Source organism: Lutjanus erythropterus, chromosome 7 (assembly GCF_056507025.1).
Source record: "Lutjanus erythropterus isolate fLutEry1 chromosome 7, fLutEry1.hap2, whole genome shotgun sequence".
Classification (NCBI taxonomy): domain Eukaryota; kingdom Metazoa; phylum Chordata; class Actinopteri; order Lutjaniformes; family Lutjanidae; genus Lutjanus; species Lutjanus erythropterus.
In genome coordinates, this window is record NC_139323.1 from 12,730,538 (window position 1) to 12,792,523 (window position 61,986).

General features: G+C 39.0%; 1 protein-coding gene across 2 annotated transcripts; it reads right to left on the reverse strand.

Moving 5' to 3' along the window:
• Nucleotides 1-6,712: 6,712 nt before the first annotated feature.
• Nucleotides 6,713-36,060, reverse strand: kita (KIT proto-oncogene, receptor tyrosine kinase a). Of its 2 annotated transcripts, none has more exons than XM_084722779.1 (20): nucleotides 35,730-36,060; nucleotides 30,365-30,619; nucleotides 27,565-27,849; nucleotides 27,338-27,477; nucleotides 25,917-26,088; nucleotides 23,083-23,269; nucleotides 22,246-22,361; nucleotides 21,577-21,691; nucleotides 19,334-19,518; nucleotides 16,592-16,698; nucleotides 16,323-16,449; nucleotides 15,654-15,758; nucleotides 15,208-15,318; nucleotides 13,638-13,779; nucleotides 13,144-13,477; nucleotides 12,697-12,819; nucleotides 10,287-10,398; nucleotides 10,094-10,193; nucleotides 9,677-9,782; nucleotides 6,713-8,599 (listed from the first exon to the last, which is right to left on the reverse strand). In XM_084722779.1, exons 1-20 carry the CDS (start codon nucleotides 35,782-35,784, stop codon nucleotides 8,417-8,419), a joined length of 3,060 nt encoding a protein of 1,019 aa, XP_084578905.1. In that variant the 5' UTR covers nucleotides 35,785-36,060; the 3' UTR covers nucleotides 6,713-8,416. The 2 variants fall into 2 exon arrangements, with proteins under 2 accessions (XP_084578905.1, XP_084578904.1); XM_084722778.1 differs by having other exon boundaries at nucleotides 25,917-26,109.
• Between the last annotated feature and the right edge of the window lie 25,926 nt (nucleotides 36,061-61,986).

The window sequence follows — 61,986 nt, forward strand, 5'->3', positions numbered from 1 at the left end:
GACTTTATTGGGTTGCTGTGTCTGAGATAAATAACCTGCTTAGAAATTATTCAAGCAGTGACCTGAACATGCAGGATGTCAGAGTGGGACAAGGTCTGGGACAATGCGGGTATTCAGCTCAGCAAAGCCGTGGGAGGCTTGTGTGCATGGGAATGTGTTCTGGTATATATCAAGAAAACCCTTTTTTTCTAACTGAACACTTGATATTATCTTTTTCTCTTGTACGTAGTAATAAGACAGAGCTCAAGCATCACATGGTGGGGAATGAAGCATCACATGATGCTGAGGAAAGACATTGTGATGTAGTCAAGGGAGGTAATTCAACAGAGGCCCTGAAGGTACACTGGTAAATGTTTCTTTTCACTAAATAAATGTGTGATTTGGAAGCTTTACAGATACTGAAGGCAATTTTGTTTCTGCGTAATAGATGCAAGATTTTAATTTCAAGAAATCTAGTTACGTTTACGTTTATGTAATCTTTGTACTGGCCACAGTGCAGCAGCCTCTCTGCTTCCTTCTTACCTTCAGCTTAAAAACATAGAGGAGGTGTGTCATATTAAACAGCCAGATTTACCACAAACTGTGTCGGAAGAAGAGTGACATGCTTAGCAAATTTACAGCTATGGCAAGGAACCGCAGCCAGTTGAGCAATCACACGAAGAGAAGAACAAGGGTTACACATTGCACATTTTGTTACTTATTTTTTCTGATTCAACAGAATATAAATGAGTCTACAGTTGGAGCCAGATCATGTCCCGATTTTGCATCTTTCTAAGGGAAAAAGACAAAAGAGACAAATGCCAGGAGATGAATGATGGCTCTCCTGTCTAATACCCTGTTTAATATGATTAAAAACAAACCTACATTACAAATGTCATTATCAATAAATCTCTTGCAGGCTTGTTTTGACAAGAACATTTTCATTCTCAAGACAATGTGAATTTTCAGCCCAGTGCACACCTATCAGCCCTCAAGAAACCTGGAGGCTAAAAGTCAATGTGATCATCTACAGAAGCCTACTGTTGTGTTGAGAAAAGAGAAGCCGGTATTAAGAAAAGTGCTGACAGGTCTTATTTACGTGATAGATTAATCAAAAGCATCTTATTATATTTTATTCACATGCAACTATTGCATGATGATGAAAGGAGCAATTGTAACTTAAAATGTTCCTTGGGAAAACTGAAGGTGAAATGAAGTTGTTGGTTGCAGCCAATTCTGAGGCCAAGATAAACAGGCTTGATTAATAAAATATTTATCACTGATGGTCATTAAAATGTGAGTCTTGTGACAAGCAACATTAAATAGAAATAAAATAAAAAAAATGTTAAAGTTTTGTTACAGTGGTGGAGTGACCACAAAATAAGTATAAACTACAAACTAATTATACCTGGGTGAAGATATAGAAAGCTAATTTTGAGAGAGTTTTTTGCAAAATTTGCCATGGTTAGTTAATACCTTTTTCTTAGCATTGGTAATGTGTCCCATATCGTCCCACACAAACAAACTCTTTGCCCCTCATTTGGTTTGTTGAGTTCAGGTCACCCTAGACAGTAGTGGAATCTAAGTATGGCTGAATCTTCTGCATATAAGAATTAAGCACTAGTGCAGTAAGCAAGCTGCTTTCATGTCATTTTTATGGAGCAAAAAGAGCAGAGGACCCAGCACACTGCCCTGGGGCACTCCACAGGTGATTCACATGGCCTCTGATTCACCATCAACCAACCACGACCAGCTGATCCCTCCTGAAGAAAAACAGAAGCCATGCAGTTTAAAGTTGTGCCATCCATACAAAGAGCCTTTAACTTAGTTGGAAGATGCAATGTTGAAGGCCTTTTGATGGTCTAGAAGGACTAAACTGCACATATTCTGTCAGAATAAAATCCGTAAAAGACACGTATCTGTGGAATATAATTTCTGGATAAACTGGATTGTAACTCATAAGGGAGAATGCCAGGTCAGACATTTCTCTTAAATCTGGCTTTCGTCCATGCAAGGGCTGTGGAGAGACTTTCAACTACCCGCTCCTGCTTGATTGATGACTGTACCAGACCACCTTTTGTATTTATGTTTTATCCAGGTAAGGTAGTCAGGTAGATATATTCATTTTTATTTATCTTAAGTAGTAATTAGCTCTCCTTTTGTGAGTCCTCATTTGGTTACATTTCTGTCTTTGTGTTGAGCAGCACCCGTCAGCCCTTTCTCCTGTGTAGGTTCGCCTTCCTTTTTTTTTTTCTTATTGTTTGTCAATTACCCAGCTTTGTGTAAATAAGTAACTTCACTTTTACCACTTACAACTGGTTTATGTTCCGTTCCCTTTTCCACCACAAGCTAGGGGTCGGAACATAAATGGGGCCTCGTCTGGGATCCTGACAAAGGACACTGGGACACTGTTACATTGTGTAGACAAATTTTTCTTTGTGTTGAGGTTGTTGGTTTTCTGTCATGGTAAGTGTTAGTGCCTGGATGTCTAGCCCATGTGTATTTAGTGTGTATGGCTTCCTCAGTGAGTCAGGTGAGTGTCTAGCTAAGCTGCCTCTAGCTTTTCCATCAGGAACTCCTTTTATTTTTGGAGCTAATCCTGGGTGGGGATGCAGTTCTCCAACGGGAGCAGGCTTTTCAAGGTTTCAGGCACTTAAGTTCAGCCTATAAATTGCCTCAAGCCCAGGAAGTGCCAGAAGATAGGTAGGTAAAGTTTTGGTTAGGCAGGATTTGGGGAAGTATTTTGTGAAGCTAGTCCTGTTTCTGTTGTGTATATGAGACACTGATGTGTTAAACTTACCATGTGCAACTTGTGCCCCACAATGAGTGGTTGCAGTTGGGCTTTAGCATTAGCTTAGCTCAATTAGAATAGCTTAGCAGGTATGGTTGCGACTGGCTTTGCCGCTCCAGTAAGTATGGCAACCCTTTTGTTTTGACATTCTTTGTTTAGTGTTGTTGTGGCACGTGTGTAGTGATGTTCAAACTATGTAGTTTGATCTTATGGGAGGGTGTGTTACATGCCACAGTGTGTGGTTTTGTTGCTGTACTCTCCTGTTCCCAGGTTGTGCCCCTCCTCCTCCTTGAAGCTGCAGTGATTGGCAGCAGCTGCAGTCACTCTGCAATCAGGACCTGGTTGTTAAAAGCAGGGAGTGTGCAGCTGGATAGGACCAGTGGGCCGTTTGGCAGACAGAGGTCTCCATGTCTGCAGTCTAGTCCTGGGGGGGCAGGCTTAGACCGCTCGTTGTGTTTTGTGTGTTATGTGGTTTGCTAGCTTCCCCAGCTAGCCAAGGCACTTGTATTTTGTGTGTATTCTGTGTCTTGCTAGCTTCCACATTTAGCAGGACACTTGTTGGGTGCCTCGTGCTTTGTAAGCCTCTCCGGCTTACAAAGTCACTCGCTGTCTTCTGTGTCTCTGTGTTTTGCTAGCTGCTCTGGCTGGCAAAGACACTCATCTTTCATGTGTTTTGTTGTTTGGTTTAGTGGGTAAAGTGAACCTTTTATGTTTGCTTTACTAAATTTAATGATAACTTAATTTGAACTTAACGTGTTAATAAAAAGAACCTTTGTTTACACTTTTGTCTCAGTTTTCCTTACTTCCTTTTTCATCTGGTTACATTTATTTATTGCTGATACTTTTCAATAACCTTTTCTCAGCATTGATAATGTGTCCCACATTGTCCTACCCAAACATCCTCTTTCCCCTCGTTTGGTTTGTTGGGATCCAGTCACCCTCTGCAGTGGTGGAATCTAAGTACATTTACTCAAATACTGTACTTGAGTACAAATTTTAGGTACTCTTTACTGAAGTATTTCCATTTTGTGCAACATTATACTCCTACTCCACTACATTCAGAGGGAAATATTATAGTTTTTATGCCGCTACATTTGTCTGACAGTTTTAGTTACTTTTCAGATTATAACTTTTTATATCTTTCCTGTCCAATGAAAACCATGTATCTCTAGCTATGATGGTTTTGAATGTTTGTGATAAACTGAAGGATGATGTGTTGCTTTAATTGTTGAGAATATTCTCCTAGTTCTTAATATCCAGACCTAGTCCTTGAACCAAACAAGATATACTTGACTCTCTTGCCAAGGTGTAGTAAAAGTCTGTTTTCTGATAGGCAGGATCTCTCCCTACCTCACCAATAAGCATTTCCCGTATTCTTACTCTATCTTCGTTACAAGTATGGCTCAGCTGCCAGAGAATTAAGTGCTAGTGCAAGTTGCTTTCATGTCATTTATATAGAGCAAAAAGAGCAGAGGATCCAGCACATTCCCCTTAGGAACCCAACAGGTGATCAGCATGGCCTCTGACAGCTGCCTCCCAGTCAGGATCTGTTGGTCCCTTCCTGACAAATATGAAGTATACTGTGTCAAAGGCCTTTTGCAGGTCTAGAAGGACCAGACTGCAGATATTGCAGACATCTATTTTCCTCCTCACAAAATCTATAAAAGACAAGTATATATTGAATATAATTTCCAAAAACTGGACTGTAATAAAAAATAGGGGTAAAGCCACATTTTGCTGATAATACTACATACATTTACTGATCTGAATTTTTAAATACCAGACTTTTACTTATAGCTGAGTATTTTCGCAGTGTGGTATTAGTACTTTTAATTAAGTATATGAATACTGAATACTCACGTTTATGTTTCTACTGGCCTAATTACTAGGATACCGCATAAATTCATCTCAGTATTTCTCCTTTTTTTTTTGTTTAAAACTTCCTCAAGTCTGACTAACAAACATTTGGTTACAGCCACTCTACTTCAATGGTGGGATTTCCTGCTTGTCTCTTATCAGTTAGATCCTGAAACAATGGACTCTACCCACGCAAATTTGTGCACTGGGCCTGTCTGCTGCGAGTGCTGCTGTCATCCTCATGGCTTTCCCCTCATGACCAGATGTCCCTTTCTGGGCTGGAGCCAAAAGATTTACAGTAGAGCCAGAAGAATGGCTAAAAAAAAAATCATACTGTATTTTACATTAGCATTTGTCTAAAACTGAGATCCAGTGAACCTCGGTTTCACAGCAAAGTAGAGGTGATCTGAATCACTTGTGGCAACCGCCTTAGGGGACAACCTGCTATGAGCATTCATACACCCAGACAAATACTGAGATGACTGGCAGTGCTCTTAAAAAATAGAATGACTGTCATATGTCAGCCATGAAAATATTTCCATGCATTACTTTGCAGAATTGAAGATTTTCAATGACCGCAGCTGGAGAGGATGGCAATGCGTTGAGCATGATGCATTTCTATGAGCAAGGGTGTAAAGATGGACCACAAAGTTTCATTGGGAATTCAATATACACAATTTTATTTACATTGACACATGTATTAGCAACACATCAAATTTACACAGTAACACTAAAGCCTCAGATTTAATAAATATGTAGTAAATTGCAGGGGAAATTCTTAGATTCACAGGGAGCAGTGAAATGAAAAATAATCTCTATTATTCTGAAACATCTCCTTCCTGGTTGTAAATTCCAGTAAGATTTTTTTTTAATAATATTGCCATGAATATTTATGATCAGATATGACCATTGGGAGCAGTTTAGCCTGTCTTGCTTGAGGCTGTTACCAAATGAACTGGCATGACTGGCTGAAATGATAAATTTGCCAAAATTAAAACATTAGCCAAAGTAAATCTACTCCATTTAAGTTACCATGGTGACCGAGACACAAGCAGTTTTTACAGTCTACATTTGGAAATCTGTGCACACGTAAGAAAATACAGCATAATAAAATTCTGCATCAATGTACCACGTCTTCATTGAGATAAACATCTTGAAAAGCATCAACATTACTTTACAATATACGCACATTTATATTTACAAAAAGACAGAGCAGTAAGACTGTGGGGTTTTAGTAGCCTACACGACTTGATGAATCTTTAGTAGTGGCACCTCTTGACAGTAATTCTTTTAATTCTGCAATCATACAGACATGCACGCAAAGACAAGTAGACGTGCATGCTCGCAGACACGCACACACATACACATACATGTTCATACACACAAACAGGACACTTTCCTGGTGCTTTTTCACGACAACATCCACCTGTGGGAAGAGGGGGAATCATAATGGTCTGGACTGATACAGACTACTGGCTGAGAGGTGCTGAAAGTCCCACTTCTGATGCAGGAAACAGCTGGATACAAAGAAGAGAAGGACTGCTAGGAAACCAGCTAACAATGAGATGACCAAGACTGAGCTCTGTATCCAGTGTCGACGAGTTCAGCCTTGAAGAACTTCCATTTTCCTCAGGTTTGTCACCTCTGAGAATACTGCAGTCCACTTAATGGCATTTCACATGAGCATCACCATCATCATTGTCCTGACCCTATCCATGATATATACTGTACAACAGCATGGGCAAAAACACACAAACTGCCTGTCAGCCAAAACAGTAAAAGTCCCCATTTCCTGGTCCTTCACAAAAGGGAAGAGGGTGAAGAGCAGAGAAAACACGTCTCAGAAATGGCAGTACCTGTCTCATGCTTGTAAACAAAGATCATACACTGGATGTGGCAGGAGAGCAACAATATAAACCTGAACAGTTATTTACACCTTTACAACTCTCCAGCAGTCCAGCTGTCAAAAAGTGAAACTATACACCTGTAACAAAGCTAAGATGAACTCTATGGCTGGGTTGCACCACAAGAATTCATTTTAAGACCTCATTGAATCACGGTTTAACTTTAAAATATGTTGTTTTAAACTAAAAATTAAGTTAGGTAGCATTTAATCCCCTCTTGAAACCTGAGTTCAGATTTTAATCTAAACCTAGATTCAATTTCATTCTCGTGCACCAAAACTTTTCATTTAATTTAAACTTTGACCAGCTATTAATTTACACTTGACTTGAGGAGGTGTAACTTTTTTGAGATAGATTGAGAAAAATAAATTCTGCGAAGACAGTTTTTTTTTTCATTGCAGGTGATAATTTGGCCAACAAGTTTTTCTCAAAAAAGGCGAAATTATGAGCTTCTCTGCTGATTATGAGTAAGCTAACTAACTTTTTAGCTAGCTGGCAAACAATGCAACGTTTTGTTAAGGAATACAGACCAACCAAAAGTTATCAGTCCCCTCCCCCTTATACTTACTGGGTCCTGACATTTGATTATTTATTTATTTATTTATTTTAATTTGGGTATATAGCATCTCCATATTGATTAACTCTACTCATTTTACACCACAAAACTTAGATTTACTAAACTAGGATTCGTTTTTCATTGTGCAACAGAGCTCTGTTTAATTTTAATCCCAAATTTACTCAACTTAAACTCTGATTGGAACTAATCTTAGATTAAATTAATTTTTGCTGGTGCAACCCAACCTAAGCATTCTCAGAGTGTCTCCTTTATCTAACGTTCAACTCTGACGCTTCCCATCTCATCATTAAGCAATGATTAATATCATCACCTACAGATATGTACACATATACAGTTAACAAGCACAGAAGTGAAAAGCTAGCGTACCATGTCTATACCATATCTCAGAAGACAACTGTGTGTGTGAAGTAATCCTGGGCTGATCCGTGTTATATGTTAACAGATCCAGTAAAGACTGTTGCTCTCTAGATAGTGACATCCAACATGGAAAGAGCAGAAATGTATTCCTAATTGACTTAAGCACTTATGGACTCTAAGCATGAGCGACCATGCTGTCTAATAGCTTATATACCAGTGTCTCGATATTTAAATTTAAAATTGGCCCCCGAAAAGTATCTCCTTCATAAACATCTCTCTAAACAGTTGGAAATAATACTGACAATAAAAGAGTAAAAAAAAAAAAAAAAAAGAAAGAAACAAAAGCTGCATTACGTGGTGTGTGTAATGATGTGAAGTTCAAGTGCCTCGAGTGCTTTTTGTTTCCTCCAACAATTGCAACAGCCAACCAAAATAAAAATGCTACATAAATATCCATGACAGAAAAACAACAAAGAATAACAAAACACAAAATGTAAAAAGAAGAAACTTCCAACAGATAGAAAGAAACAGGAGTGCTAAAAAACAACAACAAAACCTTTATGAAATGTGTAGGAAAAACGTGACTGAAAAAAAAAAAAACAAAAATAACAAAATGGATAACAGTGTAATAATGAACTTAATGACAGTTGTAGAGTAACGATTGATGTCCCTCCACCCCCCCGGTGCCTGAACAATTCTTTGCTATGAGCAGGGGAGCATTAGTCCAACCGTCCTCCCTGTAATGAGCAGGCAATAATAGTGAGAACAATGATAAAAGCCATTTGTCCTTTGTAGTTCTTTCTGGTAATAGATGGCGATTACCATACTGTCTGCAACATGTGACAGCAAATGTTGTTGGTGCGGGGGCGGTGGGCGGGTGTAGTGGTTGGGTAGTTTGTGGCGGAACATAACAGGCACTTTATGAGGCAGCCAGACAGGTTGGGTGGGTCCTTACACCCGTTGGGCTCTGAGGGTTGTGCCCTCCAGGAAGACCTCGTGCTGGACCAGTAAGGGCTGGGTCGGAGGGCTGTTACTGCTGGCTGAGTTGAGACGGTGAAAAGCCATGCTCTGAGAACTGGGCTCCTCCCTGGCTCTGGGTGTCACAGGAAGCCTGGAGCTGAAGTTCAGATAAATCTGAAGATAAGGAAGAAGTAGCAGAGAGAAAGATTACAGAGGGAACTAATTTATCTCATCTTCACAATGTGCAGCTTTTTGTTTTATTGCCGTGTTATTACATCATGCAGATAAACTAAAAGAAGTCGTCTGACATTTTGGAAAAACCTCAAGTTCTTGCTGAGTGTTAGATGAGTCACTGTCATATAAATCCTTTAATTAAAAAGATGATGAGACAGTTTTCTAATTAGGTAATTAGGAATCAAGGTGGACATTTTCTTGAGAATTCCCCTGGGAGTCAATTTCACTATTCATCGTGGGACTGGAATGAGACAGGAAAAAAGGTCAACAGGAGCAGGCTCATAATAACAGTAGCTCTTTTTTTATATACTGTATGTAAATATGCAGTTCTAATATGAATAAACTGTTTTTGCTCTGGTGGCTGCAGAAGCCACCCGGCAGTCCTCTGAAATTCACTTTGACATCTTTTATCAAGTTTTGTTTTAGAAAAAGTCCCTGTAAAACCGCCTTGTCATCTGTTCATTTTTTTTTAATGGACTAAACAAACAAGATTTAATTTGCAAGCTTTCGACGTGGTATTGACCTAACTCTCAGCAAGAAAGCAAATAAGTCAAACTCAAAATGTCTACGTGTCCCTTTGAGGCTCATGAAGAACTGTTGGAGTTTTAGTCATGAAACAACAGAAGTCAGAGCTAAGAGTTCAAACACATCTGCTCATGCTGTGAGAGGCCCCAGATCTTTACCTAAACTATGTGTGAACACTTGGGAAGTGACTTCAACAACTGTTTTTCCACGAGAAGTGATGTGGCAGGCGCACAATCTCACAACTAGTGTGTTAGCGGTGATGAACACACTTTTAGATGATTTTAGAAGCCTGGTACCCATTAGTCTTGGTTTAGTATTAGCAAAGATTTTCTGGCTTTGTGTCACATGAAGCATGTCACATTAGCTTTTACCATGTCAGGACCTTGGAGCCTCAGTATTTAATATTCCTGTGAGGTCTTCTCAGGACATTATTTTGAGGAATTTTGAACCTCATATGGTGAAAGTAAACAAAATCAAAGTGGTGCAACTTACATGTTTAGTAGCGTCTGACAGCTGTTGTTCAATCCTTTCCACGACCTTCCTGAAGGGGGGTCTGTTGAAGGGGTCAGCATCCCAGCAGGACCGCATAATCTGATACCTGCATAGCAGCACACAGACACACAAACACGTTTATTTGTCTGCAGTTGATACTTCCCCTTTCTTTTGCGTGTGAATATTGTTTTCTGCTCTCAGTTCCACCTGAAAGTTTGAACATGTCAGTTTTTGTGAAAAGCCAAACGCAACAGGATGAGAGCGAGCTGCTATTCAACCTCCCCCACCATTACATCTTTTATAGTCTCACCTCCTCCGTCTATCTAATCACCCCATCTCTCCTGTGATCCGTTTACGCACGCACTCACATTTCACTTCAACGCCTTTTACACACACTCATTATTCATTTCAACTCACATTTCACTGGGTGCAAACTCTGGAGCATCCATCCTGTATCCTTCTTTTATGAGTTTGTAGAACTTGGCGTCCACAGGCATACCAGGATAAGGACTGTTTCCTATATTCAGCACAGAGATTCAATTACATCTAACACCTCTTAAAACACACACATAGCCAGACAAATACACACACAGCAAATGGATAGACTTACCTAATGAGAAGATTTCCCAAAGCAAAATGCCATAGGACCACACGTCACTCTCAAACGTGTACACACACTCAAAGATACTCTCTGGCGACATCCATTTCACAGGCAGACGAGCCTGAAAGAAAGGCATTCATTGAGTTTTACTGTGGTTGGGGGTCATACGAGTTTGTGACTGATGCCTGCTAAATGAACAGACTGTACCAAATATTAGGTACGCACACACAGTTTGCCTGAGGATCTAAAAACACAGATCTGTGATGTCCAGACCTGACACTTGGAAAAAAAAAATGCGAGTCACATATTTCAGACGTGTGACAGATCGCAGTCAGTTCAGAAGTGCTCCCTCACTTAAGTCGCTCTCTGTCTCTGTCTCTGTCTCTGTCTCTGTCTCTGTCTCTCTCTCATTCGTTGAGCTGGGGAGGAGGGTCCAATTTGAATGATACGATTACAAACAATCCTGCATATTTAAATGCTTTTTGGTCTAAAGCCATCAATAATATAACAGAAGAAGAAATTGCAGGCAGTGTCACAACCTGTAAAATAACTGCCAACACACCTTTTCTACAGAAGCCTTTTTGGCATGAAATAGTAGAGTAAACACAGGTGCTACCAGTGATACTAATGAAGGTCCTGTTCCATTCAGGTCAGACACAGTCAAATCGCTGCTATTGTGCATTTAGGTTCACTGGAAAGGCTCTGCTACAATAAATGGAACAGGCCTTTAACTAGTATCATTGGTAACACCTGTGTTTGCTCTATTATTTAATATGAATGTGGCTGCTGTAAAAAAAGGGTCTATATTTCCAGTATACAGAAGGGCAAATTACATGTTTATCTTTAGTCCAAATACTCTGTAAAGGTATGATTTTGTTTGATATACTTTAGCAAGCTAACGTGAACGTGGTAATGTGGTCAGTTGAGTCACCTGCCTATGCAACAGTTAGCCCACACCTACACTTAGCAGGTGTGAAAATTTGGTAACGATTTATCTATACAGAAGGATTGGCTGGTTTGTGTGGTGCAACCTGTTTTAATTCAGTGATGTGTAAATCTTCCCTTTGTAAACAGTAACATTATTTGAAAAGCAGAAGTAACATTAGTTAAATATTTCCTAGAAGTAGTAAGTCAAAAGGAAAATGGCCTTGCTGTTTGGTTTTAAATATGTGCTGTAAATGGGGTTGTTATGATAAGATTTCAGTATCTGTATCAGCTGCTGTACTGTCTAAAATGCTGCTATCCTATCAATGAGTTCATGTGTTAATGCGCCAGTCCAATATCACATAACCTATTAACTCCTGAAACAGGACCCCACTACTTCACTGTAGTGTCTCTTACATCTTTTTTCCCCTCAGGATGGTGAAGTCATGTTCTATGTATGCATTTATTCATTTTTAACAAAAGGTTTAATCTGAATCAGGCCATAAAACAGTGATAGAAATAGAAATAAATAATGTCTTTTCACTAGTATTGGATTGATACTCGGAATCTGTCAATATGCAAAGTTCAAGTATTGGAGTCGATATTGGGAGGGAAAAAAAGTCATCAGAACACCTCCAGTTGTAAAACATCATAAAGACGCCACTGTTTTTTAGATATTCCTGTAAATTCTCAGAATGACTTGTCTTAACACACACAAGCCTACGGCTAAATCTTGCTTTCTAGTGACAAGAAGGTACTTTAACTCTGACAAGTGAAGACGTGAAGCTAGAGACAGCGCTGCCAAGCAGCTTCTTCATTATTTTACAAATTGCTTTAGTTGGCTCCAAACTGGGAAACTGAACCACAGAGTGGGATTTATGATGAGAAAGGTACATTGGAAGAGGACGCTCGAGAAAGTACAAATACGTCATTACTGTACTTAAGTATTTCTTTTTCTGACAACTTTTTACTTTTAATTTGCATACAATAACACAAATATCTGTCTTTTCTACTTTCATTTTCAAAACCGGCTCATTACTTTAGTTTTAATGCAAGACTAAAACAATGTAAAAAGATGTGAAAATACAAAAACGCCTTAAGACATAACAAGACAAAAAAACATAAGACAAAATGACATAAAGGGTGTTTCTAAGCAAATACGATGTAAAAGATGTAGACCAAAACTATGTAATAATACATAACAGGAAAGAAAATTATGCAAAAGTCATAAGACGATAATGTAACGATGCAATACAAAAATTACATAAAAGACATAGCAAGACGAAAAAAAACATTAAAAATGTAACAATACGAAAAGCAACGTTTAAGATGTACCAACATGAAACAGACAGAAACCGAGACTTGACCGCGGAGAAAAGGTGAGGTTCAGTTAGGATGACTTTTTACTTTTATACCTTATACTTAAATAGATCCTGTACTTTCACACTTTTACTTAAATAAAGAATGTGTGTACTTTTGCCACCTCTCGACTTACGTTGCCTTTGACTACATAGTTGGAGTCCGTGGTGATGTCTCGGGCTAGGCCAAAATCACAGATCTTTGCCACTCTCCCTTGAGTCAGTAGGATATTTCTGGCAGCCAGGTCTCTGTGGATACACTGAAAAACAACAAACCTTTAATGTCTAATGATACATGTTATATACATGACCAATCAATAATATAACATTAGTCATGAATAAAGTGCTTTTTCCACAACACTGAATCTGTAACACACAACCAGTGACACTGATACATGAGCTTACTGGCCACAGTATCTGGCCTCCACAGCTAATAAATTTTTCAACAGCATGCTCCAACATGCGTTTTAGATCCGTTTACTAGCTGTAGAAACATGACCCTGGCTCTGCCATTTGTCATTCTGTAGAAATCCACATCAGTTTTATCCAAAAATCAAGCATGATAGTTGTTATTCGATGCTCACATTTTTGGAGGCCAAGAACTCCATGCCTTTGGCCACTTGGTACGAGAAGCTGAGCAGGTCTTCTGTGTCGAGAGACAGACCGTCCTCGTCAAACATCTCGCTCTCGGCGTCTGCTTCAACGTAGGAGCCACCTGAGAGGACGAGCAGGACGAAGATTATTTCTCTGAAATGGTAGAACTTCAACTGCTTTTCTGTGTATTTTAAGACTGAGAAATTTGATGAATGGCTGGCTTGCTTGCCTTTGCGTAGTGAGCGCCTCTTCTCAGAGGATGAGCTGAGCGGCAGGTTGCCAGCAGCAGAAGGCCTCATGGTCATGTAGCCGTTCAAGCTGTCACTGTGAAGAGGAAAGGAGCAGTCTGGTCTCAGCCACACATAGGCACGCTGCTGTCCAAATACCCTCCTCCTACGCACGTTCTGGATAGTAAATACTAGTACTGTCTTTTCTCTTCTACACATACAATAAGCCACTCTTTATACACAAAAAAGAACCTGACCCAGCTGCATCTCTTTGTGGCATGACGTTGCGGTAGTAGCAGTCTTCCTCCAGCTTATAGCAGATGAAGGATTCCCTCTTCCTGCGGAGAAAGTTGAGGAGGTCTCCAAAACAGCAGTACTCTGTGATCACCAGTGTAGGGCCTGAAGAAAAAGAAAACTCCATGACCATGATCTTTCAAAAATACATGACTGATAGCTTTTGAAAAAAAAACAGTAATTTATAATCACAGCAAAATTAATCTCTGCCAACAATCTCTAATATTTTGAGTTTCAGTCACTCATTTCACTTTAAAGGCTTTTCATGAGGACGTCCAGTCAGTGTTGATGACAAATGTACCCAACTGAAGCTGTAAATTCTACAGAGTGCACTATACTGACCGAGAAAACTGAGTTCTACTGCTGCAAAATCTGTTGTTCCTCCTGTTACAGTGATGTCAGTAGATGTAAGAAAGAACCACATTGCTAGTCTCTGCCTCTGGGTTGCCAGGGGGCATGATAGATGAGCATTTTTGCCACCTAACACTATGCTTTGGCTAACAAAGTAACGGCTATAGGGCTAGGATAGTGACAACATGTCAATAGAAGCTCACCCACAATGCATCCTGGTATATTTAGGCACTGCGGTACGGTTCTGCAAGCAGGAGAACTCAGCTTTGACTCTATTTTTAACTGCAGTACAGAAATGGAATATGGTCTGTCTGTCTATGGACCCCGGGGCGCAGAGTTACAACGCTTTGACACTTTTTTCTCCAAGTGAAGAGACAGCAGTTCACAGTTCATACAATTCCTTTTTCAAAAAGTCGTCACTAAAGCTAAAGCCCCAATCAGACAGAGAAAAGTTTTTGGGAACGCACATGTGGACTGATTGCTGTGTAATATTCTGAACTTCAGCATGATGAAACTCTTCATGAAGTCAGCCTTACATTTGATTGTGCTGTTGTCTAGTTGACTAATGTATGTGAAGTTGTCACTGTTGGTTGAATGACCTGAAATGAGCAACAATATAAATCGTGTGTCTGTGTGAATGCACGCATCATGGGCGCACAGGTATTTTACCACTTCATGGCACACATGCCCACTTGTTTAGCTGTGGGAGTTACAGTAATGATCAGCTGACATTAAATATTCTACAAACTTATGACAAAGGAGGTATGGGATCCAATCAAACAGATGCCAGTCCCAGTCCTGGATCCTGTTCTGGCAGGATCGGGCACAAATTAAGCCCTGAATGTGGGTCCATCTTAAAAATTACTCTTTCCTGTTTCTTCACTCACTAGCAGCTGGCAAACAGGATCTTCTTTTTCTGTTATAAATTAGATTGGCATCAGATTGGATGCTTCACAGCAGGCATAACTGCACGTCATAAGTCAAAAGTGATATTCACATTAATGCTTTGGGGCATGTAAACACAAATGTTGTATCACTTAATTTAGTGTCCATCTAAACAGTTAAGATGAAATTTCTAATTAGAGTGATTTCAATCAGACTGAAAGAAATACTGTCCGTGTAAACGTAGCTAATGACTGAACATCCACATGAAGAGTGCCAAATCAAATCATGCTGACGCACCTCCAACAGTGCAGGCTCCAAGCAGGTTGACAATATTCATGTGGTTTCCTAAGTAGCTGAGGACTTTCAGCTCTGACATCAGTGCCTCTTTCTCTGTGGAGTGAGCGCTTGCTGTAGGAAAAAAAAAAAATTGGGACATGATCAGCAGGTGCACAAGGATTAGAAGTAAACTGATGTCCTTTTGAACTACAATTATTTATTGTGATGTGGTATTTGCGGAATTAAAAATATGTTTTTTGCTGGAGGCTAATTCAAGTAATATATTTGTTTGGCAGCAGTGTGCAGACCACTGAATAAAAATATTCGCTCCTGAGCACCTGCCGACAAATTATTTATTTATTAACACTTCTTAAAAGCGCAAGGCTACGATGAACATTTGTCACATTGTCAAAACAGCCACGCTGAGCTTGTCTCACTTCATTTGCATGTGTGTCAACACTGCTTACATTTGAGCATTTTCACAGCCACCGTCATGACTGAATCTGCTTTGGAGAGTCCATATGCAGTGGCTTCCACCACCTTTCCAAATGCCCCAGATCCCAGCGTCTTCCCTGCAGACGAGAAGACAGACATAAAACTGTTATTCCCCGTCCCGTTTCCCTCCCACTAACTGGCCCCCTGCCAGCGTTCCTAGGACAACACCAGTCTTAGCCCCCGGGCTGTGTACACAGGCACCAGGACACGCAGGATCCTGTTTAAGGAGGTTTGTTAAAAACAACACCCAGAATATGTCAACAATATTATGTTTGCAGTGAGGGAGTGGGGTTTCATCATTATTGAGCTGTGGAACTGGTTGGTCGGTAATGACCACAGACATGGCTAAAACCTTAACGCTGTGTTCAGCGTTCAGAAAACAGAGCGTCTGTCAATCAGCTTGAAGTCGCCTAAGGGTGGCAGCGGTGATGTCATGCCGGCTGCACTGTTTGGCTTTATTGCAGACACTAACCCCCATTTATCTGTGTTGATTTACACCTCAGTCATGAAAGCCAAGATGTACATTGCAATCTGTTGGAAATTCAGGAATGACAATAACTATAATAATGCAATCATGGTGGCCTAGATGCAGCACATGCTGCAGATCATCTTGATAAGGGAGTGCAGGGCAGGGCGCTCACCAAAACGCAGGTTGTTTCGAGGAAACTCCCACTGGTGATCATACGGTAACTGGGTGGGGTCAATGTACACATAGTTGTTTCCATGGATGCCCTCGATTACTTTCCACTGAATCTGATATTTGGGTTTCTGGAGTAAATGGAGACAAAAATAGAAGCAAAACATGAATCACAAATTATTCCACAAGGTTTCAACATGCTCTACTCTACTTTTCTTGACTTTTAATAAACAAGGGTGTGCCATGCAGGAAGGAAGGGCAACGCTGTCTTACCTGCATATATTTGTAGAACAGCATGATAAGGATGAGACAGAGGATGCCTGCTGCTGATACGGAGCCAATCAGCAGAGGGGTGAACAGACCATGGGGGACGGTTCTCTCTGTAGGGAGACAGATATCATCATCTTAAGCACCTTTTAGACCAAAAATCCACTAACATCTGACTTTTGTCTTCACTTGGAAAGTGTATAATTGATATTGGTCAAATGACTCTGCAGTAGTCACGAGTATTTATTGGCTCCAGCTCTAATTGGCACCCCAGTGGACATGCAAATTTTTGACTTCTTTTTTGCCGAGGCAATGAGGCCTCGTTGCCTCTCTTGTTAACTTCTGCAGTGCTTTTGCTCCTGCTCCACCCAGATGTGCTGGTTGACTTGACTCAGTTTCTTCTTTCACAATGTAAGCTTATTTAACCTAAAGGTCTTCAGTGAAGTGATGTCATTACACTGTCAAAGCATGGCTTCCTGGGGGCTTGGGTCTGATTGGGTGTGTCAGCTCATCACAGTTTCCACCCGCTTGAAAGTGTGTATTTAAATAATGACAGCTTGTCTTGAGCTGAGTGACTGTAAAAGGGTGGATAACATTACATAACATTACAGATAACGATCATTTCCTACAAATTTGTCACAATCCCCTGATATTTTGTTATCTAAAAGCTTTCATTGTGAATCAGCAAAACCAGGAACCGTTTTAATCGGTAGTAATTTAACACAGCTCCTACATAGCCCAAAGTTATAGCGGGTTTACCTGCGTTTTAAAAACCCTGCATATATGTGCTAATTTTGTTCTAAAAATAGTTTTAGGTATAAGAGCAGTGACGACAGAGTCGATCTCTTTCAATGGTTTGTCATGTTTACACTCTAAATGACATTGCAAAGGGGCATTAAGATAAGCCAGTGAGGGCTAAGTCACAGGGAAGCCCACTTTGGTCAAATCACAGCAAACTAATCCAATTATATATATCTACGTACTGTGGAGATGTTTTTCTTTGTTTTCAAATTCTGCACTTTATTTTGTTCAACTGTTTAATATCAGTTTTTATTATACAGTATTTTACTGCATTGCTGTTGCTCTTACAGCTGTGGTGATGAGTAATTATATATAATCAGGGTTCTGTTCCTTTGTGTCTGTCTGTTTGTGATGCCTTATTGTTTTGCTCCTCTGTACAGTGGGGTGTAATAAGCTCTTTAGAGATAAGAAGCTTTCTCTCCACTTCAAATCTGAGAATGCAGAGTCTGCAGGAACTAATCCCCTGTAAACCTGTCAGTGGTTTCTAAAGCTCTGTGTATTCTCTGCTGCAGCTCCCTGACACCTCCGAGCCTCCCACAGCCCCAGAACGCCCAACACCGCCAGGACTCCTACTGTGCTCCAAACTCTCAGCGCCTCCGCCTGGTCTGTTGTTAACTCCACGAAGCACAAAAATCCTGGGCACATGCTCCCAAAGGCCTGTCCTGCCAGGCCACAAACAACTCTCCTCCCTCATAATGCTCGCCCACATACCCGCTGGAGCCGCAGTGAGCCCCCTGCCTCCTGCGTAAACCCGGGTCTCCAGGCTCAGGCGGGTACAACTTTGCTGCGCTTTCAGTTCCTGCACTCACACCACTTTGAGGACATTGTACAGCAGATGGGCAAGCCGTTATAACAGGGCGGATTTGGAGTCATAAAGTAAACAATGGACTAAAGCTAATTCCTGTCTGTAGGCGACAACATCTTATCGTGGCCAATCATGTTTGAGGTATATCTCCGTGCTGATGTTTACTTAACAGATTACGGACGAGCGAACTAGTTGTAAGACCACAGTTATGGGTTAATCCCAAGAATCGTGCTTGTAGTAAATATTTGGAGTTGAGGATTAAATCCCATGTGGGGTTTACAGAGGGACAGAGATGCTACGATAACTTTGTTTTTTAGTTCACAGAGCAGGGAGCCACAGAATCTTTAACATCACTGGGATTGCTTTTTTAAATTTTAATGAAGCTAACATCAGGCAGATGAAAATTTGCAACCTGAAAAGACAAGATTTCCGTGTCTGTTTGTCCTCTCTTGGACAGTTGACTCTGTTGCACTTAATTCTAATCTGAAGGTGAGGACATGCAGGGGATTACATCAATTCAGCAACAAAACATGAGACTGACAGGCGCCCCCTCTGATATCACGTGACCCCTACTGAACTGTGTGTGGACTTACTTACAATTTGCATCCTACTTTTTGTAGTAGCTTTAATTACACTCAAAATGTAGGGACATGGAGACAGAGTCTGTAATCATCATTGTACAAACAGTACAAAAACTTACAAAAAGTGTAATTACACTTAATGGATAGTAAAAGGGTGTGTGTCAGGTTGTTTTTGAGGAGGGGGAAAAAGCAGAATGGAGTACAACGGATAGTATTTATCTATATGTATTATTAACATGATATCATATTTCATATTTTCATTGGTCAACTCTTGGTGTTAATTGTTTTATTCACTTTATTATATCTTATTTTTATTTCTTTTAAACTGTCAGTCTCTAGTCTAAATTTATTAAATTTTTTATCTAATGTATTTTTTTATGAATTTTTTTTTAAATTTATTTGGTTCTTCATGTCTCATGCTCTGCGCAGCACATTGTGTGTCCTCCGGCAATGAAATGCGCTATTTAAATAAAGTTTTGCTTGCTTGCTTTTTAAATCGTCAATACCAGGCTAACATGACACCCCTGTACCTGATCCTGCATGTCTGTGTTACGAACTCACCACTGATAGAAAAGAGTGTGTAGGCCTGCTCTCCGTCCACCGTAGCCACACATTCCAGAGTAGTGAAACGTCCCCTGCTGATGTTCACCCGACTCTCCACCTCCGTCTTCCCAAATGTGCGGCTGACCAGCGTGACAGTCATGACATTGTTCTCCTCCTGGGTGGCGTTCACCTGTTGGGAGCACCTGAAGGCAGAAGATTATACACTGTTGACAAAAGGGTGACAGGATCACAAAGCTTTTCACCAATTGTCTTTCGTCAGGACACTCAGGCACTATTTCTGCTAAGTCTTTGTAAGACACACATTCCTTTCCTGAATTTTGTTTGTGAGTGTGAGTAAGACCTTTAAAAAAATATGTAAAACCACAAACTCATGTCCTCATATTTCAGTATATTGCCAGGAGTTGGTTTCGCCAGAGATCGTAAGAATCTCGGGGAATTCCTTCTGTGCTCATGAAATAAAGGTGAAATGTTTAACAGGAGCCCAGGGCTCCAGATTTCACTGCAGTGCACTGTAAAAAACAGCTGTTATCTGCTTGTAGGTGCTCTGCGGTCACAGGCTCACTCAGGTCACATCACTTTCTCATACTGTACATACATTTGCGTGCCTGTATCTAATTAGCATTAAGTGGATTTAATTATAATTAAAGTTTGGATAATCACTTATGATTCATTGCCCCTGCTGCTTGGGATTGGTGTTGCTATAGCAACCAGGTGCCCCTCCTTCGACACACTTTATGTTTGACACGAGATGTGACGCGTCCAGTTGTATCCAGGCAGATGTCCTGCGCCCATACCAATCACAAGTCGTTCCAATCCCCTTGTCACATGGGGGTCATCTTAGCACTGTCAACCAATCACAAGTCAGCCCCTTCAAATCCCACAATCCCTCATTCCACCGTCATCATCGTTCCTGACACTATCCAGTGTGTCTTTAGTGTGACCTTTAAGACCCTCGACATTGCACTTCATGTAAGTTTGAACGTGAAACTACAAGTAAAGTCCAGATCTTAAATGGTGTGTGGATGCCTTGTGATGAATGGGTGGTGTTATGTGCAGATATGGAGGAAAACCCCTGATAAAGCAACAAGAAATCTGTGGAAGAGCAATAAAGTTCTCCATATTGATACAGTTTCCACAACTGATTGTCTGAGTATTACTGAAAAAAACCCAGACTATCCTACATACATGACATCGCCAAAAACGTGATATTTCTTAGCAAACATTACAATAACTCTTTTGTTAAATAACACATGACAGAGCTGCTTTTGGTTTAGTCTGTTGTTTGTTTAGTCTGTTGTTTGTAGGACTGTTCACTAGTCTGCTTCAAATCAGTTTCTACATCCTGTAATTACTTTAGGCTGCAGTTTTAGTCCAGTGTATTTATTACACAATGTCAGCATATTCTGTCTTTACTAAATCTTTTTTTTTTCTTTTAAAGTATAAGTTAGGGGAAACAGGTACATATGAATAAAAGTGGATGAAGTTTCTAATTGGAATTCATCACCATGTATAATATATTTCTCACTCTAGGCTGCACCTAATCCTTTTTTTCATCATCAACTAATCTTATTTTGACATTTAATTGATTGATTGATTAATTGATTGATTGTTTAGTCTATAAAATGTCAGAAATGTAAAAAATGCTCATCACAAGAGTCCAAAGTGAAGTCTTCAAAGTTAATCCTTAAATTGAAGAAGCTGGAACTGACAAATGTTTGACATTTGTGCTTGAAAAATGACTAAACTGATGAATCAATTTATAAAATATTTGGCATTAATTTGTTTTGAATTGACTAATTGATGAATTGACTAATCACAGCTCTGTCTTGCTCTCACATTGTCTCATAAGTTCCTGAAAACTTGTTTTTAGATCCTCCTTATTTCTCTCTAAAGCAAATATTTATTACAGAAAAAAATAATGTTTAAGTTTGGAAAAGTAGTTTTTTTTTTTTTCTTAAGAGATTAACACTCAAAAACAAAACAAAGTTCCTGGCAACATAGGCAGGTGACCTAAAGATAGCATTACTACATTCTGATTGGTGGATGGATGGATGGCATCACATTTCCCATATTAGCCACGCCCACTACAAACAAGTGAGAAAATCACAGACAGAAACAGAAATACACAATGCAAAAAAATCCCCAAAATCTGGCACTTTGGCAGAAGCTTTTGTGGCCATGTAGTACCCAATAACTGATCGAAGAAAAAAAAAACTTTGCAGGGCCTTTAGAAGTCTCACCTGGCGTAGGGCTGCTCACAGTAGTACCAGGTGATCCGCGGGGCAGGGAACCCCTCCGCCACACAGCGCACCTGTCCATCCACTGGGCCCTCATGAGATATAATCTCAGGTTTACCTAACAAACACAAGTTAATGTCAGAATATGTCATGTAGGAGAAAAATAACAAGAGTTTTTATGTTCAATCATATTGAACCTTTGTGAAGAATGAAGGGCCTCTTTTATACAGTCTGTTCAAAGCAGGAATACTGTGCTTGTCGTTCAGTGTTAAACATATGAACATGGAATGGGGAACATCGTTGTTCCGCCATTAAAGGCGGAATATGTAAGTTCCTAGTGTCCAAAAATGTGTACTGCAAGCACAACAATGTAGCATTTTTCCTTAATCTCTGATGACATATCATAGCCATTTTATGATTTAGTGCAGTCAACATATTACATATTTGAAGGTAGTGACAGAGCCTAATTGACGTGTGTAAAATGTGTTTTGAAGGGTCTTCTTATGGGCAGTAAGGTAGAGAGAAAGACCTCATTTTGCACAAACAAAAGGGTCAATGAAACCTATTCCAGTATGTCAGCTCCTGAAGATTAATGCAAGGTGGAGTAATGCAATTCCTTATGTGGCTGAAGGGGACAAAAAACCTTTTAAAAAAATCTATGACACGACTTACTGATCACAAAGATGGTGAATGTGTGGTTTACTGATGCGTCGCCGTTGGAGGCTTGAAAGGTGTAAACTCCACCCTCTGACATTTTCAGCCGCACCAGCCTCAGCTCGCTGCTGTACCTAAACACAAAGACAGTGAATCTTTAGCAAAGACGCATTCATCGTTTTTAAAGAGACATCAGTAAAAAAATTTTTTATTAATGCTTCAACATAATCAGAGATCAAACAGAGATGTTCACGTCAGCACTGCCTGAGAAAGAATTTGAAATGCTCAGATATTTGCATTTTAGATTAGAACCAGTCTTCTGTTTGTCTTCTGTGTTTTTATGCACATCTGTTCACTGATATTATTCCCAAGGTTACATTAGAACTCCTTTTTTCCCCACAGCTGATATGGATTTATTGATTTTTTAACACAGTAAAAAGGGTTTTAACAATTATGTTTTCTCATTTACCATTTGCTTAAGGGAGTCACGTCTGATAGGCGCTTAAAGGTCATGTCCTGTTCCCCCCATATTAAGAAAATGTTTGTAACAAACAGCAGCCTTGGATGATATTACATAATATTTCTATCTGCAGCACAGAGGTAATACTGCAGCTATTTCATGGTTTCTTTTCCTCTGAAAGCCATTTATATTCTGACAGTTCCCGTTTCACCAAAAACCTCAGGGCGTTTTTAGAATTTCAGCTGTATTTCACAGGGAGCTGTGACAAGAGCAGCTGCCTCCGCTGACCTGCAGCCAAAACAAAGGTGTTAAATTCCACCGAACGAGGGTAATGAACATTTCCATCTATGTGGTAAACCTAGAGCACTTTGAAGCAAGTGTGCATGTTGTCTCACCTATATTCATGGCTGTGTGTGGTGATGACATGGTCGGTCGTGTTCTTCAGCTCGTGGCCCATGAAGCTCCAGGAGAAGGTGTGTGGCTTCGGATAAGCCTCCATGTCAGCACTCAGGGGCAAACTCTCGCCTGCACGGACCTGGATGGTTCTGTTGTTTGCAGGTGTCAAGCTGATGAATCCTCTCTCTGGAAAATACGAAAAATAAAATATTGTTAAAGGATTTGCAAAAAGTGAAATAAAGTCTATTAAACCATTTACATCTTACACAGTTGACAAAATGTCATGACAAAAAATAGGAAGCTTAGCAGTGCTTGAACAGTATTCCCATCGTTTTTCAACCAGTATAGCTAGCCCTTTTTATGCCAGATTAAATCACGTTCTTATAAAAATCTGATGGACTTGATGGGAATCTGGGACACAAGTTTAAAGGGTTAACATTTTCCTTAAAAAAAATCAATGTTTAAACAAAGTTGATTTTCGTTATAGTTGAAAATAATATATATATATATAAATCCTTGAAGAATACATTTTCATCAAAAAATGGAATTAGAGAGTAGGTGCTAATAATTTCAAAAAAATTTTGGTGGGACATAATTTGTCCCAGTTCTCAAGAATGGGTGCGATATGTCTGATGATGAGTCAAAACAATTTTTTAACACCTTGTCTCGCTCTCCCCTTCCAAGCTTGTAGGAGAACCCGTGGTGGCCGCAAAACTTGCAAAAGGGTTTATCAAGAGCCAGTATTGGCCTGTTCATTCAGGACAACGTGATTCTTTTGAGACGTGTCACATCCAGTTGTATCCAGGCAGATGTTCTGGGCCCATACCAATCACAAGTCAGCCCCACAATCCCTCACTCATAAAGTTTGAATGTGAAACTACAAATAAAGTCCAGATTTTAAATGGTGTGTGGATGCCTTGCAATGAATGGGTGGTGTTATCTGCAGACATGGAAGAAACTCCCTGATAAAGCAACAAAAACTGCAGAATTGCAAAAAAGTTCTCCACATTAATACCGTTTCCTAAATCTACATGACTGTCTATGGAGTATTACTGAAGAAAACATCTTGTGTCTAGAGTTGAACACCCAAATACACGACTCCCTGCCATTGCCAAAGCTGTGACATTTCTTAATAAACATTATTATAATAGCTGGACTGCTCTAGAGCATTTTTTCTCTTTTTTTTTTTTCTTTGTTTAGTTTGTTTGTACAACTTTTGACTGTCAGTTTCTAATCCCTGTAATTACTTTAAGGCTTCAGTTATACAGTCCAGTGCACGTATTACACAATCCCAGCATATTCTGTCTTTGTTAATTATATTTTCTTTTAAATTGGCGTATTGGGAAAATTTTCCCAATTAATATCCAGAAATATGTGGATGAAATATACCATATATATTTCTTACTCCAGGGCTGCAGCAACTTAATATTTTCATTATAGATTAATCTGCCAATTCATTTTATCCATTTAATCAATTAACTGCTTGGTCCATAAACTGTAAAAAAAAAAAAAACTGTGAAAAATGCTTATAATTTCCGTGAGCCAAAAGTGACTTAAGAAAATGTTTGACAGTTTTGTGTGGAAAAATGACTGAAATTAATTAATTACTAAAACAATTGGCAACTAATTTTCTTTTCTTTTTCAACTAACTGATTCATTGAGTAATTGTTACAGTTCCATTTCTGCCATATTCTACCAATATATCCCCATATCTTTCACAGTGAACCTTTGAGTGTGTCACAGACCTACAGGCATGTCGTAGAGTAACTGGACATGCATACGGAGACTCCACGGTCCAAAACAACACGTACTGAATCACTCCACATGATATATGTACATTTAGAGCAAAAACTATTAGAAATATTCACAGTCCGCCAGAGAGTATGATGACATGATTAATACCTCTCTCATATCTGGTTGTTGAATATGAGGACACAGCTAGTTGGTTAGCTTAGCTTAGCATAAATACTGAAAAGAGGTTACTTTATTAAACAAATGAGATACAACATGTTAATTGGTGAGCTGTGGAGGTGCTGGCAAGCAGAAATTGTTACTTATCTACAGAGTCAAGCTAGCTGCTTCTCCATTTTGTTATGTTGTGCTAAGCTAACAGGCTGCTGGATGTAGATTCATATTTACTGTGCAAACATAAGAGTGGCAGCGATCTTCTCATCTAACCCTCAGCGTGAATGTAAATGTTTCCTAAAATGTCAAACTATACCTTTGACATTCAGTTTTTCTGAAAAAAGGCAAAACTTAAAGGGACAGTTCACCCCATATCAAGGGTATATATTTTTCCTCTGTCTTGTAGCACTATTTATCCCTCGAGATCGATTTGGAGGGAGTTGCAGTTTTGGAGATATCAGCCGAAGAGATGTCTGCTTTCTCTCAAATGTAATGGATCTGGATGGTACTGGATGGCTTGTGGTGCTCAAAGTGCCAAAAAAGTTCTGAAAAACTCAACAGCCTTTCCAGATTGGCATGACCCCATTATTAAAGATAAACCACAGACCTCATTGTGAGTCATGCAAAAACTTGATTTTTGTCTACGGTAGGTCTCTACATGAAACTGCTCATAGCAAGGTCTGTGGATTGCTTTTGGGTTTTTTTTTCAGATGTATTTTTTGCCGCTGTGAGCAGCACAAGCTGAGTGCCATTTAGTCCCATTATATTTGATAGATGGCAGACATCTCTACAGCTAACATGTCCAAAACTCTGCAACTCACAACAAAACAATGTTGATGCATAAATAGCACTACTGGAGACAATATCCACATATTTCATTTACTTAGTTATGTCTTTAAAAGAAAAACAAATCTCTCAATGTACTCACCATAAACATCAAGCCACACTGATTGCGTGCTGACCCCTTTTTCATTCTCAGCTTCACACTGGTACCTCCCGGTGTCTTGAGGTCGGACCGCCGCGATGTGCAACGTGGCACTGCGCACGTGGGTGAAGTTCTCCGTCAGGATATGTGAAGCACCGTCAACCTTTGCTGGTTGCTGTGGATACCAGACGGCACCCTGTCAACGCCCAGAGATCTCTAGAGATTAACCCCGTCTGCGTTTCTATCCTTGCCAAGCACACAAATACTGACACAGACGCACAACTGCCTGCATGCGAGGACACACACACACATGGCCGCTCACATATGTATGTAGTCCGCATCATATCCACACACACAGCCAAGATCCTGAAGTTTTGACAGCATGAACTTTGACCCCTTTCACTCTCATTCTCATAAGAACAGACAACCACTGATAGCAGGTAGGCAAAAAAATCACTCGAATCTATGGCTGGTTTGCACCAACAAGAATTATTTTTTAAAAAACTGATTAAATCAAGGATTCACTTTAATTTATGTTGCCCCAAACCTTTGCCAGGTCACCTCTGTAAATAAGATTTTTTTCTTAATGATTTGCTTTCTTAAATAAAGGTAAAATAATGACTAATGAACACCTCTTTAAACCACAGTTTAGTTCTTTACTCTAAACCTTGATTAAATTTAATTCTCTTGCTCTTTTTAAAGTCCAATTTAAAATGTAGTCCAGTATTAACTTAAAGCTTACACTTGAGAAGGTTTAACTTGAAAATGAGCAAAATATTTTTTTCTCACGGTATACTACCAGCGGCACTCAATTTTATATTTCATTTATTTATTTGTTTTAATTTACGCGACACAGTGTCTCCATATTGATTAAACTATTGGATTAACAGAGATTAGTTTTTAATTGTGCAACAAAGCTCTGCTTAATTCTAAATCTAGATTTAGTCGTTTTAAACCACGTTTTGCTAAACTCTGATTAGAGTTAATCTTTTTGTTGGTGCAACTCAGTCTATATCTAGAATAATAAAATGAAATATTCAATTTGTGGATCAGAATTCCATTTTTCCGTTTGTCACTCAGGTGTGTTTTCTTGTTCTGGACATCTAAGACCCTCAGTTGTGAAAAAATAAATGCTAGGACTCAGTATTAGTCATTAAGAATCACAGAATTTCATACAATTTGAACTTTTTTTTTTTTTTTACAATGGATTCAGGAAAACATACTGTTGGCGGGTATGAATCTTGAGAATAGCTGAATATCAGTGGTTGACTCCTCCCAACTTTTAAGTCAAATATCTGTTTGAACTGATCAAAGCCCTTTTAAATCTCACAAGACAACAATCAACACTCAGTGTACAGTATTTGCAAGCTGAATCTGCCACCAACAGTGCAGCACACAGCAAACAAAAGGCAGAAGGGTCTCACCGAGCCGGGCGGGGTGACCCACTTTAGCCTGATTTCTGCGTTGACGTTAGTGGTGTTGCAGGTGAGGGAGAGACTCTCACCCCGGATAAGAATCACCCGTTTGGGCGCCTGCATCTCAATAACAGGAGGAGCAGCAGGGACTGGAAGGAAATAAAAACAAGTGTGATTTTGTATTTTCAGTCTGAAAGAACAATGGACATAACAAAAGTGCATTTACACCACTTTACCTGGTTTTATTGTCAGGGTGTAGTCATGTGATCTGACATTCTTCTCCCTCAGTCTTCCTGTGCACACATAGCAACCTTCATAGGCCTTCTGTGTGTTGTGGATGATGATGCCTTGCTCCAGGCTCGCAGAATACTCGAGACCAGAGGCCAGAGCTCCTCTGGAACATGTTTCCAGGTGCAGGTTGTCCAGACTCGGATCAGTTGCCAGGCAGGGGATGGAAGCAGTGTCTCCCTCACGAGTGAGAATGCTGAACACCATTGATTTTCTGAAAGGATTGTCTGGATCTGCCAAGAAACATGCAATCGCACATCAAAGGTGGTGTCAGAGCTGCGAGCAGGGCTGCATGCTGAGTTGTTGAAGCTTTACTTTGTGACAGCCTTGATATAACTATGCTACACTGTTCACCATACTCTGTTTCCCATCACTGTTTTGTCATATTGACTTCTTGCCATCCAGTATGATTACTATGAATTTCCTGCTTTTTCACAACTGACAGTGTGATGGATCATTGGCCAACTGCCAATGGCCAATGCTTGTGGCTCTAATTATTTAATCTGGTGCAATTAAATGACTGTAGAAGAAGAGAGCTTATTGAGACGACATAATTAAAAGAACACAAGTTAAACTTCAAACAGTGGAAAACACTGTAGAAAGTGTGATAAAATATGGCTTTTAGGTTTGTTTCATGTATTACTTTGAGGAACATGACAGTCTCCTCATTGTTTCACACTGACCTGATGCTTTTGTCTCACACCAATTTTTGTCTACCCAGTGGAGCATGAGGTTCAGCTGACCTTTAAAGGTTCCCTGTGTAGTATTGGACATTTCATAGCACAATAGAACTGTTTTTCTATGGGTGGGTCCCAGTTTTGATTGTCTCATGCACACGCACGAGGACGCAATGCAGGTGATGCACATTCCTGCCTATGGTTTCACATTATTCTACTGATTCTCAGGTGGTGATCATTCTGCTACAAACCTCTATGGCTTGGGTGTGTTTCAATAAACCAATCACAAATTCACTGGTCAACGGATGCAATAACACTGACCCTGCAAAACACTGTCGGGCAGTAACTTGTTTTGCACTTAGGGAGGCAAGCCCTAGAATTAAAATGGCTAAATCCCCACAAAACAAAAGGCAACAGCTGTTAGCTGGTTTGCATTTATGCAGTTATCATTTTCAGCCTGCGGGTTGCTAGTTTGAGGGTTGTTGCTGTTTACGGTAGGGACGGTAATTTGAAAAATTTGCATGTAGATGGTGGATGCCAGCTAAAATAATGAGTCACTGTCAGGTTTATACTCTCACTGTACATCTGTTTTATCAGTCAATGATAAAAAGACAGCTAGTAAGTAAACATGGATACCAACAAATCAAATGCATTTGACACATTTGTTAGACCTCAAGCATACGCGGTGTGTTTTGGTGACTACTACTGAATGTAAATATAACTTTTGTTTGCTTACAAGAAAACTCCACAGGGACCTTTAAGTCACATCCTTCATGTATGATTTATTCACAGAAGCCTGTTTCCACAGCATTTTGTTGCATTTTGTTTTATCAATACTCCACTTCAGCCAGGCATAAAATTTTTCTTTTTTTTAACTTACTGTTCACTGTATTTATCAGAGCTGTGTGAAGTTAGTACTAATGCAAACAGATAATTTGCTGCTGCTGCTTCACATTAAAACTGGCGAAACACAGTGTAGCTTTTATTGTGAAGCAGTAACAAGAAATGCAATGTGTCTGACCATGATTCATCAAAATGCATCCACGAAACAATTTTTGACAGCAGACCACAACAACATGGGTTTGTTTGACAAACAGATGGTTGTTTGGCTGCAAATACAATACAATAGTACTTGAAAATAAAGACATAACTACACTGGTCTTCACTGAGCAATTAGATTCTATTTTTCTTTTACAGCTTGCATACTTTTTGTACTTTCGGATGTACAGTCGTATTCTTTTAAACATGTGCTGTCTAAAAAGTGTCTAAGTATTGATAATTCTGACAGCCTTACTGTAAACAGACACACCAATTGGTCTTCTGTTGTATTTTTTGACACATTTGCCTATTAAACTGCACTAGCTGTTACCATGGTAACCATGGTTGATGCCAAATCAACCAAAACTGAAATCTTTTAGTGACATCTGATTTTTTTTTTTTCCAAAATGTGTAGAAATTGACAGGCACAAAGACAGAACTGCAAAACTGATGATTTGGCTGTAGATGTGTTATCCAGCTTTAGTTATATAAAGCGAGTATCTAAACAGAGATATCTACCCATCAGAGGCAGTGAGTTGTAAAGGCTTGAATTGTCCAATCATATTCATCAAACCTGCAAAGTTCATCAGTAGAATAAATATTTTCTTATAACACTACATCTGAGGCTCTCATCTAAAAAGCAGTTATTGGTGCTTGCTGCCTTAGACATACATGTGTGGATCGTGATCAGCTCATGATCTGAGCCTGCAGAGATGGCAGTGGGCCAGGGGGATGTGGAGTCACATAGAGGAGCAAATACAGTAAAACTCAGTCATGCACTCAATAAATAGCTACAGCATCTACTGTACCTGTCCTGGGCAAAGTTACAAACACCTTTTTTCTGCAAACACACCCACGCACGCTGCTCCCTGTCACTGCAGCGATAAACGCCAGAACATTTCCTCTGCTCTACCCTGCAGTCTGTTTCCACTTTTTCTAGATTTCACTTCTCTTTCTGCTCTCTCGCACACAAACAACACACAATCTCAAACGCGTGTGCATCGCCCAAATGAGAATTTCATTCACCATCTACCTTTCACATAGACGTAAATGGAGGTTTTCTCCTCTGAGCTCTCCTCCAGGCAGATATAGCGGCCCATGTGGAGGGGCTGAGCCCTGGGGATGTGCAGCGTGGACATCCCATCGATCTTTTTCTCTCCCCGCACCCTCAGCCGTTCTTCCCGCTGCCACCGCATCGCCTTCACACCCTGGCAACGCAGCTCAAAGGGTGCGTTGAGCGAGACGACAATGTGGGGGCCGGCGGGGGTGATAGTGGGCTTGGTGTTGCCTGTAATGGGATAGAGAGAGAAATCAAATCCATATCAAACACACAAAAAATCTTGATATACCAATTTGTTTTATTTTCACCACACTTGATCATGATCATGGCCACAATGCTGATATTCAGAGTGTTTTCACTACAAAGTCTTGACAGTCTTATGATGCGGGAACATAATTCTTTTTTCTTACTTGGAAAACCACAAAGCTGAGTTACACTACAGGACTGAAATGTTGCTAACATTTTCTCACCACTGTGAAGTCAAGATATGTCAACAGCTGTAACCCCTGTGTAAGAGTCCTGTGAATCAGACTGGCTTAAAGGTACAATTGCTGATCTGAAAGTAAACAACAGGATTGAACAGGATCTTCAAAAACACAGGATTTGCATTGGCTCTCATTTCCAAAATTGTCTGAGAGGTATTTTGAAACAAAGATTAACACATGACAACGCCTACGTATAACTAAAATGGTTAATGGTTCCCAACCTTTAAGGCTTCTGACCCTCTAAAACAAAGCAAAATCTATACATATGACCCCTCACTACAGGTTAAAGACACTGGACACAAACTGTGAGCAATTCAAAATAGATCAGACATAAATAGTTGAACATATGCAATATTTCACAAGTAAAACGTACGACATGGAGCTTGAATATTCTCATGACCCATCAGATTTATCATAGGACCTCTTTTGGAATCCAAACTCACGAGTTGAGAACTGCTGTGTCAAAAGCATAAGTAAATTGAGAAACACAAACAACATCTGAAGTTGGGTTACATGAGGTTTTTATTTATAATCAGTGTTTTAGCTGCAGTAGATGGTGGTTGACATGGCCCAGTTTTGAGAAGCAGAGAGAAATATCAGCATGGACCCTGAGCAAAGTGCTGCTGTGGACACGGTCAGCAACAAAAGGTTTTTAGCCACTTAAGAAAAAGGTCCACCTAAATAATCAGTGTCAGTTTAAGTGTACACTATATTTAGAATATTTTCACCACTTTACTTTGCTGTCACACAGCCTTTTTTGATGGGAAACCACTGTTATATAAACCAAATATTGCTTTCTCCAAACCAACCAAACTCCATAGGAGTAAACAGTTATTTTAAATCACACAAGATGGGAGTTGCTGGTCTACTACTTCCTCGAGTTGTTAATTTGTCTGTGCGATTGTGTGGCTTAATTGAATCCAAACCATCCTTTTAAAACACAATAACACAAGCAAACTAACAAAGCAAGGTGGCGGCAGACAAGGAACTCCCATGTTCTGCACTGTAAAAATCACTTATTTCTCAAAAGGAGTTTGGTTGGTTTGGAGAGAGTGATATTTGGCATATATAACAGTGCTTTCCCATCAGAAAAATTACATTTAAGTGGTGAAAACTTTCTAAATATAGTGTACACTTAAACTGATCCTGAATTTTTCAAGTGGACTTCTTTTGAGTGGCTAAAATACCTTTTATTGCTAACCCTGTCCACAGCAGTCCAATGCTTAGCTCCGTGCTGGTGTCCCTCTCTGCTTCTCCAAACTGGGGGCATACTGACCAGCATCTACTGTAGCTAATACACTGATTATCAAACAGTACCACATACAACCCACATTAAATAATCTGAACTATCCCTTGAACAATGTATGTGACTATACCTGTATTATAGATTATTTAGGAAATGACGGACTGAGCCGTTGAATTCTGACCGTCATCATAATGCAAGCAAAGAGGCTTGGTGTCACAGCGGGGATTGAAAGCTCAACCTCCTGACATGTGAACAGAAATCTGTAATCACCAAAGGAAATCAAATGATATTGCATGCAAGTAACTGTGAAATTTCTTAGAAATGTTCCGTTACGGTATAAAATAGGACAGATGTGCGTAGCATGACACGAGCTGGTTATGACTGCACTGTGGAGTGAGAGGGTCAATGCTTTCTACAAAAGGAGGCGCTTCCACACATATTTAATCTGCTGCACCAACTGAAAACAGGTGGGGAAAGTGAATGAGTAATGATTGTTTTGTTCCCTAAAAAAACATCAGCAGGGTGAGGGCACTCAACCTCTACATGTTCTATTGAAGCCACTTGTGATAAACACTACAGGACTGAGGCTGCACCCTCTACCATTCCACGTCTCTTTTGACACAATAAAAAAATACATTTGATAACAGGGCTGGGTGATATAGCTTATCTTGATATTTTTAAGATAATCTAGAATATACAATATATATCTAAATATACTTAATTCTAATTCTAAAGTATCATACCATAAGTTCTCAATTAAGCCATCATCAGTAATGTAGATATAATTAGAGCTACAACCATAAATCCATTAGTGATCAACTAAAATTAATCACCATCTATGACAGTAAACTGAATGTCTCTGAGTTGTGGACAAAACAAAACATTTGAGCATGTCACGTTTGGCTTTGCGGAAGAGCGATCAACATTTTCTACCATTTTATAAACCAAACAATTATTGATTAATAAAGAAAATATCTGACAGATTAATTGACAGTGAAAATAATCACTAGTTGTACCCTTAATGTAGATTACATATCTCAATATAGACTCAATATGCACATTTTCTTAGCCATAAATTCTAAAACAGTGCAAACATGATGATGATCTTGTACAAAATATGTTGCACTGCTGTAGATTAAATGATCCATCAGTATAAAATAGGGCTGGACAATACGGACAAAAATCAAATATCACAACTTTTTTGACCATATACCCCTATCGATATTACAGTACTGCAGGTGGTCTCACAAAATATTAATACAATGACATTTTTGATAAATAATCTGACTAGGTGGTTAAAAGGTGAGTAATAGAACAGCTGGAACCGTCTGGTAAGTTCAAAAAATCACATCACTTCACTGTAATGCAGCCTTTAAAGACAATGCTTACACCATCCCACAATATAACGACATCCAAAATCTAAAATGATTTCTAGTCTCATATCGCAATATTGATAAAACATCGATATTTGGCTCAGCCCTTCTTTCTGTGGATCATGAAAGGGGAGACAACAGGGAGTGGGTGTGGTGGAATGACAGACTCATCTGAAAAGCTTAAATTCACTGAATCACAGAACAGCAAACAGCCATGTATCATTCTACAAAGATGTGTCTGTTTAGAGACAGACTGTTATAATGCTAATGACCTGTGTGTTTGCAGAGCCTCTGTGTCTGAGCATAAATATTTGGCTAACAAATGTGGAATTTAACGTAAAGATTTGGTAATCAGCATGGCAGAGGTGAGATAAAAAGAGCAGCACTACTGGTTTTCTGTGTAAACTGTAATTTAAAGGTGTAATATGTAACATTTTTCTTAAAAAAACAATATACAGGCTCATATAAACATACTGCCTCACAATCATCACTTATGACCCACTAGAAGTGTGTGGTGGTGGTTGTATCTGCAGAGACCCTGCCCTCTGCCTGAATTTCTTCTTTTCTCATTCTGCCTTTAATAGATTTAAAGCTACTACAGGAAACTTCCGTATGTAATTGATTTTCGAGGCTCCTGTGGACAAAAGCCCGGCATTCCCCCCCCAATAACCACAAAATATAATGTCAAATTAAACATTATCTAAAGTAAAATCTCATCCTGCTTCGTTTTAACCGACAAAAGAACAACTTTGCCTGTGGAAATAAAAATACAGTTTCATCTGATTTCAACCAGACTCCGACCCGTGGCAGGAATTAAGAGAAATTATAGAAACATAGCCAGTGCTCTCCCGGATGGTCTCTTTTGATTATGTGGGTTGTACTGAAGCATCAATTATAAACGGAGACTTTTTCCACTATCAGTTAACATTCCTAGTAACCGCTTTAATTATATAATTCTCTATGTATTAAATCATGATTGAGCGGAAGAAAACAAGGTAAAAGTTAATTAAATCTGTAACCTGCCCTGTGTAAACGGGCCAAACTTCATGGCGTGCCATATTGTATCACATGACAGACAAGCCTGTGCACACTGCCTGGAGATGTGGCAGTCATTCAAATTCCCTGATCATATCAACACAGCGTGAACAACAACGACGTCCCATGAGCGCATCATAAACTTCCAAGCTGTCGATCAGATGGAAATAAGGCCAGAAAACAGTCCACCTGACGCCGCCCCGCGCTGCTTGAGCTTCGCAGATGCGCAAAGTTAAACAGCAACACCTGCGTGTGCGGCTTGCCAGCCCTCTTTTCATAGATAAATGAGCGCTATCTGTGGGGAAATCCCAAAGTCCGTTTTCCTGACAAGATAAAAAAAAAAGTAGACTTTGAGTTCTGGACTCTCGTTTAATTTGACGTATAAAATAAAACGCCTCCAATAAAATAACATACCAAAACGACATATTCGGGTAAAAGGCAGTAAAAACATAATTAAGTGTTTATGGACCTTGACCTCTACAGTTTAGACTGTGAAAATGATGCCAAGCCTTAATAGTTGCAATGTGTTTTCAAAGATCCATCCCCAGCACGAAGCACAACAAGCCAAAGCAGACTGCGGCGGGAGAAACTGTTTTTAGTGTTACAGTTACACATGTGACAATATTTATCCAACAAGTGAGACATTACATAAGCACGATAACCACTTCTGGATATGTACCAGCAGCTCGTTTGCATGCTTCCAAGGAATAGCGAATATATTTACATAAAGACGGTTCGTAGCAAAACCGCATGAACCTGCCGTCTCCATCAAGCAGAACATGATTAAAAAAAATCTCTCATGTCTATTATTCAGCATCCTGCGCTGCCCCCACTGTTTGATTAACTTCTTGTTCTGTTCCCAGAATAAAACATTCATTATTCAAGCAGCGCGCTCGCATCCAGATCATGAGCCAGTCTCCACTTTCCTCATCAGGTTTCAGTGACTTCAGGTTGCCTTATCGGCACCTCTCGGTGCACCACTTCCCACAACAAAGAAAAGTGTGGGAAAATGCACCAGAAAGGCAACGCGGAACAGTTCAGTTTTACCATAATGTGGGTTATCTTTATCTTACTGGGCAAAAGGGAGAAAAAAAAACTGCAGTCGCTAAAAGATAATCAACCCATTTCGCTCCCCGAAAGTGAACAGCAACAAGTTGCGTGCGTAAACTGCAAGGCGCATCAAGCGCAAAATGTCTTACCTGGATGGAAGGTTAACTGTAAAAAGACAGACAGCAGTATCCAGTGGTATTCCATAGTTATTATTCCATGGGTCTAGCTGTGAAGGTGAGCCAGTGCCTGCGCGGTGAAGGTAGCTGTACTCTACTCTACTCGCCGAGAAGCGCGTCGGAGTTGAGGGAAGTTGACTGCGGGCTCTGATAGAGGCGCACTTACAAGTCTTTAAAGGCACAGATGCTCAGTGCAGCTCGCAACAGCAGCAGTCGTCGCCAATCTGCAAACATGCTGTTCTCCTGGAGCGCGCCAGAGGGGACGGTGCAGCCCGACCAGGTATCTCTGACAGTTCTGACTGGAGCGTCAACAACATGTTCGTATAGGAGCCAGTGGTGGAGGAGCCTATTAACTCTCTCTCTCTCTCTCTCTCTCTCTCTCTCTCTCTCTCTCTCTCTCTCTCTCTGTCTCTCTCTCACACACACACACGCACACACACACACACACACAGAGGGAGGGAGGAGGAGGTGGCTGGGACCTGTTGTCTGCTTTCCAACAATAAAATCAAGCGGAAAGACCGTTTGATAGAAGTTAAAGATACACTAAGCCAAGTTTTTACATATCTGTTTCATCTGTTCCGAGGAATTACACAGGAACAAGAACTGCTCTATATCTTTGCATCAAGCGCGCACCGATTTTCAGGTTCAAGAATAACCCTGACACTTACACCCACCACTGAAAACACATTTAAGTTTCTCGTTTTTCCATTTTATTTTATTTATTGATTACCAGTTTACAATAGGATCACCCTTTTATATAATTTATAGTTTATATTTAAGTTATAAATTAGGTCATGAAGTATTTTATAAATCATTAATAAGGTGTTACAACATATGCAGTAAAAAGGACAATAATGACCTGATGCTTGCCAAATACTAAGCCCATATTTATCTGTACTTTTAAAGCTACTACAAAGAGTTTTTAACTGTTTATGAAACAGTCTAAATCTTACATTGATGCCTCTATATGACCTGTACAAACTAACGACATCATCCAGAGTAGACTGGTTGTTTCTTCATTGTTATTCTTAATGACTGCCACTGGGTCCCAGTCTTCTTGAAATCAGATAAAATCAGCTGGACTTGCTTCTTCCCAGGAAAAGTTACAGTGAGTAGTACATTAGCCAGTTACAATATGACAGTTTGACATATTTTGTGATTTTGACGTGGAAACACTACTGCTTTTGTCCAGAGAAACCTCCTAAATCAACGAAATATTAAAGTTCTATCTAACTACAAAATATAACATCAAAAATAAAATGATCCAAAGAAAAATCTCCTACTTTTACCACTGGTTAACTTATCTTTGCTTGGGAAAATATAAGCATGCACTATTCTGGCTATCTCAAGGAGCATCTGGCCAGGTGGCATTAAGGCAGGCATTAAGAAAAACTATACAGAAATGGACAATCTTCTCGCTGATGGTCCAGTTTGCTTATGTAGGTCATATGGAGGGATGACTATTAAACTGAGACTCTTTCTTAGCCAGTTGAAAACTCCATGTAGTAGCTTTAAGCGTCATAATCTCATTGCTCATCAGCAGCATTTATACCTGTCAGGTTATTCAGATATTTATTAATAAGTTCACAGCATTTAACCACTGTCAGCAGATCTTAATCGACAAAACATTTAATTTGCCACAAATTAACATATAAAATTACTAGGTTCATATTCATCACTTCAGCTTTGCCATTTTGTTTGCATTGACCTTTTTAACATGAACCATTTCACATTTCAAAATAAAGCTGCATTTTGCCAATTATAAATGTTAGTAATTGATTTGTAACATGAATAGTAACTGCCAAATAGTGAGCCCACATATGGAAACGATTATAACTTGCTTATTAATGATTTATAAAGTGTTTACAATCTAATTAATAAACTAATTATTAATATTTTTAAATCATGTCTGAGGGTACTCTATTATGAAGTGGTGGTACAGTTATTTTTTCTCCTAAATGAAACGAGAAGAACACATAACGACCCTTTTGTGTTTTGCCGCCTCCTGATAACACACATGACAGTTTTTTTGAACACTGGTAGGCACTCACAGGCTTCCAGAGTTGGCCTAGTTTTCCACTGACTGTCAAACATGCACGCCTTGAAGATTACTTTATGATGGTGCATTATGTTGACAATTAGCAGTTCCATTTTTTTTTTTAAATTGAAAGATATATCACGTAAGTAATTCCTTTAATTGCCCATAATGGTTTTCATCCTATTGTAATAAATCAAACACTGGTATCCAGTTTGGGTGAATTTTTAGGAAAAATTCAGTACAAACAAATTGGATTTTTAATGTTCTGTTTCTGTTTATCCCGTCATATGATGTTAGAGTTTCCTGTTTTCGCTCCAAAAGATTCATGGACATACTTTCATAGTGTTTGTGCCAAATGTTACAAGATTTTTGATTCATCATGTCTTTTGAGTGGTCTAACTAGTTGCATAAAAGTTTGGACAATTATGGGAATTTTTCAGCTATCGTTGCACCAAACAATTGTTCCTCCTGATGTGAGCAGGATAATTAAGGCTCTGTGGGTTCGATTTACAGGGATTTATTGGCAGAATGCACTGATCTTATGACTTAGATTTAGACTAATGATGTATTTATGGATTATTCTTAAGATGTTTTTTAAACATTGTTTATGGGCTGCATCTTGTTCTCCAAGTAAATCCATGCTTTGACCATTTGTAGCAGTTCACACATCAATGTATCTTATGCATAATGATGTATCAGTTACATCAATGAATTGCCCCAACCCTACTTGTCAGAGATTGATATAAAAAAGAATTAATAAATCAAGATATCCTGACTTTTAGTACTCACTGTGGATGAACCTCTCCATGCTCATCAGTTTATAATACAGAACTTCTATCAAATATTTGAAGTGTGTAACTATAGATAATCCTAATGACATCATTAAGGTAATTTTTACAGGCTTTTGAGAGCTCCCTCCTGAGCCAGCTAGATGTCACTAGACGTTAGGTGGCTGAGTAAACAGACCTTAATGTGTAAAATTGGTGCAGTGCCCCTTTAAAAGCTATTAGATTTAAGTTAGCGATAGTGGAGAAAGATGGTTGATTGTTTGGTCTTATTTACAGGTTGTTAAATCCTGGTGTTTTGGGAATGAGAATCAACAATCAACTATTTAATGACCTTACCCACGTCGGTCTCACCAAAACAAAACAAACTCCACAGGCGAACTCTGTAATTTTACGTTGTTGTTATTGTGTGACTTTGGTGACTCAGAACTAACCTTTTAAAACACCAAAGTCACACAAGTCACAACAAACTAACAGGTCAAGGCAGTGGCCGACCAGCAACTCTCATGTCCTGTGAGGAAAAATGACTGATTTTGCCTATGGAGTTTGGTTTGTCTGATGGCAAATTAAAGCAGCTCTAAATATAACACTTAAAGTGATATTGATTTTTTTAGGTTAATTTTAAGTGGCTAAAATGCCTTTTCTTGCTGAACCTGTCCAAAACAGTTGATTGCTTAGCTCCCCTGCCATGGATGAGAACCTCATACAACCCGCACTTCAAATAATCCAAACTATCCCTTTAAAAATATGTTCTTTCCCATTTTCTTCACATGCAAATGACTTTGGCTGCGGGTATGGTCTGAACCAAAATAAAAACCCAAAACACTGCGTGATAAATGTCACAATATTTGGTCTACTAGTTCATCAAGAGAACACAAACACTTCTCTCCTGTGGCATTGTTAACCTGGGGCCATTTAACAAATGTCCTGAAATCTGATATGCATTCTTAAGAAACAGGTAATCAATCAAACTCCCAAAAACTGTAGCCAAAATAACATGTGACAGGCGCATGCAACATCACGTGTCATTTGGCAGAAACTGCTGTTTAGACATCTTGTATTTATTGTTCAGGAAAATTTTGACTGCTCATGTTTGATTATGGGTGACTTTGAAATAACATGTTCCTGTTTTCATTGTGTGTAGTGCTTACCTCACAATCACACACTGGCAGTACACAATTCAGGTATGAAACACAAACTCAAGCCTGAATATCTCGTTCTTTCAGCCCTGTAATGTCGTCCAGAGTCATTTCTCATAAAGTGAGCACCACAGACCACTCTTACAGGCTCTAATGGTTTACACACTGAAACCAAATCTCTAATTTAACTTCCTCGAAGCATTAACTCCTGTAAAAGACCCATTAATTATCACACATTGATTTTTCCATTCACATAAATGTCTTTTGGGGTAACAGAAAATGATTTTGGCCTGGTCAACATGTGAAAACACAGCTTGCTGTCAAACCCACCGATGAAAGAATCTTGTTAAGGGTTTCTTTGGTATTTAGAATTTTTTTAAAAATGACTTGCTGATGTCACCTTTTTTTTACTTGAGGAAAGGATATGAGTGTATCCAACAGCATGGTTATTGACTGGGAAAATGTAATCTAATAATTCACAAGTTGCTTTCAATGGCATAGCCCAAATGTCGATGAAGACGGAGCAGCTTCCTGCAGACCAAAGAACTGAGATTAATGGCTGATGTTGAAGCAATAAAGCTCTGATGTAGTGAATATATGACTGCAAGTAAACAAGAAACCTTTGAATACATTTGTCATTAAAAATACATTTCTACATTTTTTTGTGGTGAGCACCTTGTCCATGTTTATCTATATATAATAGCTGAACAGGAGGAAAAAGATGTAATCCACCATCTCTTATATATGAAAAATAGTACATGTTCTGTAAGAGAATCCACATATAAAAGAAATGTGAACCCAGCTAGATTTTGTTCATTTTCTCCTCAGGGTTTGATATTAACCATGCTTTGATGTTACCTTGCAAGGCAGCTGGATTTACAAGATCACGCAATCATGCAAGGCTTGAAGTTATCAGTTTGTGTCCGCACCGAAAATAGTGCAGCCAATCAGTATACCAGCTATAGAAGTGGAGAGTATTTCCTCATTGATGGAAGAGCAAAGAATGGCACTGAAGGCTTTTCTTGATGTTTTTGCTCTTCTCCCAACCTGCCAAGTGTTTTTTTTTTTTTTTTTTCAAAGTGCCTACCCTTTTCCAAACGGTCTCTAAAGGTAACTTCTCACATGGTTCTGTGTAACAAACTATCTGGTGTGTCTGGTTAGACCCGATGGTCTGTAACAAAACCAAATATTCCAGCCTGTGTTGATTCCAAACTTGTCAAATAAAAGACTGCAACAGACACACTGAGCTTTCAAGGGACTTCAATGTAAATCCATCCTTGCCTGTATGAAACGCACCAGGCTTTCAGTGTCATATAAAAAGGGAGAATGTCCACATCTGGAGGAGGTGAGGTGGATTAATGGCTCAATTCATAACAAGATTTTCACCCAAGAAACCAGAATTTGTATTATTATTAAATAGTTTTAAGGTATATAACATTCTATGTTGCCTCAGTGAAGTCTTATGACCTATGTAATGCAACATTCTTAGTGTAACTCCAAACATGATCTTATTCTAAACCTACCCATGTAGTTTTGTTGCCTAAACATACCCAAACTTGAATCTATTTTTGACAGATGTTGCGTCACTTAAAACAGAGCAGATCGAACGGGCAGGAAGTCAGACACAGAAAAGACAGGGAGAATGTGGTTAATTTTCAAAATAAAAGACCCCGTTCAGATTCATGATCATAAAGACAGAAAAGAAACTATTTAACCATGTACCCTGCTTATCCATGGTAGAAGCACATAGAGCAAGGAAAGAGCACCTAATAAACAAAATCTGAGCAAAATAAACACAATCAGGTGGGCAAAATGCTCCGCTGCTGAAATGCTTCTGAAATGCTGCTGGTGTGGCTTGTAGCCGTGCGAAGGACGGATCAGAACCATGGGTCAGTTGTGCAGTGTGTGGTGAAATCAACTGACAAGGATGTGATATACAGAGGTATGTGTCACAAGTTTCCCTACCTAGCCTAGAAATCTAGCTAATTTTTCATTGGAAGCGTTGCCCTCAAAAAACACCATATCACACTAAACAGGAAAAGTCACTGTTAATGAGGGCTTTGTTATGTAGTATTAAATTGCCTCTTCTGTTTTGCTTTTACATAAGTTTATATTTGGGCTGTCACTACACTAAATTTAGGAGCTTGGTAGCCTGTGAGGCTGCCGCTTAAAAATATTATTATCTATCCCTGCAGACGGCCGTCCCTGCAAAGAAAAACATTACTGCAGGGTTAGAATGTTTTATGTTTCCAGTGTACAGATAAAGGAGGCATTAACTTCCCCTCTTAACCTCCAAAACAAAGATTTACAGTGTTTCTGTCAAAAAAGACTTCCTGTGATGTATTTGAAAAGAGTAGGGGAAAGCAAGGGGATACTGGGAGAGGGAAGTAGGAACATGATACTTGTCTCAATGCTAAATAATGTTTGTCTAAGTCTGTACCCGCCCACTTATGAGCAACAGACTCCAAGTGCACAGTTACAACAGTCCCTGGTCAGTTTTGATAAACTGTCAGACCCACCTTGCTTCAGTTACCTCTGTGATAATGTACGTGTGTTTCAGTCACAAACCTGTTATGAGCATTCATTTCAATACTGGAGGATGTCATACCTTAATAACTCGTCTTTGTTTCTTGTTTGTAGAATGATGTGACTTAAAAATATGACTGGGTATATAAATGGAAATAATATGCAAAACACTCAACGATCCACATGCTCACACATTTTTCCCCCATGTGATCCCTTCCATCTGACATTTTTAATTTAGATTTTTATGCCATACTGTGAGCACATGACCTACCTCCCAGGTCAAGTGATTAAATGAAATAGGTGAAGTCAGGGAGGCACCATGTGACATCGGGGAGAGACAAATAATGAGAGCAACAGTGTCCAACATGTGTTAGGAGCTGAATGTGGGGTAAACTGTGGATCTTACGTAACAAGTCTGTGTTGTTTTTCTTAGTTCCTACGTTCTACATTTGTGTGGCAAAAGTACACACATCCTTTACTCAAGTAGAACTACAGATATTTGTGTAAAAAAGACTCACTGATTCAACTTTTTTACTCTAGTAAAAATGTAATGTATGTAAAAGTACAGGCTCTGAAATGCACTCAAAATATAACAGTAAGAAACTGCACTCTGATGGACATTTCCACCGGCTGTTTCTGTGCCAAGTTAAGTGAACCTCATCTCTTCTCCATGGTCGAGTCTCCGTCTGTCTGGTTCATCTTGTTACATCGTCTTTTATGTTGTTTTCGTGTTGTTACATTTTTTGTTATTTTGTCTTGCTACATTTTTTACATAATTTTCATAGTTACATTATTTTCATTGTTACATAACTTTTTACACACGGTCATTTTTGTCTTATGTATTGTTACATCGTTTTCATCTTATTACATCTTTTACTCCACTGTTATCTTGTTAAGTCTTTTGACACTGTTTTCATTTTTGGATTAGAAATTAAGCTAATGAGCCTCGTATGAAAACGTAAGGAGTAGAAAGTACACATATTTGTGGTAAAATGTAGCGAGTAAAAGTAATAAATTGTCAGAAAAAGAAATAAGTACAGATATAAGAAAGTACAAAGTACTGCAATTCAGTCCCTCTTGCGTTAGAATTGTCCTGAATCCCATAAACCTCTCAACCAGGGTTGATTTATTACATTTTGTCCTAACAGCCAGGTGTATACTATTTACATGAGAGCCAGAACTGGGAAGAGCAAAAGAAATCTCACCTGTGGATCTGTAATCACTGACTATGTGGTCTGTAATCGCTGTGTGTTTGTACAGGCTGTCTGCAGGTTTCAACAACTTAAATTTAGGGCTGAACCCAAACCGTCCAAGATTTGAATCATTTGTTGGAATTCCCCGACTCGACTAAGGTTCTTCCAGGAGGAATTAAGGAATTACAGGGAATCATAAATACAGTCTTATATCAACTGGTTTTATATTGTTATATATTGAAGCAAATAATCCTCTGGGCAACATGTGTTAACCGCCAACACATGTGAGAGAGAGTGAAATGAGTGGTTGGTAAACAAGTTTCAGCTTTTGTCATTGTACACAGAGTGATGCAACAGCATGGCAGACTGTAAATTTTACAAGCCGAGTCTCCAAATCACCACAAACCACAAAATTAACTTGACTGAAGAGGAAAAGGGGGATAAAAATGAAGTGCAGGTGATGCACTGCCAGCCGCTTCAACACAGCGCACCAGTGGAGTTTGCAGGGCAGGTGATGCTTGCATGTTTGCTTGCGCTTGTTTTTGCTGGTGACAGGCTCAGATTGTTATTGATTGTACATGTAACACACAGAAACAATTTTTATGAATTTGTTATAAAAGAGCTATTTTTGTGATGAGGAGACTCGGGTGCGAGCTGATAAATTCTAACAACTGCAGCTTGCATCGATGGTTACTGGTTTCATGTTAGTTTTGTCTTGTGGTGGTTATAGTGTGATACAAAAAATGCAACTTAAAAGTAAAAGTAACAGTGACTTCATTAATCCAATCAATTTTAAAGACCTGTCAAAATTGTATTTAAAATATTTTAAGACATTTTAAGGCAGAAGTGTTGACATTCTACAATATATGTATACATGCATATGTATACAGTATAATTTACATTCCTTTTTTTTTTTTTTTATTTCTGTTGGCTATTAAAGCTGTTTTGTATTATTTTATGGAGTTTTGTGTTTTCCTGTAACAAAAGTTAAAAAACAAAGTAATAAAAGAGAGATCACCTCTATTTTGTGATACCCTGTAATTAAAAATAAGAATAATGGCTTGGCTGTTGCTGTAGTATTGCTAGCAACATTGAGAACAACTTAATTTTCTGCAAAGAGGAAGCAGATGTTTTATGTTTTCCATGTTTTTGAAAAGGCTGATCCTTCTTCTGCAATACTCTCAAAGGACAAAGCAGGGGGGAAAAAAACTCTAGATTTAGACCTCAAGCTAATTAAACATTTCCATGTACATCACATGCCTGCAGCTTCAGCAGGGCACCACCTCCCCTCAGACTGCAACTCAAAAAGAATGAATAAATTACGCTATTTTGATAATTGAATAATCGTTAAAGTGATTTTTCATGCAAAAACTGTAGAAAAGGCTGTTTATTATGTCTTAAACTAAATATCTTTGGCTGTTTGACTGATAAAACAAGACATTTAAAGGCATCACCTTGCACTTTGTGAAACTAGGATGGTCATTTTTCACTATTTTCTGACGTTTTATAGACATTGCAGCCCTAGAACAAACATGACAAATAACTTTTGTCTTTGGTGCTGTTTTATAACCACTAACCAGTGGTGGACAAAGTACTCAACCCCAAAACTTGAGTCAAAGTATAGATACTCCTGGTCAAATATTCCTCAACTACAAGTGAAAGTTGCTCAGTCAAAATTTTACTTGACTTAAAGTACTAGAGTACTTGCTTTTAAAAATACTTAAGTATTAAAAAGTACAAAGTATATTTTCTAATATCAATACATCCTGTATTACTTTCACAGAACCTTGTAACTTTCTGAAACCACCTGATGATGCACTGACTTGCTTGTAGAAGCCTATAGAAACACCTATAAAAACTTCAGCATAGAAATGAAATCAAAAACAAAAAGGACAGTTACTGTCATTCTGACATAACTGTGTTAAAATCACTGCATAAAATTAGATTGAAGCCAACTGTAAGAAGTTCTCCAAGTCTGTTAAATAACTGAGATTTCTTTCTGTCTTCAGAGGCAGTATATATACATGAATTAAGGGGTATTTTTCACCCTGATAAAACAATCCAACATTAAAAGCCTACCTGGAATTATTTCTACTTTTCTAATTCTAATAACATCTTGAGATGCAAGATTTGTCTTTCTCCTGCTGTCACCATTACCAAGTTTTGTTTGAATGACAGAGGGAGAGCTTGCTTGCTCTTATTACAGAGTGCCTGGATGACATATTTCCACTTTTACATCAGTCCCACTTGAGAGCGGGTACTGTGATTGGATTCCTTCTGTGAGGAACACAGCATGTGGCCAGTTGCATTTTAGAAAAGAAAAAAAAAACACAACAGCTGACTTCAAAGCTGTGCTCAGCCTAAAGGTAACAAATAGCGACAACCTTTGTAGAAATGTAGTGAAGTCAAAAGTACAATATTTGTCTTTGAAATGTAGTGGAGTGAAAGTCATAAGTTTCCAAAAAAACAAAATATGTTTCAAAAATGTACTCAAGTATAGAACTCAAGTAAATGTACTTCATTACTGTCCACCGCTGCTGCTAACAAATGAAGCAGTTTGTAGAAAGGGAAAAAAATGGACTTTGGGTAAGTAGATGTCTGACCCACTGACCTGAATGGGCAAGTGAAAAGAAAAAAACAAAGTTTGTGTATGCACAGTTGTGTCTGTGTCTATTTCTGTGCCACAGTCACACAGGCAACAGGCTGTTTGTGTTCATTGTTCATGAGCCCAGTTGCTTTGTGGAAAAAACTGTCCCAAAGCCTCCTGGTTCAGGTCTTCAGGCAGTTGTTCTGCCTCCCAGACAGCAGCAGCTGGAACAGTGTGTGGTTGTGGTAGTTGGGGGCTCTGATCATCCTGCGGGCTGTACTGACACACTGGCTGCTGAAAATATCCTGGATGGAGGGACATTCACATTTCAGCTGCCTGCGCCACCTTCTGTAGGACCTTGCAGTTGAGGACAGTTCAGTTTCCATACCAGGCAGTCAGGATGGTCACACCTCTGTAGGAAGCCTGTAGGATCTTGTGCCCCAAGCCAAACCTTTTCGGTGACCGATTACAGGCTATGAACAAAACTATGTAGATCCTGATATAGTGTGGGAATTAAAACAAAAAAAAGCGCTGACAAAAGAAAAAGGGTCATATCCATTGTGCACAGGAAAAGTCAGGCAATGAATGAAACTTGAGTTTCATTTTTTCCCAAAGGTCACTACTGACTGGCACACGGGAAAACAACAGGGCACTGGGGGCGGCTGGAAGGTCATTTTGGGGCCACTTGGGCCGCTGAAGTGCCTGTAGTTTGGCTTTAGGGCAAAAATAAAGCATGGAAGTGGTGTGTTAGGGCACAGACACATCCTGGTTGACAAAAGGACACTTTGGCATTCAGAGCAAAAGCCGTGAGATACACAGAGACGTGAAAAACAAAGCAATGGAAGTTAAATAAATTTGGTACACACAATGTTCAAAAAACAAAGAAACTGGCTTGGTGAGAGTGTGCTTTGGAGTACAACCAGAAGACAATATTGGCCATAATAAATGCTCCAATGCTTCATATAAAGTGGTGATGGAATCTTGGCTTTAATTGAAAGACTCTGTAAGGATCTGAGCCAGAACGTGCTATTAGAGATATGTTTGGAGGCATTTATAAATCTCCAGGAGAAGAACTTTAATTATAAGAATCAGAAACCCAGAGAACAACAGAGGAACAACTGAGAGACTTTCCACACAAAGAACAATAACTATAACAGTAACTATAACAACAAAGATGTGAGCATCCATTGCTGATAACCAATAACATTCTGTAAATGGTGGTGCCAAGCACACACACTTGCAGCCTCCAGCTGTGTTGGCCCCAGCTGTTACTGCTAACTGTTGCGCAGAGGAACAAAAAGAAAATCTGAAGATTATGGGTTCAAAATATTCTTCGAAGATGAGAGGAGAGGTATGAGAATCCAACACGCTTTATTCATACTTTGGTACGAGTCATCATCAGCTTGTTTGTATCCTGTGTATCCTGGTGATTGGTGAACATGGTGAACATCAGTAAGGATGAAATGAACTTCAGAGACCCCAACAGTATCCAAGACAATTAGCTGTGATAAGTTACCAATTGTACCAGGTGAAGTAGGACTCCAGGGTCAAAAACCCATGAGCGTTCCAAAATATAAAAAAACAAAAATATAATATGGGCTGATATCAAGAGAAATCAAAATTAATTCATTAGATATCTAATAATAATAATGATAGTAATAATATTAATAGTTTTAATAATATTAGGAGGGTAGTTGATAACTAAGGACATTTTAGAAATGGGTCGAAAGACCCTTTCAGAGGATGGAGTGGCCTTTTTGATGTTTTGGAATATAGCATGTTGTATGCTGTTGATGTTCTTCTGTTCATATTTCCATTTCTATTTTTCTATTCTATTCTATTTTTCTTTTTTCTTTTTTTTATTGCAGTCAATATAACCATTTGGTGCAATATCTGAAATGCTATAACCAAAATCCTCCAATAGTGTTATTTAAAACAAAGGTAAGGCATCAGGAAAGATTACAACTTTACAAAGATTCAGGAAAGACCAGAATGTTCCCAATTTTTAGGTTTATTATTGGGCCTTCTTTGATATAACAGGTAATTGTGAGGGGGATTAATCTTAATTATCCCTGCTGGATACTGACTTTGAACCTTCAAGATTTTATCCATGTTAGCAGCGTGGTTCCAGGCATAGCAATGCTGGCCTGGCTGCCTTGGTCCACAGTGAAATACCTCAACAAATATCAGAATGCTTGCCATGCAATTTGGTACAGATATCCATTATGCCCAGAGGGTAAGTGCAAGTGATTGTGGTCATCCCTGTGCCATTGTTTTTACTTATCCTGGTAAGTTTCTACATGGATGTGTGATGGATTTGCTTAAAATGTTGTACACCCTGTGACTTTTCGTCTAGTGCTGCGTGAGGTTGACATTTTTAGTTTTAAGAAAATATCTCCTACAACTATGGGATGAATTGCTCTAACATTTTGTAAGATAAGATCAACTTCATTGATCCTGCACCAACTAAATTCAAAAAGTACACACTCATGTCCCTGTCAGGATGCACTGTAATAACTTTGATTATCCCTAACCTTTCAGTTTAGTGTCACAGTCTGTTCGAAATTTCAATTTGTCAAAAAGCAATGACATTACCATCAGTTTCAGCTGCACTTTGTTTAGTGCTTATTCACAAATACTGACAAACTAAGATGGTGAACGCAAGAAACATCACACCTGCTTAACATAAGCATGTTAGTGGGTCTAGAAAGGTGTTTTCCAGTTCTTAGCACTTTTGTAGCTTCTAGTAGAATCTCTGTGGTTTGAAGTTTAGTTTCTCTCCTGCATTGTTGTTTGTTCTTTCAGGATTCTGCCTTAATTTACTATTTCATGATCACTTTCAGATGTATAGGAGTTGTGCTAAGTTACTGCTGATTAATATCCAACAATTCCATATTTTGCTGTATCATAATAAAAGCTTTTAGATAACAAAATAATAGGGCACTTTTAAAAAAAAAGATTATTTTTTTTATCTTTTTAGCCTTTATTGACAGAACAGCATTAGACAGATAGAAAATGGGGCTGAGATGCAGCAAAGGGCCACACGCAGGAGTCGAACCCATGGCCACTGCTGAGGACTAATAGCTTCAGTACACAGGCTGCATGCTCTACCAACTGAGCCACCAGAGTGACCAAATAATGGGGTTGTTTTATTGTGAAGAATTTGTAGGAAATTAAATGTTTATCCACAGTTGTACAGAGGATCAACTACAGAAGAACATGTCAGTTAAATACAGACCTTCAAACTGACGAGCAGAGTCAAGCCAAGCAGCACGTGTATGAAAAAAGAGCAAAAGAATCACAGATGTCACCGATGGAGGCAACAAACATTTATTGCCTCTGGAGAAAATGGGTTAAAATCAACTTGTCCACCTGGGTGTCATGTTTGCATCACTGGCAATGGAGTTGGAGCCGATAAATATCCGTGACTACTGCTGAGTCATCTGACCTAGGGCGAATGTCCCTTTTCCCTTTACAGGAGCCAGATGTGAATGAGGTGTTGTGGGGTTTTTGTCCAGTGTAAAAGGGGCTTTAGTGTTTTTTTTATACACGCAGGAGTTGACTGAAATATTCAGAGAAACTAGTAAAAAAAATAAAAGCATATCTTTATCACATGAGCTCAGCATCAATACTAGATAGTGTGTTCTGTCGATATGGACAACAACAATTCATGGCAGTATTACAGCAAACATGTTAGAGGTCACTGGCAAGTAGAAGTCAAACCATTACATTGTACAAGCTAAATGACACAGGATGTCTAGTCCTGTGGTGCTCAAAGCACCAAAGAAATACATTTGAAAAGCTCAACAGCAATGTCTCTTTCCAGAAATCATAACCTGGTTGCTCAAAAAGATCTACAGATCTTGTTGCGAGCACAACTACTTTCTTTCTGCAGTAGAATCTGTCTTAGAACTACTAACACATATGAAACTGCTCACAACAAGATCTGTGGATTATTTTGAGTAACCAGGTCGTGATTTCTGGAAAGAGACACTGGTTGTTAATTTTCCAGTTGTATTTTTTTGGTGCTTTAAGCACCAGAAGCCAAGTGTGATTTAGTGTCATTATATTTGAGAGAAACAGACAGCTGATATCTCCTAGATGGACAAACAGCAAACTGTCCCGTTAATATCATAGGGCATTCCTTGTCAGATGATGTTGTTATGGTAATGCAGTACTGCAGTGCTTGACTTTAAAACGTGTGCCCATGAAGATGACAAAAGACAGTGAAATATTTTAGTACAGTAGCTAATCTTACACAGACTACATCTAACAAATGCAATAATAGTGAATCATTATTTTCATTTTGCTAGTGAGCTCCTCACTGGACCCCTCATGGTTCCCAGATCACAGACTCAGAACGACTGCTGCTTTAAAAAAAAAGAAAAAAAAGAGTCCAGAATGAAAAAAGCAGCACTTATCACTTATAGTACTCTGTGGTGTGAACTGTCAACTCTGCACTTCCTTCAATTTTATACATACCGCATGAACTTGCTGCAATCTTGTCTAAATATAATGCTTTGTTTGTTATGAGCCATAAAGCTATCAACATGATACTAACAGACTGCAGTGAACCTCTGAGAGCCACAAGAGAGGAAGTAGTGGGTTTGACACAGCTATACTTTAATATTATCTGTACTCCACTATACAGCAGGAGGCCCAGCTGTCATTTATCTATCACCCAGTGGACAGTAAAAATCCAGTACCCCAGAGCAGGAAGGCTGTTTGTTGTTTGACGTTAGACATATTTACGATGTAGATGTGACTGGAAATTGCAGCTTTGAGAGAAGAAATATTTTTATGTTGGATGCTGGATTTTTTTTTTTTACTCCACTGAGGCTGGGGTAATGTTTTACTCTGGAAAGTTTGCTTGGATATGAATCAGAATTAGACACCTCTGCAATTCCTTCCATGGTCTTTTGTTTTTGTTTCAAATTTCGTTATGAACAGACAGGTGAGAAAAACTGCTCCCGGAGAATTCCCTTCAGGCCCCGTCTCCTTATACCAATATTGACATAGCCAATAAACGCTCAGTGTAACAACCTAGGTGTAGAAATACAGCAGAAACCTCCGTGGAGTCTAAACGTTTCATAGTGAAAATGAATGTTAAGCTGTGTTTTCTACTTTTCATATGTGTTTAATCTAGTTGATCAAACCGGCTTCAGAAACAGCAGATACAATTTGTTTTCTTCTGCCTTGAGACACAAAAGGCATCATTTCCCACTATATATCTATCATTCACACTCAGTAAATGTTTCACTAAAGGCAGTGGTGTCCAGGACGTTTTTCCATCTGTTACAACTTTAGTCAGAGCTGCAGTAAGAAGGCTTCATGATCTCATAGCACTAAATCAATCTTAACAAATTTAAAGCATGTGTTGACCAGGATCCCTTGAACTGAGATATGTCTTGGTGTGACAGGGTAACCAATTTTTTCAACTAGCAGAAAAACTCTTGCTGGAATAGATCAAGTGATGTCTTTCAAAAAAAAAAAAAACAGGATATGAAGAAAAGGGGAGAGTTTTGGGAAGGGAGTTAATCGGTTTGGGGATCATGGAGGGATTAGGACCTGCTCAGCTGGTTTGAAAGATCCTGGCTTCAAAACTGTTCATGAATCCAACTTAAAAAACAAATAGATTTTACACTATGATGGATTGATGATGCATAGACTTATTCTCACTCATTTCCTCTTTAAACAAGAACCTGGTCACCTGGTTTTAATATAGGTAAAGGTTCACACGCATCTCCTGCAAAACCTCAAAGACTTAAAGTGCAGAAAACACTGCTCCCCACACCAAGAAATTTGATCAACAGAAATTATCCACAGTGGCTTTCCAGTCAGACTGTGACTAACAATTGTAAGTTGTTGTGTAAAGAATTTTGTGTTAGATTTTTTATACTATATAATTTACTCCTTGGAAACTTTAAAGTTGTTTTATAGATGCTGGATTTGTAATAATTTTTTGTTTAACTTTACAGTAAAGTATGTGGTCTATGATATCCTGCTTGCTTTGTTCAAGCACCGTCTTGCTGTTTTCTCAGAGCTTTGTTGAATATTAGTGAAGAAGTGCTTGCACAGTCGCAATTCATTTTCAGTTTTAAAATGCCCCCCTCAAGTCAGACTCACCAGATGTACTCTGTGGGTGTAAGCCTGCTATTGGACGACTTGTTTCAGTCGGCATCGCAGCATCTGCATCTGTGTTTTTAAAGTCCCCGGCAAACAACAATAAGCTAGCAACCCACATGCTGAAATTGGTAATGCTATTGCTTTGACGTAAACAAGCTAGCAGCTGTTACCTTTTCTTTTGCAGTGATGTAGTCATTTTAATGTCCAGGCTCACCTCCCGACATGCAAATGTTCCACCAAAAAAATGTTCCCCTTTGATTTTGTTGGGGCAACATCACTGCATCCTGGCCTTAGAGCCGCCCAAGATGACTGTGATTGGTTTAAAGAAATGCAACCAAGCCAGAGTATTCATAGCATAATTATAATTTGTGGGGCCAGACCTTTCTTTAGTACCGAACATGGAGAAAATGGGTCTGGCTTAGCAAAACTAATGCCAACCACCCTCCACCCCCCTTATGTGTTACCTGTGGAGCTCCTCATTTTTAAGGAAGGTATGGATAACCTGTCTTGATATTCTGGGTAGTTATGTCACTTTAGTCGTCTGTTAAGTGTGTTGCAGCTCAGGTTGCACCATAACAGTAACTGAAAGACCACGTGTTGTGTTCACTGCCACAGAAGAGAAAAAGTTACTACAGGATTACTATTACATACTCCTGCGTTCTTTACAGCAGAGTTTGTCCAGACTGTGAAAAGCTGGCTAGTTAGCAGGTACAAGCTGGGCTATGGTTATTTAAAACAGTGTAAAAACCAGAGGTCTCCCAGCGACGAATCAGGCTTCACAAATGCCTTCCCTACACCTGCAGGATCAATAACCACCATAAACAACCTAAAGTCTCCACTCCACATGACATCAACTAAAAGCATACAGTTTGTTGTACCCCCAACATTTAACCCAAGTCAGCACCCATGGCTACTTAAGGGGATGGTTCACCCCCAAAATCAAAAATCCCTGTTTACCTGTATTGCTAGTTATTCATCTATATTGTTTTGGTTTGAGTTGCAGAGTTTTTGAGATATCATCCATAAAGATGTCTACCTTCTCCAGAATACAATGGAACCTTGTGGTGCTCAAAACACCAGAAAATACATTTGAAAAATTCAGCACCAGTCTCTCTTTCCAGAAGTCATAACCCAATTGTTCAGTATACTAAACAGAACTTGTTGTGAGCAGTTTCCCTGCTCTTTTTTTCTGCAGTAGAGTCTTCTGGAACTACTGCTCACAGCATGGTCTGTGGATTATCTTGAGAAATGGGGTCAGGATTTTTGGAAAGAGACACTGGTTTTGAGTTTTCTTTTCTTTTTTCTTTTCTTTCTTTTTTTTATGATTTGAGCACCACAAGCCAAGTGCCATTTAGTGTCATTATATTTGGGACAAGGCAGACATTTCTAGGGCCGTTGTCTCCAAAACTCTGCAGCTCACACCAAACAAATCTAGATAAATAGCGCTACAAGTGAAAGGCAAAAATGTTTACTTTTGATTTTGGGGTGAACTATCCCTTAAAAAGTAAAATTGAATTATGTAAATGAATTATGTAAAGTAAATCAATTATTGACCAGTAAGCCTGAAATTTTAAGGTCATCCATTAGTTTACTGGCAAGCCTCAGCTGCTTGTAAATGAAAATCATAACACAGAGGTCTCAACGATTTCATGGACTTCCCCACTGTAGCTGAACCATTATGAACGCTCTGGGCTTTGGCTGCTACTGACTAACTAACCACAGCTTTCCTCTCATACGGTATGGTCAGATGGACAATATGACAGTTATAATATGCAAAGAAGCGACAGCAAAACAATCGATAGCTCAGCTGTGACAGAGGGATCAACAACCTGCTGATCACTACTTTCAAAGTAAAAAGAAACAGAAACAGAGAAGACAAGTACATACAGTTTCTGTATGCGCGGCACGTTTCTCTATTTGTTTAGAGCAGCATGCGTTTGTATTTATTTTTCATTTGCAACACACTCATGTATTTGTTTTTTTAAATTTGCAGAACACCTATGTATTTGTTTTTGTCTTGATTTGCAGTGAGCTTTTGGATTTTGTTGTTTTCTTTGTGTGGTTGTCTACTCTGGATTGGGTGTCTTCTTACTTTTAAGGGCAAAATATGCATGATTTTCCCCCCAAAATACACTGAGACATGCAAAAATAATTTCTGAATCATCACTCACAACCCAGCGAAGTGTGTTGTGGTGCCCGCTTAGTGGTATGAACTGCAAACGTCACTTTCGTCTGGTGAAGGCAAGTGCTGTAGTGCTGGGCCAGTCAGTGATTTCATCTGTGACAGACACTTCATCAGGTTAGTTAATAATGTTACTGAGTGAATGACATGAGCTGCTTGTGCCTGTAGATCAAAATGAATCAGAGAGGAGACACACTGAGCTGACACCTGTTGTTATAATGAACAGTATAAATTAACATATGAAATGGGGCTAAAACTCAACTTTCATACTTCTCTCTCTGTCTCATAGCAAAAGTTACTGTAATAAGCACAAACTGCAATCGCTTGTGCAACCCTGAAATACAGCTGTTTTCTCCCTTTGTTTTGGCTGCTTGCATGTGCATTGTATGTAGCAGCTCGTTGAGCCAATGGGGTCATCGTAGTGAACCCTGAGGGCAAACTGACAACAAACGCTTTGAAAAAAACACTCATGGGAGCAGTATCCTGAGGGCAGTGTTTTACAGAGTAAACACATAAACATTTTGTTAACTCAGGCATCAACTTCTGTTTCTCACTTCAACCTCAAATTCACAGAAAAATAACATTTGAAATATTTCACAATATTGGTTCTGCTGCCTATTAAAAGGAAGTTTTCCCTCACCACCTCAACCCAAGTTGACTTGAAATAACTGCATTAAAGTCACTCTCTACTCATCAACACTGGGGAATACAAGGCCAGAAGTTGAATTCAAGCATTTTCTGTGCTGAATCATTAGAACTGCTGCTGCACTAAGATCAGTTTTTTTTAAAAAAAAAGGCTTACAGCACTCAAAGCAAAATATGTGAAATTAGTGTGTCTGAGAATTTGAATATGATCGTTTCACACCACATGGGAGAGAATATTATGGCCATTCTTTCATCTTGGAAGAATGATGCACTTTGGTGACTCTAGAGAGTTAATTTCTATTTCAGTCTGGCATATGAAAAGACTATATCTTCCCCAGTGAAGCCTGAGGCTCCTACAGAGACCCAACACAGCCCACTGTCACTGGTCACATGAATGGAAGGGTGTCATCCTCAGGCCATGGCCACAAGTCAAAAAGCACATGACTACTACATTGGTTTTGTGTGCTCACATGCATCCCCATGGACGAGCAGACACACCAGCGCAAACACACTCTTGCAGATGATATTGTAAGATCTCCAAAAACAAGTCCTCAGAAGTTAAAAAACAAGCCACACACATAATTGCTTTGAGTAAACATTGTTGCATTCAGGTCAAAACCCTGGGAAGCAGCAAGAGACTCAGACCGAAAGCTATAAAGTAAAGAAATGTGGGGAGGGGGCTGAGTGAAAAAAAAAAAAGAAATAAAAAGAAAACAATCATCACTCTGTCCAGAGTTTCCAAAATGGCTGTGTGTTATGAGAGGACGGGGAGGGGATTGGGGGGTGATGCAAATACCAGGGGTCTCGCAGCTTTGAAGAAGTCTGGGAGCAGCAGTCAGTGGCAGTCTGCTTGGCCTCAGGGCAGACAAGGCAAAGGGCTGTCAACAAGAACCAGAGACACTCTATATATAAATGATAAAATAAACTTTGAAAAGTTCATGTCCACATTACTTTAAACTTTTAAGTTGTACCAAGCTGAAGTAATGTTGTAATGATTCAATACATTTCAAGTCAAATAAATTTGATATGAAGTCAGTTGTACTTGAGAAAGCATGTTCAGTGAACTTAAGATATTAAGGTGAACCAACACCTCTTCAGTCAGAGTGATGAACACAAAGAAATTTAATTTCTTTTCAAACTATAAAAAACAAGGATCTCAGGAGAGTTTTTAACTCTCAAACAATGCATGCTGGGAAGTCTGCCAATATGCTAATCATGTTTCTTTAGAAACGTACTTATATAAGTTGACTGAACTTTGTACTACATTCATTCAGCTCATTGTGTCAAGTCACAAGACATTAGAGGAACTCATGTTTATAAGTTCTAAAATGTTCTGAAAATGAGCTATTGAAGGTTTAATGAATTTGAATAAATAAAGTTAAAAATAAAAGATTGGTTGATCCCACCAGATTTTCACAGTGTACTGGTTGATTTCTGTCTCTTAAGCCTCAGATTGAACACATTTGGTGATATATCTGTGGCAAAAACTGTTTTAAGTGAGTATCTACTCATCGTGGTCATTCAGAATTGAGGAAATACTGTAACGTGAGGCAGCCTGGGTGCATGAATGTTTAAATATACGATGTGGCTGGAGTGGTGTAGGCAACAGTGGAACTGAATAGCCTGGTGTCTGGTGTCCTCAGCAATCATCACTAAAGTTCAAGACCAAGTGGTGCTTGTTAAGCTTTTTCATCTTTTGAAATTAACTTCCCTTTCATGGATAATTACTGTTATTTTGTAATCTACATTAATTTATATTCTTGTGACTTGTGGGCTGAGCAATAAACTTTGACTAAACTGCTTTGTATGCCTCCTAAGCTGTTCATGCTGCAATTTGGAAATGCTTGCAAACCTCAAAAACACTTCAAAAAGTGATGCTGCTATTTTGCGTCATTAATTAGTCGTCTTAATGGACCAATGTGTACGATTTAATGGAATCCAGATAGCAAACATCTTGTTTCACCATATGTGTAGGAGAACCTGTGGTGGCTACAAACCTCACACAAACAACAAACAAGCAACCACTGCACCTGTTATTTATTTTCAGAACTTAACTTAACTAATCTATTGGGCTTTTATTTGATAGGACAGCTGAAGCAAGGACAGGAAGCGGGGAACGAGAGAGAGTGGGGGGGGGGTGACATGTGGGAGTTGAATCCATGGCCGCTGCAGAGCTGCAGAGTCTCAGTACATGAGGCACATGCTCTGCCAGGTCACCTGCTTCAGAACTCAAAAACATGAGTTCTTCTAAGGTGAAGTCTTTTCACTTGAAATGACGAGTTGAATGAATTTACTACAGAGTTCAACCAACCGACTGAAGAGTTGTTGGTTCAGCTTAATGTACGGTGGCCGACAAGGGCAAACACGCTGCATATGCAGAAACACGCTGCATATAAGAAAACAAATGCAAAGGGAAAACACTACATATCCAGTCATACAACAGAAGTGCTCCAGGCCTCTAGGGGCAGTGCTGAGCTTCCACCCAAGAGACAGACAACGGACGTATCAACGTATGGTATGGAGCAGATTGTATGGGCTCTCGACTCCAACTTTCCTCCAACAATAACTTTCTTCTTCTTCTTCTTCTTCTTCTTTGCTGTATTACAAATATACAAACCAAACATGGCAACAGTTATTCTTCACATATGTCAAACAATATAAGGAGAATGCCAGAGGGAACAACGTATAGAAATCCATCAATACAGAAATCAATACAGTTTTAAATAAGAATGGATAAATAGAAGATAAAAGTTAGAGAAATAAAAAAATAAATATTTAAATAGATACATACTTCAAGATAGGTAAATTTCAGAGTATCATAAGCGGGGGTTATGGGGTGAACGTCAAGGAAGTGTAAGGAAATCAATAATACAAAATAACAAAAAATGAGAGGGGGAACAAACAATAAAATAAATATTATGCAAGGGAAGAGAATTATTCTGTCTCAGCCATTACACAGTTCAGTGGGAAATTCTTTTAAATAATCAAATATTTTTTGTGATTTTGTTCCTTTTAGTACAGTAGTACATAGTTTCAGAGATTTCAGGTACGATTTGAATTCACTTAGAAAAACAATAAATTTGGGAGATGATTTTAAAATTCCGTTCTAATGAATAAAAAACTTGGAAAGACATAGAATCACATTACAGGAGAGTTCATCATTTTTGTTGTATTGTACTGTTTTATTATACCAAATGTTATATAATTTATAGAAGTACAATCTGGAAAAGATGGGATTTGCTCTTTGATCCATTTATGGACATCAACCCAGAATGTGTGTACAAATTGGCATGAGAAAAAAAAAACATGGTCTGTAGTTTCAACCTCACAAAGTGAGCATATATTATCAACAAAATTAAAATGTAGCCTGCCTGGGAATATTTTTTCAGTGAGACTGTTCCTTATAAAATATTTACAAGGCAGTTGTGGCTCTGTGGTTTGATGTGCCATTATATTTTTGCCAGGAACACAAATTGTTGGGGAAATGCTTTAATTAGGTGGATTTTGCCATTATCCTGTCTCAGCATCTAATTCAAAGAAACATTTACAGGTAAGACCAACTGCTAACATTAGCTACACAGACCCAAAGCCAGTCGGCCTCATATGCATGCTACGCAAGTTGCATAAAGTGTGTGATCAAGGAAACTTGTGTTTTCTCCTCTCCAAGTTTGATATCAGAAATTAACAGTAAGTTGTGTAATAGTTTGCATGATGTATCTCCCTCTGTCCGTCAGACAGCAGATGTACTGAGCAGTGTGTCTGTCTGTGTCGTGCTTTGCAGCCACTTCCAGGGCTGTCCTGTGACTTTATTCTGACAGAAGTGAGAGTGAAATACAACTATTTATCACGTTTGATGAACGCCAACGGGTGTTTATAATCTGCAGCTCGGAAAATATAATCACGTCATGTGTGAACACGTGTCCATATGCGTGTGCTCGAAATTAAACTGGTGACAGTTACCAGCAGCAGCCTCTGTGGACCAGTCTGTCCATCATGACGTTACTGCTCAGAGGTGCACTTAATCTTAAAATATGAAAATGAATATCTGCCTCTCAATAAAGATTTGGTTACAGTGTAAAAACTGTAAAAAGTATTCAGATCCTTTACTTTAAGCAAAAGAACTAATACCACACTGCAAAAAAACAACAAGCAAAGGTCCTGTATTCAAAACCTTATTGGAGTAAATGTATCACAGGATTACCAGATGTACTTAAAATAAAAGTAGTCATGTTGCAGTAAAATGTTCCCTGTCACTGTTATTACATCTGGTTTTCATGGATTGATATTACTGCTGTATTAATGTTACTGCTCTAGATGTTTAAGGTTGAGCTTATTTTAACTGCCTAACAGGCCACTGCTGGAGGACTTAATCTTCAGCAATTCAATATATTCTTTAAGATCATCATATGACTGTAGCATCATTGTCCTGAGAGAATGACAAAATGTCAAAAAACTGCCTTTTTCAGTTTTAAAAAATGCAGTATTTGCCTCTGGGATGTAATGGAGTAGCGGTATAAAGTTGGATAAAATGGAAATGCTCAAGTAAAGCACTTAGTTACAGTCCACCACTGATTATAATTCTAAATTAATGTAAGATTAAAATAATGCATTGAAATTGACTGATAACTGATTGATAGATCTAATCCTGAATTTAAAATCAATTAACTGGCTAATTAGCAGGCAGCAGAGGTAAAGTGTGTGTGTTATTTTTTAGTATTTTCTACATTTTCAATATTCTAAATTGTCTTGATAATATTAATGTTCACCTATCTTAAGATTTTACACAAAATATTTTGCTAAGTATTGTCTTTTCATACCTCATTCTGTTTTGTATAGTTCTACTTATTCTTGGTGTGACAGATTGAGTAAACTGGTTTAAAGGAGGGAGGACTGTAGTGGGAGGACTGGTGTATCAGGTGTGACTGTGTGGCAATAGCAAATATTGTACATGGCTCATGGGTCAGGTAAGAGGGCCCCGGGGAGATCAGGACTGGCTCTGCACAGACCAACTGATAACGTTAGTTACACAGACCAACTGCTGAATTAATCTACACAGAACAACCACCAACTTTAGCTACGCAGACAACTGCTAACATTACCTACACAGAATCATTGCTAACATTAGCTGCACAAACCAACTGATAGATACAAGACCAGCCACTAACGTTAGCTACACAGACAAACCAGAGGTAATCCAAAAGTAATGAAAAGTACTGCATTTTAACAGGCAATACATAATTGTATCAGAACGTGTTTTTAAAGTAAACCTCCCAACCCTGCTTATGAATATTCTATTTAATTTTTGTGATTAAATCCCCATAAGTCTAACATGCTGCACCTTTAAAGCCGTGAAATTAGCTAAACCATGACTCATTTTGTGTAGTTTATTAAATCTCAAAAACAAACATATTTTCCATACAACAAACAAGTAAAAGTATAACTGATTGCTGATTTTTACCTCTGGTGTGAAGAGACATGGGACTAATCAGAAGACAGAAAGTTCGGGGCACCCCTGTAGCTCAGTCGGTAGGGCGTGCGCCCCATGTAGTGAGGCTATTGGTCCCCTGCAGCAGCCGCTGGGTTGACTCCCACTTGCGGCTCATTTGCTACATGTCATCCCCTCTCTCTCTACCCCCTTCCTGTCATGTCTTAAGCTGTCCTATGATTAAAGGCAAAAAAAAGACAAAGTTCGCTTGAGAACAAATTCATTTTTTCTTTCTAAACCGTCTCTTGTACTGTCAGACTCACATTACCACTGTATATTGGAACATCTCCAGTTCTAAAAGCATATTCTTATCATTGTTTTGTAATATGTTGTCAAGGAGCTTAATGTGACCCAACAAAGATTGGCTTGGTAACATAAAAGAGTATAAAAAGATGTCTTAAAAGTGCTGTTTGGAGTCCTGTAATGCCCCAGCCTCGAGCGCTCTCATATGATTCCTGAAAGCAAACTCTCTTCACAGTCATGAGTTAGCATGTTTCCCTGGCTCACAGCAAGTTCCCAAAAACAAGGCCTATGTGATTACAGCTATAAATTAGAGGTCAAGATCAATGGATTTTCAGCCTTCCTGCAGCATTTATGCATTGTACATATATGTGTGTGTGTTTGTGTATGTCTCTCTTTCTGTGTGTGTGTGTGTGTCTTTTTATGGTTGGAGGTTAGGCTAAAAGTGCTGTTTATGTAATATGACTGCTGTTTATTTTCCCCTTCCAAAGTGTAAAATCAATGGCAGTATCTCTTACAGAGATGGTGTTTTAATCTGGAGATGGTTGTTAAACAAAAAGCCTGGGAAGTACATGCAGACCCCTCAGAGAAAAAGCTTGAAATGGGACACCCCCGGTCTCGAGGACACGCGGCGGCCAAGAGGCAAATCTATTTTATAGCAGACCTATCCAAACCCTGGACTGCTCCTGGGCCTGCTGTCCCAGAGGAGACCGCACGGATGGCAGCATGGCGTCAAGTTTCACGAAGGAGACTGATGTTACATATCAAACAAACCAAAGAGATGGCTAATCTAATTGTCTCACACTCATTCGTGCAGCCAAATATATCAAAATCAGATTCCCTCTCACTCCTGCAAAGTAAAACATGATACAATCAAATTTCCTCTATCTCTTTCATGACTTATGATCTGGCAAGGTCTCGCTCAGTCTTTCCATATTGTTAAAAGAGATCTTTATTTGTCATTGTTAATCAAATCTACTGTCAGTTTGCTTCTCAAAGCATTCGGTAGATGCACCACATGTTATTGGCTTGTGCCTTGTTTACAACATATGTGCTGTTCAGCCCGCCAACAGCAGCTCAAAGAAATGAATTGTTCTTGCGGAGATGCAGGGTCAACCAGAATCCAATCATATGATTTGTTGCAAATTTATGTGTGCTACCTTGCACAGTTGTTTTTTGTACTTTTGGTCTGTTTCGGTGTACCCTCGTCAACACATTTTGACAAAGACCGAAACACTGTGGGGCGCTAACTGTCCTGGACAGCCTGGGAAATGAAGCAAACAG

Bases quoted from the DNA above. Each gene is read 5' to 3' on its own strand.
- kita (XM_084722778.1), bottom strand. From the start codon at position 35,784: ATGGAATACCACTGGATACTGCTGTCTGTCTTTTTACAGTTAACCTTC. The intron at 30,620-35,729 runs GTAAGACATTTT...ATCCCATTACAG, and splicing joins ACAGTTAACCTTCCATCCAG to GCAACACCAAGCCCACTATC. The intron at 12,820-13,143 runs GTGAGCATCGAA...GTTGTTTTTCAG, and splicing joins AGTTCTTGGCCTCCAAAAAT to TGTATCCACAGAGACCTGGC.